General features: G+C 43.9%; 1 pseudogene; it reads right to left on the reverse strand.

The window, feature by feature from the left end:
• Positions 1–28,297: 28,297 nt before the first annotated feature.
• Positions 28,298–31,984, reverse strand: LOC130357487 (protein FAM200B-like; annotated as a pseudogene).
• Positions 31,985–72,089: the final 40,105 nt, after the last annotated feature.

A 72,089-nucleotide genomic window follows, 5' to 3' on the forward strand; every position in this document is an offset into this window, starting at 1 on the left:
ACCGTATCAGTGCGGATCTCCGCTCCTGCCAAGACATCTTTCACTGCCGTTGCCTTTCTGGATCCTGGTAACTTCATTGTCGCTTCACTTATTCACAAGTACAGCATCCCAGTAGTTCGTCTTCACAAGTCGTTCTGTATCTCCACTGTCAATGGAGAGAGACTTGATGGTACCGTACAATTCCGTACTGAGCCCCTCCAGATGGATATTGGGCTTCTTCATTCTGAGAAGTTGGAGTTCTTCATACTTCCCCACTGCATCTCTGAACTACTTCTAGGACTACCCTGGCTCCAGCTCCATTGTCCCATTCTGGATTGGACCTCTGGAGAGGTTCGAAGTTTGGGTTCTTCTTGTTTCGGCAGATGCCTCAAGCCGGTCCTTGCCAAGTCTGCTCAAGTTGTTTCTCCTCCTACAGGTCTACCTGAACCATATGTCGACTTTGCGGACATATATTGTAAGAGACAAGCTGAGGTCTTGCCTCCACACAGGCCGTATGATTGCCCAATTGACTTGCTGCCTGGTATCACACCACCTAGGGGAAGGATCTACCCTCTTTCTCCTCCAGAGACTCGCGCCATGTCATACATACAGGAGAATTTGCAGAGAGGGTTCATCAGGAAGTCTTCCTCACCTGCCGGTGCAGGTTTCTTCTTTGTTTTTAAAAAAGATGCTACTCTGCGTCCGTACATCAACTATCATGGACTCAACAGCATCACCATCAAAAACCGTTACCCTCTTCCCCTGATTTCAGAACTCTTCGATCGCCTACGTGGCGCCAAGTTTTTCACTAAACTGGATTTGAGAAGGGCCTATAATCTTATCCGGATTCGAGAGGGTGACGAGTGGAAGACTGCCTTCAATACCCGTGACGGGCATTTTGAGTACCTAGTAATGCCCTTTGGACTCTGCAATGCACCTGCCATCTTTCAGGAGTTCGTCAATGACATTTTCATAGACCTGCTCTACACGTGTGTGGTGGTTTATTTGGATGATATCCTTATATTCTACACCAATCTGAAACCACACCATGCGCATGTCCGCCAAGTGCTTTCTCGTCTGAGGGAAAATCGCCTTTATGCCAAATTTGAGAAGTGTGTATTTGATCAAACCAGTCTGCCCTTCCTGGGGTACATCATTTCCGCTAAAGGTCTTCAAATGGATCCTGCTAAACTCTCAGCAGTCCTCGTCCTACCGGTCCACGGGCCATACAGAGATTCTTTGATTTCGCCAATTACTATAGACAATTTATCCCTCACTACTCTACCCTTGTGGCACCCATCGTGGCTTTGACTAAAAAGGGGGCTAATCCTAAGTCCTGGCCTCCTCAGGCCAAAGAGTCCTTTCGCTCTCTCAAGTCAGCCTTTGCCTCCGCTCCGCTCCTTACCAGGCCTGATCCATCTAAGCCCTTCTTCCTGGAGGTAGACGCATCCTCTGTGGGTGCTGGAGCCGTGCTCACTCAAAAGACCCCGAAGGGTAAATTTGTTTCCTGTGGCTTCGTTTCCAAGACTTTCTCCCCGGCGAAGAGAAATTATTCCATCGGCAACAGGGAACTTCTGGCCATAAAACTGGCTCTAGAGGAGTGGAGGCATCTTCTAAAAGGGTCTGCTCACCCGGTGATCATTTACACCGACCACAAGAATCTTTCTTATCTCCAAACTGCACAGAGACTCAATCCACGCCAAGCCCGTTGGTCATTATTCTTTGCCCGTTTTAACTACTTGATTAATTTCAGACCTGCAAGCAAGAACGTCCGTGCAGATGCTCTTTCCCATTCCTCTGATGCCGCTGGGGTTGAAGTCACTCCACAACACATCATTCCACCAGAACACCTGGTTACCATGGCTCCTGCGGATCTGCGTAGTCTTCCTCCCAGGAAGACTTATGTCTCCCCCCGCCTCCATTTGAAAGTGCTTAAATGGGGACATTCTTCCTTGGTTGCTGGCCATCCAGGAGTCCGTAAAACTTCTCAGCTGATCTCCAGAAGATACTGGTGGCCTTCCTTGGAGAAAGATGTGGCTGACTTTGTCCAGGTTTGCTCAGTCTGTGCTCAAGACAAGACCCCACGCCAAAAGCCTGCAGGGTTGCTTCAACCTCTCCCAGTTCCAGAGTCTCCGTGATCCCATATCGCCATGGATTTTATTACTGACCTGCCTCCATCCCACGGCAAGACCGTAATCTGGGGGGTTGTGGACCTCTTCTCTAAAACGGCGCATTTTGTTCCATTACAGTCTCTTCCTTCTGCACCCCTGTTGGCTAAGCAATTCTTGCGCAATATCTTCCGCTTGCATGGCCTCCCTTCTCATATTGTGTCCGATAGAGGGGTACAATTTGTTTCCAAATTCTGGAGAGCCTTCTGCGGACAACTAAGAGTCAAATTGGACTTCTCTTCGTCATACCACCCTCAATCCAACGGACAAGTGGAACGTGTGAACCAAATCCTAGGAGACTATCTCCGTCACTTTGTCCCCTCTTGTCATGACGACTGGGTCGACCTTCCGTGGGCAGAATTCTCGTATAATCATAAGGAATCATCTGCTTCCAATAAATCTCCTTTCTATGTGGTCTACGGGCGTCACCCCTTGCCACCCTTGCCTTTGTCTTACTCTTCCGGAGTGCCTGCGGTAGATGAGCTTGTCCAGGACTTTGCCACCATCTGGCGCGAGTCAAGTCTTTCTCTTCTACAGGCCTCCTCCCGCATGAAGACCCAGGCGGATAAGAGACGTCGGGCTCCACCAGTTTTCGCCCCCGGGGACAAAGTGTGGCTCTCCTCTAAGTATATTCGTTTCAGAGTCCCTAGCTATAAATTGGGACCTCACTTTTTGGGACCTTTCAAGATCAAGAAGAGGATTAATCCGGTTTGTTACCAGCTCCATGTCTCCCTTCTCAAGCCGGCGGTCTTTAATCACTTCTCCCCCAAGGATGTCATCCCTACCCCAGTATCTGGCACCTCTGACATTTTCTCCGTTAAGGAGATTTTGGCGACCAAAGTGGTCAGGGGGAGAAGGTTTTTTTTTGGTCGACTGGGAGTGGTCCTGAGGAGAGATCTTGGGAGCCCGATTAGAACATCTTGGACTGCAGCCTCATCCTCAGGTTCCAAGGTACCAAGAAGAGGGGGAGACCAAAGGGGGGAGGTACTGTAACTCTGAGCGCTCCGGTCCCCGCTCCTGGACCAGAGCGCGTACGGCGTGTGTCCCCAGGCAGCGCTCTGGCGTCTCAGCGCGAGCTCCCCCACTCTCTTGGGCCCGGGACTCTTAGATCTAAAGGGCCAGTGCACCGGTGATTGGTGCCTGGTCCAATGTGGTTGATTAAGGGTTATGGTTTGTGAGAGGCAGTGCTGCTTGGACTTAATTAGGCCTCACCTGTGCACTGCCTATAAATACCATCTCCTCCCACAGCCTCCTGCCGGATCTTTGTTCCCTTGTGCCTGAGAGAAAGCGTTCTTTGTTCCTGTTTTCCCTGCCTGTTGCCTACCCGTTGCTACTTGACTACCGCCTGTGAACCGTTGCTGCCTGCTCTGACCATTTGCTTCGTCCGACTACGCCTTTGCCTCATCCTCTTGTACCTTGCCTTATCTCAGCAGCCAGAGAGGTTGAGTCGCTACTGGGAGGACCTGGGGGTTACCTGCCATGCCTATCCTCTCCTTTCAGCGCTGGGATCGCTGTGTAGTAAGACACAGCGCATCCACAGTGCATGCGCCCCTCCTGATGTGCGCGCGCCACCACCCTGCATTGACAGAGCGAGCGCTCGACCCCGCTGCCTATGCGCTCACTGCGCAGGTGCAGTACTAGAGGAAGGGAGGGGCGCATGTGCTGCATCTTACTACACAATGATCCCAGAGCTGAAAGGAGAGGATTGGTGTGGCGGCGGCAGGCTTTGCCAACCCCAAGCCACGTCTTTCTGACTGTGCCAGACCGCTGGATAAATGTTTTTTATAAGTTATAAAAGAAGAAGGAAAACACATAAAAGGTATGGTTACACTCATGTTATGGACATCTGTAGCAATATTGTAGTAGTCTGGGGTCCTAAAAACTCATGACAGTTGCACTTTAAAGATCTGTGTAAATTGCACAAGGAATAGACTAAATCTGGAGTAAGATCCAATTTCATACTAATTTTGCAGGAATATAATTGTTTCTAAGGGATTGAGGATTAATATTTTACATACATGTGAGAAGTTATTAGAGGTACTATGTGGGGTACTATGGTGTTCACTATGGTGTTCCCTATCGTTTATGAAGTTTTTGTGAATGAGGAAAATCTTGACTGACATGATTTCTAAACCTGATAAGCAGACTAGACTTTTATAAAGGATTACAACCAAATATAGTGAGATCTAAAGCTTTCTTAATAGCAAAGACAATATCTAAAGGTTCTGACAAAAGTTTGTGACACAATTGCTCATACCCATCTAGACCTTGTTTCTAAGGAAGCAGAAACTGAACAGTCTACCTTAGATGTAGAAACTTTGGATTCTAAGGTTCAGAGAGTAAGATGACAACTTTGACCAGAATGGGGAGAAAGGGAAAAGCCATAGAAGTCCAACTTGGGGCTCAAAATCAGGAAATCTTGCAAGATTCCCCCTTACAACACTTAAACAGGGGTATGTTACAAGCCCCCATACAGAGTAACCTTTAGGCATCCCACAAGGTACTACCATCCCACCCATCAATAATCTTCTACCTATACAAACTTGTTAAGATACTTCTCTTCCTACTTATACCTCTTTCTCCTCCTTGCCATTTTAGTACAGTACCCACCCACAAATGCCTATACACTACACAATTGTCAGTTACTGAGCTGCAAAAATTGCATAGGGTAGAAACACCTCAGTGGGACAATAATTATATTATACATTTTTTGGGGGTTATGCTAATGGAGGTAGAAGTCTTTTTGATTAATAAAGGTATTTTTTGTATCCACGACAGACTGACTTATTTACATCTTTTTTGTTGCATATTAAAATGGCACAAAGTTCATTACATGCAGAGTGAAAGAAATGTGCAGAGCTGCTTTTTAGATTCCGCAATTGATTTTGATTGTGACATCTGAAGGATTAATGCTGAATTAATGTGTGCTGATAGAGGCCTGTACTCACCGGGCATGAAGCACACTCAGGTTGTGAGCCAGATCATACAGCCAGAATGCGACAAGTGTGCACATGTAGGTCCTGTGTGATTGAGGTGTTAATCCTACCCAGTATAAAAATGTGTCTTACTATATTGAATCAGAATTCCAAAGATGCACTTGAACAACATTTGATAAGTGTTTGAGTTACCTATGGTCCAGAAGAGACAAATCCTTTCAAATGTAGCCCATAATGTCAGGTGTTAACAACTTGTGCCAAAATGTCAAGAAAATTGAATGCCTAAAAATGACCTGTCTGCTCCATATGAGAGATGATCAGGCCTTGCTGAAGGAAAAGTCTTACTAGCAGCCTGTCAGTGTAACAGTTACATGCATAATACAGTACAATACAGAAGAAGGTAATTAGAAGTACTGTTCAGATACAAAATTACTGTTATCCCCACCCGATTCCCTGTCTTTCCACCACCGATTGGCTATATATGAGTTTTTATGCCACATGAAATAAAGTCTTTCTTGGAAAGTTTTGCAAGCCTGAGCCGCCCAGTCTCATATCCACTTTTGCCTTATTCAGTACATTACAGTACTTTATTGTTATGTGTTACTTCAATCAGATAGAATACACTAAAATTGCTATAAAGCAGCAGATAACAGCCAGTGGTAAAACAGTCGTCTTTATTGGAACAAGGGTAAAAGCCACTAGTCTTGTGGCACAGCCAGGTAAAAACATGCAACAGAGCACAGAAAAGTAAGCATGGATGCGTTTCGGGTCTTAACCCTTTGTTGGTGCATAGACGGAGGCTTAAGACCCAAAATGCGCATACGCTTACTTTTCTGTGCTCTGTTGCATGTTTTTACCTGGCTGTGCCACAAGTCTAGTGGCTTTTACCCTGGTTCCAATAAAGAAGACTTTGTTTTACCACTGGCTGTCATCTGCTGCTTTGTATCCTGTTTGGAGTCCTATCCATGTTGGGAACCCTTGAGAGCGGACTCTCCTGCTGCTACTAAAATTGCTACTTATATTGTATACTTGTGACACACAGATATTATTTCTGTTGAACAAAAACATTTTTGTAAACCATAAAAAGATATCTAATGGGGGTGTGGCTTGGCACACTAGAAGATGGCTGCTATCTGCTAGAGCTCCTGGAGGGCTTTCAGCTAACAGGGCATATTAGGGGGATTATCGGGGGCAGACATCGCAACAAAAAGAAGTCTAAAGCTCTGCTGAGACCCCTCATCGCAGACCATCATGGCATATTTCCAGCCACAAAACAGCCTGGAAAACCAAAACAGCATGAGGCCGCAGCTCCAGCCGCAGGCACCGACACTGCAACTGCTTGCCTGCTCCTTAATAGAACAGTGTGCCTGTTCCCCGGAGTGCAGCAGTTCAGAGCTACAGTCAGCAATGTCAGACCCGGTGATCACAGCTGTGGGGAAAGCCTCCTTTACAAGGTCTTTGCAACTGCTGGCAAGTACCCTCTCCCCTAGACCCGAGCAATCACCTGACTCACCACTTATCTAAATATGGCAGACCTCTCTCCTCCTGGAGCTCCACTCTGGGAACATGCTACTCTGGGAGTTTTCACTATGTCACAGGCACTTCTATCTCCTATTCAACCTCCTCCTGCTGTGCCTTACTCCAAACCTCCTGTCTCCGAGGATTGCTCACAGCATCTGTCATGCTCAGCAGCTGTGCTCCACAGAGCTGCTATGGTTCCAGCTCCTGCAGCCCTGGCAATTCGCTGTCCCTCTGCCACCACTTCTCAACAGGACACAATTAACCCTGTGTTGCCCACCTCTACCCAGCAGCACATGCTGCTCCCTGTTTCAATTTACCAGCCCAGCATGTCCATGCAAATTAACTCTGATCCGTCCACTTCTAGTGATGGCTCCACTGAGGGTGATAGCCCACCTGCCTATTGGGGTGCTAGTCCCCTGCAAAAAAAAGCTTTTTAAGACCCCTCAACGGACACAAGTGTCTGATCGCTCCCATGCAGCTTACTCCTCATCAGAGGACTCGCACAAAAGAGATCTATGTCCAGGTCACCGTTCTCATACTCTTACATCACCCTCTGCCTTGAATGAAGCTCTCACATGTACCCACTCGTCAGTGCACCCACATCTATCCTTGCCCAAGATGGCAGTCCACACATTAAAGAACCATCCGGAACTTCAAGCCCTCCTGGCACTCTTGCCTACTCAAATCCACTTGGCGGAAATACCTAGAACCTGTGATTAATCAACTAACAGAAGACTGAGGTTAATCAACTAACTCAAAAAGTACATGATCTAGAACAATTCTGCTCTACTATGACCTCTGAAATGGAAGAGCTCAAGACGACTACTAAAATACTCCAAGCATCTCATTGGACGATATGGACAACCGTAATCGGTGAAATAATATCAGCATTAAAGGACTTCCAGAAACTCACCTAACAAGAACTTTCAGGGTGGTTCAAAGGATCTTCAATAAAGATGATATCGGCTGATACATCCATTGAACTTGATAGAGCTCATAGAGCTTTGAAACCCAGGGATGTAATATGCAGAGTGGACCACGATAATATCAAGGAAGCTGTCATGCGCAAAGCAACGGCTCGGTGGTTCACCTCTATCCTGACCTCTCCTTGTGCACTCCACACCTCAGGGCATCCTTGAAACCTCTATTACAGACTCTACAGAATGCTTGCATAATTTACAGATGGGGATATCCCTTCTCGCTTATTGCGAAGCATGAAACAACGACTGCCACCCTACGCAGTCCAAGAAACCTTCCAGCATTTTTGTCTACCTTCAAGCTGCCCCAGGTCTCCCTTCCTGATTGGGACTCCCTTTTTCTTCAACCGATTACATTCACTCCTTCCAGAGCCTCGGTTGGCCAACCTCATCACCACAGGATGGACACTGCTCCCCCTGCACCTTTGCCTCAGAGGCAAAAGCTCAAAACCTGACCCTTCACATTCTCCAAGATACTGGTTACCGCACCCCTAACCACCATGGGCTTTTGCTCCATGAATACTATCTGTGGATGATACTGTTTATTTATTTTATTTTTTTTCTTGCCTGACCTTTCTCGAAACTGTCATGTTTTATGTATTTGCTATGTTCCTGCAACTGTTTATGACTAGAAATCTAGCTAACTGTTTCGCCCCGCCCTACTTTACGCTCCATTGGGTTAAATTAATTATTTTTCATTGCCCTTGCCTTTTGTCTCTCTCTGACCGTTTATATGGACACAGAGATTATTCAATTTACATTAGGCCCCTCCTCCATGTACCCTAGTGTGTTCTCTTATCATGCACCTGTCCCCCTTCTGGCATCCCTTCCACTTCACCCCCATTAGGGATGCTGTCAAACTGGTTCTGACTGTATTATTGGTCCTTATGATCTCTTCTTGTAGTCCCCTTGTGGTTGCTGCTATCTTTCTGTTCGCTTTGCCTTTTGTATCTTGCCGCCCTTTCCTCTCCCGCCCTTTTCTCTTCCTTCACTAGTGTCTCGAATAGTGACTGCACAGGTGGGATCCTCGCTTGGTGGTAAGTTTGACTGCTCCCCTCTCCTTCCCTATGGCTGTAACTTTTCTCAATGTTAAGGGTCTCAACATGTCCGAGAAACGCACACAGATTTTATACACCTTCCACAAAAAGAAAGCTCATCCTAGCTCTCCAGGAAACGCACTTTAGGGATGGCCACGTCCCTAAATCAGTAACAAAATTCAATAAAAAAGGGATATCCCTAGCCTTTCATAAATCCCTCCCCATTAGGATCTTAGATACCGATATAGATCCTAATGCCCATTATGCTTCTGCCAACTGTGAACTATCTGGCCATAAACTCACAATTGCCTCTGTGTACGCTCCCAACCATGGTCAAATGGCATTTTTATGCAATACTCTGGAGGCACCATCCTCCTTCACCACTGGACAAATTATCCTATGGGGCAACTTTAATGTCCCGCTATCCCCTATCTGACTTTTCTTCGGGCCATTCCTACATAGCCTATCGCCAAATTTAACTCCCTTCAATTGAGTGATGTCTGGCGCACAATGAACCTCCAAGGTATAGACCACATTTTTCTCCCACCCTAGACAGATGTACAGTCACGTTGACTACACTTTCTGCCCCCACCATCTCCTATCCTCTGTTACTTCTGCCTCTATTGGCTCCATCATGTTCTCTGACCATGCCCCTGTCCATTTCTCCTTCACACTTTCCTCATTTCCCAAGCCCCATGCCACCTGGCTTCTCAATGAATCTCTTCTTTTGGACTCCTTGTGCCTCCAAGAGATCAAAGATGCAATTTCTAACTTTCAAACTGATCATGAACATGATGACTCTCCTCCACTTATCAAATGGGAGATGCCAAAGTGTGTTCTCTGCGGTGTGCTGGTGAAACATGGGGCTCGGTTGAAAAAGAAAGTTATGTCCAAATTGTCCTCCCTACTTTCTGAAGTCTATTTTGACTCCCTCTGGGGCCCTCTCTCATTTGACATGTGACATCCTATCCGCCTTCAGACAATACTATACGGCCTTATACATTCTCCCTGCACCCCCCTCCCTGTCCACCCCTTCCTGCCCATCACGGCTTCACTATATCTCCTCCATGGCCCTCCCCACTCTTTCTGATAACACAATTTTCTCTTTGGAATCTCCTTTCTCCTCAGAGGAATTTAGTTTGGCGATATCAGCCCTCCCTGTGGGGAAAAGCCCTGGTCCGGACGGCTACAAAGCCAAGTTTTACAAGTCCCTCCAAGCTGAACTGTCCTCCCCACTTCTCTCAGCATTCAACTGTATCTCTGGATCCTCCCCTATCCCTCACTCCTTTGCGAGACGTCCTCACTGTAAACCCTAAGGAAGGTAAGGTTCCCACACAATGCCAGAACTATAGACCCATCTCACTTCTTAACTCTGACACCAAGCTTTTTGCTAAACTGATTTCAAACAGGTTGGCTGCTCATATGGATGCCCTTATCCACACGTATCAAGTAGGATTCATCTGTGGTAGGGAGGCTAGAGATAATACCCTCCATATCTTCTTCCATTCACTATGCCCACAAGCATAATCATCCTTTCTTTTTCTTTTCCCTTCTCTACTATCTACTATCCACACATTCTTCCACTATAGTAATTATAAACTAAACCTGATGAAGAGTGAGGCCCTTAATGTCACTCTCTCTACCCATACTGTCCACCATCTACGAACCATTTATCCTTTTTAACTGGTGTGATAGACCACTCACGTACCTAGGAATCCAGGTCCCTGCTACTTTATCAGATACCTATACACTTAATTTTCCCTCCCTGTTGACCCTGTTTAAGTCCAACTTGGCCAGATGGGAGCGTAGGGACTTTTCCTGGATAGGACGGAATAATATTCGGAAGATGAACATCCTACCTTGTCTTCTTTATTTGTTCTCCACTATCCCTGCCCTTCTCCCACTGACCTTTTTTAGGGAGGTCTCTGCACTCCTTAATGGTTTTGTTATGGCTCATAAACGCCCGAGATTGGCACGTAGAATCCTGGTCAGACGCAAATCTGATGGAGGTCTTGGCCTCCCAGACTGTCTCATTTACCCCCTAGCCTCTGTCCTTACCAGGGTCCTCAACTGTTACCCCCCCACCTCTGTTAAGCTATGGGTGGGCCTGGAACATGATGCTTCCTCCCTAGATCCCCAAACTCTCCTGTGGCTTCCAGACAAGTCACTCAACTCACATTCTTTCACAGATATACCTCCAGTGCTGGCCATGATAGCTCACATCCAACGCTCCTACCTCCCTTCTATGGCGCTCTTCACTCCTGATGGCCTGTTGACCCTGGTGTTTGGCAACCCCCTCTTCTCTCCCGCTTTCTCCACTTCCCTTTTCCTGGGGCTTTCCAAAGCTGACTCACCCAACTTCTTGAGCTTCCTCACTCCAACTTCCTTGAAATCTTTAACCTCTTAAGGACGCAGGGCATACTTGTACGCCCTGTGCCTGGTCCCGGTGTTTAAAACGGGGTCACGCCGGGACCCTGGGCTAATAGCGCGAGGCACCGATTGTTGTGCCGCACGCTGTTAACCCTTCAGACGCTGAAAATGAAAGTAAACGCTTCCCAGCAGCTCAGTCGGGCTGATCGGGACTATCGCGATAAAATCTTGATGTCCCGATCAGCTAGGACGTGAGCGGAGACCCCCTTACCTTTCTCCCTCGCGTCCGATCAGCGTTTCATTGCTCCAAGCCTTAGCTACAGGCTTGAGCAATTGAGCCCCTATCTCGCTGATCCATGCAAAGCTATGGCTTTGCAAGGATCAGGGTAAAAGATCAGTGTGTGCAGTGTTATAGGCCCCTATGGGAGCTATAACACGGGAAAAAAAAGTGAAAAAAAAAATAGTTAACAAAGGTCATTTAACCCCTTGCCTAATAAAAGTTTGAATCACCCCCTTTTCCCATAAAAAAAAAAAAAACTATGTAAATAAAAATAAACATATGTGGTATCGCCGCGTGTGGAAATGTCCGAACTATAAAAATATATAGTTAATTAAATCACATGGTCAATGGCGTACACGCAAAAAAATCCCAAAGTTCAAAATAGCGTATTTTTGGTCACTTTTTTTATATCATAAAAAAAATTATTAAAAAGCGATCAAAAAGTCCGATCAATGCAATAATGGTACTGATAAAAACTTCAGAGCACGGCGAAAACCGGCCCGCATGCGGAAAAATAAAAAAGTTATAGGGGTCAGAAGATGACAATTTTAAATGTATACATTTTCCTGCATCTAGTTATGATTTTTTTCAGAAGTTAGACAAAATCAAACCTATATAAGTAGGGTATCATTTTAACCGTATGGACCTACAGAATAAAGATAAGGTGTCATTTTTACCAAAAAATGCACCGTGTAAAAACGGAAGCCCCCAAAAATTACAAAATGAAATTTTTTTCTGGGAGGCTAATCTCTTCTATGCCTGTTCCTCTTCATTTCTGTTTCTCACCCTATCCTGTACTGTTTTTCCTAACCCTTTGTCCATCTTTCTCTCTAACATGCTCTTCCCCTTTTCTCTTTGGCTTTACTGGAGCCATCATAGCAGAATTGAAAAGATTATCTAGTGATATCACTACGTTTGTGTTCTGCTCAGTACTACCAATTCTATCAGACGTCATGTGTGTTTTTTGTTTATTGTCATTCTGCCCTTCTTTTTATAACAAGGAATTAGGTGCACGTGTACCTGTTGTACTGCCTTAAGTTACCATTTGCTTCGGTACTATGTTTAAAATATCTAATGTTGGTATTTCTATAATCATACCAACCTGCTAAATAAATTAAAAATATCTCTCTCGTATAAATCATGGATGGAGAAGGTAATAAACCAAGAAAATCACAAATAGCAAAATCAATGTTTTTTTTTATTAGGTCTTCCTTCCTAACAGAGCGAAATATGGAAGTAATCATAAAGTCTACCTTAATATCTACCCTAAAATAGTACCAATGGAAATGTTATTTTGTCCTATAAAAAGACACAGTTCTCAGACATCGCTTTTGTTATGACACAAAAGCATAGAGGCAGATTTATAAAAGGATATATACAAAACATATTTGTCCATAAAACCACAGCTCAACTTTCATTTTACTAGAGAAGTTAAAAATAATAAAGTTGAGCTGAAATAAATAATTAAGTTTTTATCTCTACTGTGTCAATCATTTTATTGTGATTGATTTTAAGTGAAATATATAACACCTTTGTTCATCTTGTTTGATAAAAGACATCTGTAACTGTAAGTATATGTTGTGTTAATCACCACATTAGGCTTTAAAATATATAGGGCCACATTTGGTGTGTTTCCTGATAGTAGACTAAAATCAGGCAACACAGCAAAATAAGAGCACTGGCATAAGCCTGGGAAAATATATTAGGCATCAAAGTGGCATTTCTATGGAAAAATTGCAGCTTTCACTGCATACTAATTTATTGAAAACACCTATTTGGATACAATGCTTACTACACACATATAAATACCTTAACCCCTTAAGGACTCAGGGTTTTTCAGTTGTTGCACTTTCGTTTTTTCCTCCTTACCTTTTAAAAATCATAACCCTTTAAATTTTCCACCTAAAAATCCATATTATGGCTTATTTTTTGCTTCACCAATTCTACTTTGCAGTGACATTAGTCATTTTACCCAAAAATTCACGGCGAAATCGAAAAAAAAAATCATTGTGCGACAAAATCGAAGAAAAGACTCCATTTTGTAACTTTTGGGGGCTTCCGTTTCTACGCAGTGCATATTTCGGTAAAAATGACAAACTTATATAGGTTTCATTTTGTCGTACTTCTGGAAAAAATCATAACTACATGCAGGAAAATTTATACGTTTAAAAATGTAATCTTCTGACCCCTATAACTTTTTTATTTTTCCACGTACAGGGCGGTATGAGGACTCATTTTTTGTGCCATGATCTGAAGTTTTTATCAGTACAATTTTTGTTTTGATCGGACTTTTTGATCACTTTTTATAAATTTTTTAATGGTATAAAAAGTGACCAAAAATACGCTTTTTTGGGCTTTTGAATTTTTTTGCGCGTACGCCATTCACTGTGCGGTTTAGTTAATGATATATTTTTATAGTTCGGACATTTACGCACACGGCGATACCACATATGTTTATTTTTTTTTATTTACACTGGTTTTTTTTATGGGTAAAGGGGGGGTGATTCAAACTTTTATTAGGGAAGGGGTTAAATGACCTTTATTAACACCTTTTTTTTAACTTTTTGCAGTGTTATAGGCATCCTATGCTTATCACTAGCGTGTATTAACACGCCTGTGATCAGTGTTATCGGCGCTTGACTGCTCCTGCCTGGATGTCAGGCACGGAGCAGTCATTCGTCGATCGGACACTGAGGAGGCAGGTCAGGGCCCTCCCGTTGTCCTTTAAGCTGTTCAGGACGCCGCAATTTCACCGCGGTGGTCCCGAACAGCCCGACTGACTAGCCGGGATAGTTTCATTTGACTTTAGAAGCAGCGGTCAGCTTTGACCGCCGCATCTAAAGGGTTAATACCGCACATCGCCGCGATCGGCGATGTGTGGTATTAGCCGTGGGTCCCGGCCGTTGATGAGCACCGGGACCGACGCTTTCTTATTAGAAATACCCCATAAATTACCACTTTATAAAAATTACACCCCTCAAAGTATTCAAAATGACATTCAGTAAGTATGTTAACCATTTAGGTGTTTCACAGGAATAGCAGCAAAGTGACGGAGAAAATTCAAAATCTTCATTTTTTACACTCGCATGTTCTTGTAGACCCAGTTTTTGAAATTTTTCGAGGGGTAAAAGGAGAAAAATCCTCTCAATATGTCAAGTGTTCGGCAGGCGCAGTAGAGGGCTCCGAAGGGAAGGAGCGACAATGGGATTTTGGAGAGTGAGTTTTTCTGAAATGGTTTTTGTGGGGCATGTCACATTTAGGAAGCCCCTATGGTGCCAGAACTGCAGAAAAACTCCCACATGGCATAACATTTTGGAAACTACACCCCTCAAGGTACGTAACGAGGGGTCCAGTGAGCCTTAACACCCCACAGGTGTTTGACGACTTTTTGTTAAAGTCGGATGTGTAAATGAAAAAAAGGGCAGTTTTTCCCCCAAATTTACCATTTTTTGTAACCCCATCTTTTCTGAGTATGGAAATACCCCATGTTAGGATGTAAAATGCTCTGCTGGCGAACTACAATGCTCAGAAGAGAAGGAGTCACATTTGGATTTTGGAAATCAAATTTTGCTGAAAGGGTTTTTGGGGGCATGACGAATTTAGGAAGCCCCTATGGTGCCAGAACAGCAAAAAAAAAAAAAAAAGGAGTGAGGAGAGAGAGAGAACAGCAGGATTTTTGTGGCTCGTGCATTTTGTGCTATTCAGTTTGTGAAAATGATTATTACCCCCATTTTGCGCCTTCAGCTCGCAGAGTTGAGAGAGCATGAGAGGGTGGAAAAGCGTTGGCAAAGGCATAGTCGCCGTTATTGGGTTCACCCTGTGAATGCCCTTAGGCCCCAACTTGGTGCATTCGATTCAATTTATCTTCAATTACGGATGTATCCAGAGAAGTTCAACAACTATATTTGTATGTCATCAGGAACTTTTGACGTATTGTTGGAGCTCCTGCGTGATCATATTGTGCGGCAGGATACCCATCTTCGCCTTGCGGTTACCCCGGAACAGCGCCTTGTGGTTACGCTCAGGTAATTGTCTATCTAATCTTTTTCTCTATATATTATCTTTGTTCCTTTTTTTAAAAAAAAATGGAATTTCAAAATTCTAGTCCGTAAAAGCCAGGGCTTCAATAACCAGGGTGCCTCCAGCTGTTGCCAAACTGCAACTCACAGCATGCCCGGCCAGCCTTTGCCTGTCCTGGCATGCTCTGAGTTGTAGTTTTGCAACAGCTGGAGGCACCATAGTTGGAATGCATTGCTGAAAGCTAAAAGAAGCCCATATAAACATTCAAAAATGGACTTAGCCCCTTTTTAGAGGAATATTGAGGATGCCTAGCCCCATGTACATCATGCAGCTATCCTGTCTGGAGCACTACATGCTAAAGGTTTACTCTAACAAAAATAAGAAAAAGCTATCTAATTTTTGAGAGGGGATAGTTTGATTGGGGCGTTAAAGGGGTACTCCGGTGAAAACCTTTTTTCTTTTAAATCAACTGGTGGCAGAAAGTTAAACATATTTGTAAATTACTTCTATTAAAAAATCTTAATCCTTCCAGTACTTATTAGCTGCTGAATGCTACAGAGTAAATACCTTTCTTTTTGGAACACTGATGACATCACGAGCACAGTGCTCTCTGCTGACATCTCTGTCCATTTTAGCAACCATGCATAGCAGATGCATAGCAGATGTATACTAAGGGCAGCATGGTGGCTCAGTGGTTAGCACTGCTGCCTTGCAGTGCTGTGGTCTTGGGTTCAAATCCCACTAAGGACAACAATAAATAAAGCATTATTATTATGATAATAACGTCAGCAGAGAGAACTGTGCTCGTGATGTCATCAGAGAGGATCCCAAAAAGAAAATAATTTCCTCTGTAGTATTCAGCAGATGATAAGTACAGGAAGGATTAAGATTTTTAATAGAAGTAATTTACAAATATGTTTAACTTTCTGCCACCAGTTGATTTAAAAGAAAAAAGGTTTTCACCGGAGTACCCCTTTAATGCTGATGGGAAACTCTGAAATCTCCACCGAGGCCCCCCTTTTCACCTGCAGAACAGAGCTGCAAATACCTCTGTGTCAGTGAATGGCCACCACAGTGCCTGCGGGTAGTAACGTCACAGCCCCAACCCACATGTCGTTAATTTTAACCCCCAGAATGCAAGATTAAGGGTGAAAAGTGGCTATGGCCATGCCAAACACACGTCCCCACCCATACACTTGCAGAACAGGGGAAGGGGATGACGTCACAGGGGTCAGGGTTATGACGTCACTGTCTGCTGGCTCTGTGGTTGATACTCCCTGTCACAGAGGTATTTGTAGCTCAGAGTTGCAGGTGATAAGGGGGGTCTCTGTGGTGAAGGGATGGTTTTCAAACTGCATGAAATCAGCGATCACTCAACTTTTCAACAATCCCTAAGAAATCTATTCCTTTAGGACCATTGTAGTAAAGTGTTTGTGGTGCAATTGGTTAGCACATTCAGTTCCACATGCTGAAAGGTTGGTGGTTCAAATCCATCCAAACACCTAACTACATTTTTTTTTAAATATATTTGAAAGCTACCTGATGATTTCTTAGATTATCTAATTTTTATTTTATTTACAGATTTCTGGCTAGTGGAGAGACCTTCCAGTCTCTTCATTATCAGTTTCAACTGGGCAAGTCAACCATCTGTGATTTAGTTTCCGAGACCTGTCAAGTTATGAGGAATAAACTACAGCCATTGCACCTTCCCAATCCAACCCAGTCAACATGGCTGGAATCTGCCCAAGGCTTTCTACAAAACGCAAATTTCCCCAATTGTGTAGGTGCACTTGATGGGAAGCAAGTGCGAATTCGTAAGCCATCAGGAAGTGGGTCTTTATATTATAATTATGAAAAATCATCTTGATGGCTATCGCTGATAGCAACTACAAGTTTTTGGCGTTGATATAGGGGCCTATGGCCAAAATAACAATTCACGTGTGTTTAGGGAATCCAATTTTGGCAGGCCTTGTACACCGGGTCCTTTCAATTCCCACCACCGCAACCACTACCAGGTACAGAAGGGCCACCCATTCCCTTTGTGTTAGTGGCTGATGAGGCCTTCCTAATGTGCAAAAATTTATTAAAGCCGTTTTCTGGACGAAGGTTAACCCCTGAAAGAAGGATCTTCAATTACAGGCTAACCAGAGCCCGAAGATTCATCGAGTGTTCTTTTGGGATTCTGACTAGTAAATGGTGAGTACTTACCACAGCCATCATGGTTAATCCGGAAAAAATGGACAAAATAATAAAGGCCTGTGTGGTGCTTCGTAACTTTGTGATAACACTTGATAGTAGCAGTATAAACATTGAGGAAGTGCAACAGGCCCCTCTGCTTAGATTTCAATCAAACAACCTGCGGTCTCCAGTGATCTTGCAAATTCTGGATCGTTTTCAGGACTATTTCTTATCTTCCTTGGGATCCCTACCCTGGCAAGAGGATCATTAGGTTAACAAAAAAAAAAAAAACATAAAAAGTATGTCAAATATATAAAGATTGGGAATCATTTGGCTTATCATTTCACATTTTCTTGTTTTTTTCAGATTGGAGAAACTAAATGATGTCTTCAAACCTTTTGAAAGTTTAAATTCCTGTGTATATATATATATATGTTATCTTTTCTGTGCGAAAATGACCAATCAGAAACTTACTTGGTGAATGATAAAACTTTACCTTACCAAACCTTGTTTTTTTTTTTTTTTTTTTTATAAAGAACATATATTTCTAGCTTTTGGGTAAAGCCAACATTAACTAAGGCAATAAGATATAGACAAATAAATAACCAACATGTCATTTTAACAGTATACTCGATTATTAAACAAACAAAAAAAGCGCCTATACAACTACCCATCCTCACTCTCAAAAGTGTTGTCATGTTTTGACTGGGGATAGGGGGTTGGAAATGGCCTTGGTCTGGTTGGGATAGAAGGGGAAGGTGGAGGGTAAATGGGTGCAGAGGGTAAATGGATTTAAGAATTCTTGGGTAATTTTTATGAGTTTTAGTTTGCAATTGGTCTGGGTCTCTTCACTCATACGTTCCATGGAGGGGACTAAAGTTAATAGAAAGTCACGAAATGGGCTTGGAGGTGGTCCTGAAATCATTCCCTCTAGCCGTAGGAGGCGTACATCAATGTGCAACAGTTTAGACGTTACAGTGTCCTGTAATTTTTGAGGGGCGTCTAAGAATAACTTTTCCCTTTCTGTATAATTTTTTTTTTTAGAGCTATGTCGCTTAGCAATTTTATATTGGGGCGAGACTACAGTAGCTTCGGCTTCCTGGGTTTTTGGCTGGTCACCATGGATAACTATTACATCATCTGGGTCTGTTGGTTGGGCTTCCTCCACTGGCGCCACATTTGATGTTGTTCTGTGTATAAAAAAAAAAAGATTAATGAAGGCTAAACATAGTGTTAAATTAGCTAACAAATTTAAATTCTCAATCTCTGGCCTGTTCTATTTTATTCAAGAGATAGAGAATTTTAACTTTCAAACATTTGAATAACCTCTGTTGACACTTAATTGGAATAACAATTTGTAGTGTACAGTATGTAAGGGAAACCCAAAAAACAAAACAAAGAAAAATAAACACAGTCTCCATCTTTACTGCTAACCAAAGGATAGTGGATAAGTTCAATGATAGCATGGGTTCCTGCCACTGGGGACCCCCGCAATCTCAGATCTGCCCCCGGCCTAAAAGCGCTGCTTCATGGATGTGTCGTTATACTGCCATCACATCAGGTCCCGTTAATGCATTTTGATGGGAGTGGGCGTGTTGGCCGAGTGCACCTTTTCCGACAGCCGTTAAAAACATTGAAAACATTAGACGTCTCCTGACGTGACAGTAGAACGCCTTGTCCCGGAAGCTGCAAATGGAAACTATACTGGTGTCTGCCCAAAGATTGCTGGGGTCCCCAGCGTCGGCAACCCCGCAATCATTGAACTTATCATTTATCTTTTGAGGAAATAGTATATAAATGACTACATTTTATGGTTGGCAATGTTGTCCCCTGTCTCCAATTTTACAAAGTGAACAAGAAAAGATTTTGCAATTTTTCAAAATGCAAGGATAAACACGTACAGGTGAAAAATATACTTACGCACGGAGTTCCAGAACTTTGTGAAGAAATGAGAGTCTCTACGCGTGTTTATATTCAGTGTGTTTTGCCCCCGAACCACTGGGTAGATTGCTCTTCTGGACCCATTTGAAATAGCTATAGCGCACAGAGCGCCAGCGCTTCTGCACGCGTGTTGCTGGAAGGAAAATTGGCCAAGTAAAATTTTTTAGTTTTTTTTTCTTCAAACATGTTACTAGCAGGTTGCAAAAGTTTTCATTTGTTTGGTTCTAAGTAATCTTAACCACTTATTCTATTTAAACCAAAAATATAAAAAAAAAAAACCTATAACGTCCTGGAGTTCTAGGTCATATTTGGCAAAATCTTTTAAGAGAGCACTGTATTTGTTGAAATACAAATAAAAAATTTTTCGGTTGAAAATACTGTCAGAATGTTTTTTGTGTTTTTTGTCCCACAAAGAGGGACGACTGTGGACCAGATTTATTATGTCTTCGGTGCTGAATTCACTAGAATCAATAACATAGGTGACTGAACTATCCTTTTTGGATTTCTGTTTAACCCCTTAACCCCTTAAGGACCGAGCCCTTTTTCACCTTAAGGACCGGAGCGTTTTTTGCAATTCTGACCACTGTCACTTTAAACATTAATAACTCTGGAATGCTTTTAGTTATCATTCTGATTCCGAGATTGTTTTTTCGTGACATATTCTACTTTAACTTAGTGGTAAAATTTTATGGTAACTTGCATCCTTTCTTGGTGAAAAATCACCAAATTTGATGAAAAAAATGAAAATTTAGCATTTTTCTAACTTTGAAGCTCTCTGCTTGTAAGGAAAATGGATATTCAAAATATTTTTTTTTTGGGTTCACATATACAATATGTCTACTTTATGTTTGCATCATAAAATTTATGAGTTATTACTTTTGGAAGACACCAGAGGGCTTCAAAGTTCAGCAGCAATTTTGACATTTTTCACAAAATTTTCAAACTCGCTATTTTTCATGGACCAGTTCACGTTTGAAGTGGATTTGAAGGGCCTTCATATTAGAAATGCCCCATAAAAGACCCCATTATAAAAACTACACCCCCAAAGTATTCAAAATGACATTCAGTAAGTGTATTAACCCTTTAGGTGTTTCACAGGAATAGCAGCAAAGTGAAGGAGAAAATTCAAAATCTTCATTTTTTACACTCGCATGTTCTTGTAGACCCAATTTTTTTATTTTTGCAAGGGGTAAAAAGGAGAAAATTTTTACTTGTAATTGAAACCCAATTTCTCTCGAGTAAGCACATACCTCATATGTCTATGTTAATTGTTCAGCGGGCGCAGTAGAGGGCTCAGAAGGGAAGGAGCGTCAAATGGTTTTTGGGGGGCATGTCACCTTTAGGAAGCCCCTATGGTGCCAGAACAGCAAAAAAACACACATGGCATACCATTTTGGAAACTAGACTCCTCAGGGAACGTAAAAAGGGGTAAAGTGAACCTTAATACCCCACAGGTGTTTCACGACTTTTGCATATGTAAAAAAATATATATATTTTTTACCTAAAATGCTTGGTTTTCCAAAAATTTTACATTTTTAAAAAGTGTAATAGCAGAAAATACCCCCCAAAATTTGAAACCCAATTTCTCCCGATTCAGCAAACACCCCATTGCTCTGCTGGCGCACTACAGGTCTCAGAAGAGAAGGAGTCACATTTGGCTTTTTGAAAGCAAATTTTGCTCTGGGGGCATGCCGCATTTAGGAAGCCCCTATGGTGCCAGAACAGCAAAAAAAAAAAAAAAACACATGGCATACCATTTTGGAAACTAGACCCCTCGGGGAAATTAACAAGGGGTAATATGAATCTTAATACCCTACAGGTGTTTCACGACTTTTGCATATGTAAAAATTTATTTTTATTTTTTACCTAATATGCTTGGTTTCCCAAAATTTTAACATTTTTAAAAAGGGTAATAGCAGGAAATACCCCCCAAAATTTGAAGCCCAATTTCTCCCGATTCAGAAAACACCCCATATGCGGGTGAAAAGTGCTCTGCTGGCGCACTACAGGTCTCAGAAGAGAAGGAGTCACATTTGGCTTTTTGAAAGCAAATTTTACTCTGGGGGCATGCCGCATTTAGGAAGCCCCTATGGTGCCAGAACAGCAAAAAAAAAAACACATGGCATACCATTTTGGAAACTAGACCCCTCGGGGAACGTAACAAGGGGTAATGTGAACCTTAATACCCTACAGGTGTTTCACGACTTTTGCATATGTGAACATTTTTTATTTTTTTTTACCTAAAATGCTTGGTTTCCCAAAATTTTTACATTTTTAAAAAGGGTAATAGCAGAAAACACCCCCCAAAATTTGAAGCCCAATTTCTCCCGATTCAGAAAACACCCCATATGGGGGTGAAAAGTGCTCTGCTGGCGCACTACAGGTCTCAGAAGAGAAGGAGTCACGTTTGGCTTTTTGAAAGCAAATTTTGCTCTGGGGGCATGCCGCATTTAGGAAGCCCCTATGGTGCCAGGACAGCAAAAAAAAAACACATGGCATACCATTTTGGAAACTAGACCCCTCGGGGAACGTAACAAGGGGTTAAGTGAACCTTTATACCCCACAGGTGTTTCATGACTTTTGTATATGTAAAAAAAATATATTTTTTTTTACCTAAAATGCTTGTTTTCCCAAAAATTTTACATTTTTAAAAAGGGCAGAAAATACCCCACAAAATTTGAAGCCCAATTTCTCCCGAGTACGGCGATACCCCATATGTGGCCCTAAACTGTTGCCTTGAAATACGACAGGGCTCCAAAGTGAGAGTGCCATGCGCATTTGAGGCCTAAATTAGGGATTGCATAGGGGTGGACATAGGGGTATTCTACGCCAGTGATTCCCAAACAGGGGGCCTCCAGCTGTTGTAAAACTCCCAGCATGCCTGGACAGTCAGTGGCTATCTGGCAATACTGGGAGTAGTTGTTTTGCAACAGCTGGAGGCTCCGTTCTGGAAACAGTGGCGTACCAGACGTTTTTCATTTTTATTGGGGAGGGGAGGGGGGCTGTGTAGGGGTATGTGTATATGTAGTGTTTTTTACTTTTTATTTTATTTTGTGGTAGTGTAGTGTAGTGTTTTTAGGGTACAGTCACACGGGCGGGGGTTCACAGTAGTTTCTCGCTGGCAGTTTGAGCTGCGGCAGAAAATTTGACGCAGCTCAAACTTGCAGCCGGATACTTACTGTAATCCTCCGCCCATGTGAGTGTACCCTGTACGTTCACATTGGGGGGGAACATCCAGCTGTTGCAAAACTACAACTCCCAGCATGTACGGTCTATCAGTGCATGCTGGGAGTTGTAGTTTTGCAACCGCTGGAGGCTCCGTTTTGGAAACAGTGACGTACCAGACGTTTTTCATTTTTATTGGGGAGGGGAGGGGGGCTGTGTAGGGGTATGTGTATATGTAGTGTTTTTTACTTTTTATTTTATTGTGTGTTAGTGTAGTGTAGTGTTTTTAGGGTACAGTCGCATGGGCGGGGGGTTCACAGTAGTTTCTCGCTGGCAGTTTGAGCTGCGACAGAAAATTTGCCGCAGCTCAAACTTGCAGCCGGATACTTACTGTAATCCTCCGCCCATGTGAGTGTACCCTGTACGTTCACATTGGGGGGGGGGGGGAGAAACATCCAGCTGTTGCAAAACTACAACTCCAAGCATGTACGGTCTATCAGTGCATGCTGGGAGTTGTAGTTTTGCAACAGCTGGAGACACACAGGTTGTGAAACACCGAGTTTGGTAACAAACTCAGTGTTTTGCAACCAGTGTGCCTTCAGCTGTTGCAAAAGCTACAACCCCCAGCATGTACGGACAGCGGAAGGGCATGCTGGGTCTTGTAGTTATGCAACAGCCGGAGGCATACTACATTGGCTGGGGATGCTGGGGATTGCAGTTATGCAACAGCTGGAGACACACTGGTTTACTACTTAACTCAGTGTGCCTTCAGCTGTTGCAAAACTACAACTCTCAGCAGTCACCGACAGCCAACGGGCATGGTGGGAGTTGTAGTTATGCACAACCAGATGCACCACTACAACTCCTAGCATGCACTTTAGCTGATTGTGCAAGCTGGGAGTTGTAGTTACACAACAGCTGAAGGTACACTTTTACATAGAAAGAATGTGCCTTCAGCTGTTGCAAAACTACAAGTCCCAGCATGCCCATAAGGGCATGCTGGGAGTTGTGGTGGTCTGCCTCCTGCTGTTGCATAACTACAGCTCCCAGCATGCCCTTGTTGCAGGAGGCTATCACTCACCTCCAACGATCCAGCCGCACAGGTCAGTCCCTCGTCGTCTCCGCCGCCGCCGCTGCTCCTGGGGCCCCGATCCCAACAGGGACACCGGGGATCGGGGTCCCCAGCACCGGGGGTCGTCTTCCCGCACCCGCTCACGTCCTCCGGAAGAGGGGCGGAGCGGGTTGCGGGAGTGACACCCGCAGCAGGCGCCCTGATTGGTCGGCCGGTAATCCGGCCGACGAATCAGGGCGATCGTGAGGTGGCACCAGTGCCACCTCAGCCCTGCTGGCTCTGGCTGTTCGGGGCCGTCAGATCAGCCAGTAATTCCGGGTCATCGGGTCACTGGAGACCCGATTGACCCGGAATCTGCCGCAGATCGCTGGACTGAATTGTCCAGCGATCTGCGGCAATCGCCGACATGGGGGGACATAAAGACCCCCCTGGGCGATATGCCGGGATGCCTGCTGAACGATTTCAGCAGGCATCCGGCTCCGGCTCCCCTCCGGCTAGCGGTGGGGGCCGGAAATGCTCAGGGCGTATCCATACGCCCTCGGTCCTTAAGGACTTGGAAACGGGGGCGTATGGATATGCCCTATGTCCTTAAGGGGTTAAGGACTCAGGGTTTTTCCGTTTTTGCCCTTTCGTTTTTTCCTCCTTACCTTTTAAAAATCATAACCCTTTCAATTTTCCACCTAAAAATCCATATTATGGCTTATTTTTTGCGTCGCCAATTCTACTTTGCAGTGACATTAGTCATTTTACCCAAAAATGCACGGCGAAACGGAAAAAAAATCATTGTGCGACAAAATCGAAAAAAAAACGCCATTTTGTAAATTTTGGGGGCTTCCGTTTCTACGCAGTGCATATTTCGGTAAAAATGACACCTTATCATTATTCTGTAGGTCCATACGGTTAAAATGATAGCCTACTTATATAGGTTTGATTTTGTCGCACTTCTGGAAAAAATCATAACTACATGCAGGAAAATTTATACGTTTAAAAATGTCATCTTCTGACCCCTATAACTTTTTTATTTTTCCACGTACGGGGCGGTATGAGAACTCATTTTTTTGCGCCGTGATCTGAAGTTTTTATTGGTATGATGTTTGTTTTGATCTGACTTTTTGATCACTTTTTATTCATTTTTTAATGTTATAAAAAGTTACCAAAATACGCTTTTTTGGACTTTGAATTTTTTTTGCGCGTACGCCATTAACCGTACGGCTTAATTAATGATATATTTTTATAGTTCGGACATTTACGCACGCGGCGATACCACATATGTTTATTTTTATTTTTTTTTACACTGTTTTATTTTTTTTATGGGAAAAGGGGGGTGATTCAAACTTTTATTAGGGAAGGGGTTAAATGACCTTTATTAACACTTTTTTTTTACTTTTTTTGTGCAGTGTTATAGGTCCCATAGGGACCTATAACACTGCACACACTGATCTCTCATCCTGATCACAGACATGTATTAACACGCCTGTGATCAGCATTATCGGCGCTTGACTGCTCCTGCCTGGATCTCAGGCACAGAGCAGTCATTCGTCGATCGGACACCGAGGAGGCAGGTAAGAGCCCTCCCGGTGTTCGATCAGCTGTTCGGGACGCCGCGATTTCACCGCGGCGGTCCCGAACAGTCCGACTGAGCAGCCGGGATACTTTCAGTTTCACTTTAGAAGCGGCGGTCAGCTTTGACCGCCGCTTCTAAAGGGTTAATACCGCACATCGCCGCGATCGGCGATGTGTGTTATTAGCCGCGGGTCCCGGCCGTTGATTAGCGCCGGGACCCACGCGATATGATGCGGGATCGCGGCGCGATCCCGCTTCATATCGCGGGAGCCGGCGCAGGACGTAAATATACGTCCTGCGTCATTAAGGGGTTAAAATACATTTGTAAATTGGTTTAGAATACATGAATATTTGTAAAATTTCAAAATTTTGGAAATTTTTTCCTTTAAAAAAAAAAAAAAAAAAAAAAAAAAAAGCCTACATTTTAAAAAACCTAGATCTAATCTAATCGACCAATAGATAAATCTGTTTCTAACAAAACATATATATATATATATATATATATATATATATATTTCACATTTTTTCTTAGAAATATATATATATATATATATCTATATCTCAATCTTTACATATATCTAGGTTTGTAGATATATATATATATATATATATATATATATGTATATATATATATATATATATATATATATGTGTGTGTGTATATATATGTGTATATATATATAGTTTTTGTACAAATCTTTTTTTTTAAAGCCATACCAATATATGAAATATAGAATGTCAATCTAAACCTATCTCTATAAATTCCGCAATATGTTGGATCGATGAATCTTGAAATATAATGCTGATGAAATAGAAACTTTGCCTATGTTCAGTTGTTGAACAAATGTTATTATCCTAGATACCTTGCTTTTGGCCTTTTTGGGTGCAGGATCCTTCTGTCGCTTTTGGGATCCGTGGGGCTGGGTATGAACTTCACTCATAGTTGTTGCCGTAAAATTAGTGTAAACATTTCCTTTGTGTTTATTAATATGTTGTTCATCAAATTTTTTACTTGCTAATTTTTCAATACCAACTTTTAAAAAACGCAGCATCTCCAAACATTGTGGTTGAACATAGTTTGTATATTTTATAATTTGTACAATGGCCTCATGTTCTATAATCAATTATAATTTAATGAATATGAAAATTTCACGACTAATTAATTTGTTAATGGTTGCATTACCTGACTTAAGCCTGGGTCTGGGGAACATTCGGGCGAATTTACTTCCATGCTTGGCTATAGATGGATAAAATTGTGAAATTCAAACAAATGAAAATTTTTGACATTTTAATTAAGCCATTATTTTAAAACATGTTAAAATAAAAAACACTTACCGATCCTGGGAGACTGTCCACATTCCGCTCTGGACTAGGTGTCTGTTTAGACTAAAAAAAATAAAAATTGTGAAGCTTGTAAAATAGTATTGATTTTAATTTGAAATTTCTATTAAAATTAAAAATAAAAAATGTTATGAAAAATACTCACATGCATTACATTTTGGGAGTCACTGTCTTCAGATGACATAATGGCCTAAGTGCAAGAAAGATGATGACATTTATAGAACAAAAGTAAAATTCTAACTTTATAAAATTACAATTAAAAAACAATTTAACAAAATAAAAAAACAAACAGCAACTACCAGCATGGCCGCCCAAAAATTGCCAAAGTATGGTCCCTCCAGAACTTGCAAAACAACAAGTACCAGCATGGCTGCAGAAAGTTGTCACAAGCATGGTCCCTCCATTTTTTGCAGAACAACAAGTACCAGCATGGCTGCAGAAATTTTACACAAGCATTGTCCCTTCATTTTTTGCAGAACAACAAGTACCAGCATGGCTGCAGAAAGTTGTCACAAGCATGGTCCCTCCATTTTTTGCAGAACAACAAGTACCAGCATGGCTGCAGAAATTTTTCAAAAGCATTATCCCTTCATTTTTTGAAGAACAACAAGTATTGGCATGGCTGCAGAAAGTTTTCACAAGCATGGTCCCTCCATTTTTTGCAGAACAACAAGTACCAGCATGGCTGCAGACATTTTTCACAAGCATTGTCCCTTCATTTTTTTCAGAACAACAAGTACCAGCATGGCTGCAGACATTTTTCACAAGCATTGTCCCTTCATTTTTTGCAGAACAACAAATACCAGAATGGCTACAGAAAGTTTTCACAAGCATGGTCCCTCCATTTTTTGCAGAACAACAAGTACCAGCATGGCTGCAGACATTTTTCACAAGCATGGTCCCTCCATTTTTTGCAGAACAACAAGTACCAGCATGGCTGCAGAAATTTTACACAAGCATTGTCCCTTCATTTTTTGCAGAACAACAAGTACCAGCATGGCTGCAGAAAGTTTTCACAAGCATGGTCCCTCCATTTTTTGCAGAACAACAAGAACCAGCATGGCTGCAGAAATTTTACACAAGCATTATCCCTTCATTTTTTGCAAAACAACAAGAACCAGCATGGCTGCAGAAATTTTTCACAAGCATTGTCCCTTCATTTTTTGCAGAACAACAAGTACCAGCATGACTGCAGAAAGTTTTCACAAGCATGGTCCCTCCATTTTTTGCAGAACAACAAGTACCAGCATGACTGCAGAAAGTTTTCACAAGCATGGTCCCTCCAACTACAGATTAACTACAAGTACCAGCATACCATTCAAAAAATAAACAGCAAGGGTGCATACACAATTGATGTAAACATGTTTATTAACCCCAAAAGATAGGAATATTATCCACAAATTAAGCAAACATATTCAATTCTCCATTTTTTACTGTTAAAATCTCAATACATTTTTTTTACGTCAGGGTCATGAAATATTTAGAGTATGCAAATTAGCAGCCATCTTACCTTCGGATTCGGCACAACTGAGCCTAAAATGGCATCTGTCAGGAGGGTAGAGAAATGAGGTCCTTCTCCAAGTCTCTTCATAAACACACTGGCCAGACAGGGCGTTTCCAGAAGGAGGAGGGATGTCCGGGGCTCATGTCTGGAGGCATTTGCGCATGTGCAAACTCCTTAAACGGATTACGGAAAACGTATGCAACCGTATTCCACATTCCAGCATACGGTTCTAATTGAATTCAATGTTAAAAGAACTGTATATGGTTGGAATACGGTTTTCCGATCTTGGGCAAAAACGTGGTCGACCACGTTGAAAAACCTACAGTTGAAAAATCAGCAAAAACGTATTTAAAGCAAACCGGATGCAACCGTACACACTTTTGGGAATATGGTTTATAATTTAAAGACTATGGATACGGTTTCTGATACGGTTGTATACGGTTTTAAAGCTAAAACCGTATATGGGAACCGTATTAGAAAAACATAGTGTGAACCCAGCCTAACAGAGAGTAAAGGAAGCCTTAACACCTCACAGGTGTTTCAAGACTTTTTGTTAAATTTGGATGTGTAAATGAAAAAAAAATGTTTTTTCACTAAATGCTGGTTTTTCCCCAAATTTAACATAGGAGAAAATTACCCCCCAAATTTATAACCCCATTTCTTCTGAGTATGGAAATACCCCATTTGTGGACGTCAAGTGCTCTGCTGGTACACTACAATGCTCAAAAGAGGAGGAGCGCCATTGAGCTTTTGGGTAGAGAATTTGTTTGGAATGGAAGTTAGGGGCCATGTGCGTTTATAAAGCCTCCTGTGGTGCCAGCACAGTGGACCCCCTCCCCCCCATGTGACCCCATTTTGGAAAATACACCCCTCAGAGAATTTAATAAAGTGTGCAGTGAGTATTTACACCCCACTGGCATTTGACAGATCCTTGGAACAGTGGGCTGTGCAGATGAAAAATTACATTTTTCATTTTCACAGACCACTGTTCCAAAAAACTGTCAGACACCTGTGGGATGTAAATGCTCACTGTACCCTTTATTACATTACATGAGGGGTATAGTTTCCAAAATGGGGTCACGTTGGGGGGGGGGGGTCCATTGTTCTGGCACTCTGGAGGCTTTGTAAATAAACATGGCCTTCAATTCTGGACAAATTATCTCTCCAAACACCTGTGGGGTGTTATTCGTCAAACACCTGTGGGGTGTTAAGGCTCACTATACCCCTTGTTACATTCCATGAGGGGTGTAGTTTCCATAATGGGGTCACATGTGGGTATTTATATTTTTGCGTTTATGTCAGAACCGCTGTAAAATCAGCCACCCCTGTGCAAATCACCAATTGAGGCCTCAAATGTACATAGCGCGCTCTCACTACGGAACCTTGTTGTGCTTCCGCAGAGCATTTTACGCCCACATATGGGGCATTTCCATACTCAGGAGAAGTTGCGTTCCAAATTTTGGTGGTCTTTTTTTTTTCCTTTTACCGCTTGTGAAAATAAAAAGTATGGGGCAACACAAGCACGTTAGTGTAAACATTTTTATTTTTTTACACTAACAGGCTGGTGTAGCCCCCAACTTTTCCTTTTCATAAGGGGTAAAGGGAGAAAAAGCCTCCAAAAATTTGTACTGCAATTTCTCCCGAGTACAGAAATACCCCATATGTGGCCCTAAACTGTTTCCTTGAAATACGACAGGGCTCTGAAGTGAGAGAGCGCCATGCGCATTTGAGGACTAAATTAAGGATTGCATAGGGGTGGAAATAGAGGTATTCTACTCCAGTGATTCCCAAACAGGGTGCCTCCAAATCTTGCTAAACTCCCAGCATGCCTGGACAGTCAGTGGCTGTCTGGAAATGCTGGGAGTTGTTCCGAGATGCTGGGAGGCTCCGTTTTGGAAACACTGCCGTACGATCCGTTTTTCATTTTTATTGGGGGGGGGCAGTGTAAGGGGGTGTATATGTAGTGTTTGTGTTAGTGTAGTATTTTCAGGGTAGATTCGCACTGGCGGGTTACGCTGAGTTTCGCGCTAGGAGTTTGCGCAGCGGCGAAAAATTTGCCGCAGCTCAAACTTGAAGCAGGGAACCCACTGTAAAACCGCTAGTGTGAATATACCCTGTACATTCACATGGGCAGGCAAACCTTCAGCTGTTTCAAAACTACAACTCCCAGCATGTACTGACAGACCGAGCATGCTGGGTGTTGTACTTTTGCAACAGCTGGAGGCACACTCGTTGGAAAACCTTTTGTAAGGTTCTGTTACCTAACTATTTTCCAACCATTGTGCCTCCAGCTGTTGCAAAACTACAACTCCCAGCATGTACTGATCACCGAAGGGAGATGTAGTTATGCAACAGCTGGAGGTATGTAACTACAACTCCCAGCATGCTGAGACAGCTGTTTGCTGTTTGGGCATGCTGGGATTTGCAGTTTTGCAACATCTGGAGAGCTACAGTTTAGAGACCACTGCACAGTGATCTCCAAACTGTGGCCCTCCAAATGTTGCAAAACTACAAATCCCAGCATGCCCAGACAGCAAACAGCTGTGTGGGCATGCTAGGAGTTGTAGCTTTGCAAGATCTGGAGGGCTACAGTTTAGAGACCACTGTATAGTGGTCTCAAACTGTAGCCCTCCAGCTGTTACAAAACTACAAATTCCAGCATGCCCAGACAGGGCATGCTGGGAGTTGTAGTTTTGCAACATCTGGAGGGCTACAGTTTGGAGACCACTGTATAGTGGTTTCAAACTGTAGCCCTCCAGATGTTGCTAGGCAACTCACAGGCTTCCGTAGGATCAAGGGAGCCGCATCGCCGTCCTCTGCTGCAGCCGATCTCCGATCAGCCGATCACCTATTGTGGGTGGGCAGAGTGAGGAAACCGAAAGTTAACTCCTCTGCCCCCGATCTGCCATTGGTGGTCGCATCTAGCAGGGATAGGAGGGATTGCACCCCTGCCACCTCACTCCTATCCCTTCAGGGGGATTGTTGGTGTCTAGGACAACCCCGATCCCCAATATTTTCCGGGTCACCATAGACCCGTATGACCCGGAATTACGCAAATCGCCGGTGTGAATTCACTGGCTATTTGCTGTGATCGCTGACATGGGGGTGGGGTCTGATGACCCCCCTGGGCATTTGAACGGGGTGTCTGCTGATCGATATCAGCAGTCACCCCGATCCGTTCCCTGCCCGGCGTGCAGCGGGGACCGAAATTCCCACGGCCGTACATTTATGTCATGGCTTTTTTACTACCAGGGTCCCATGACGTACCGGTACGACATGGGTCCTGAACAGGTTAAAAAATTACTCAGGACATTAAATATTGATTCGCCTTTAGTGTCTGTCTCCAAAGTTTTCGCAAATATCATCTCTTCATGGATTTCTTCGTCCAGAACAAATCGAACATATGCCAGTAATAACGCTTCATTACCAAGTAAAGTTGACTTGTCCAGTTGAATAGAAAAATTAGTTGTTTGCAGATAATTACTCAATATCAGAGCTCATTTCATCAATACATCTTTTGAGTACATCAAATGCAGGTTTGTGTAGAACAGTTTTTAAAACCTCTTCAACAGTGGGTAAAATTAACTGTTCTCCGATGGTTTTCCAGATTTCACTATAATCAATGAGATATTGTAAAATGCCCGGCAGCCATTATCGTTACTTTTAGACGTTGAAGCAAACATACTGTGCACGGTGGGTCTCTTTTCATATTTGTCGTTCAATGTTTGAAAATATTTTAAATCTTTACCTATTTTATCAGGATGACACCTTCTTAGATGATCTTCGAGTTTCGATGGTTTCATAGAGTAATTGCTCAAAACTTTGTTGCATGAAAGGCATATGGGCAATCGTTTGTCTGCCTTTGATGGAAGAAAACCAAATTTCAAATAATCAATACTGTATTGTCGACAATTCTTCTTAGATTCAGCCATGTTTTGTTTCAGTTACCTACCTGTAAAGAAAAAAATCTTTGTTTTAGTAATCATAAGGTGATTTTAACAGGATATGGCTATTTGAATAGAATAGGATTAATTAATTATTGCAATGAAAATACCAAAATGCCAGCGGCAAAACTGATTTTAATTACGGTATTAAAAGCAATAAACAGCTAAGACCCATTTAGAGGTTTTCACAAAACGGCTGAACCCATTTTGATGTAAAATAAAAAAATGTTGATTAATTATATTTTGATAAATTTCTGTAAATTTGAAAGAAAATACTTTTGAAGAATATTTTGACATCAAAACTGCGATTTTAATGAGTTATTTATTACTTTGATGAACGTTACGAGTGGTACATAACTTGTTGGGGACGGAGGGTGTATGGACACGCCCTTATGTCTTATCACTTAAGGACGGAGAGCCTACCTGTATGCCCTCTGCATTTCCGATCACCACCAAAATCATTCACCAGGCATCCTGTGCCAATGCCCAGGGGGGTACTGAGACCCCCCCCCCCATGGCAGCAAATTCACACTGGCGATTTGCGTTGATTCTGGGTCATACGGGTCTCCGGTGACCCGGAAAATAAGGGGGATTGGGGTTGTCCAAGACACCCACAATCCCCCTGAAGAGATATGAGTGAGGTGGCAGGGGTGCCACCCCTCCTATCCCTGCTATTGGTCGTCTAGAAACGACGACCAATAGCAGATCGGGGCGGGGGGTTAACTTTCGGTTCCCCCGTTCCGCCCACTCACAATAGGCGGGGCAGAACGGGGAAACCGACGAGGACTGACGCCGGAGAACCACTTACCCATCGGCGGCGGCAGCAGGCGGTGATCGGCGGCAGAAGAGCGGTGCGGCTCCCATGATCCTACGGAAGTCGGTGAGTTGCCTAGCAACATCTGGAGGGCTACCGTTTGATACCACTATACAGTGGTCTCTAAACTGTAGCCCTCCAGATGTTGCAAAACTAAAACTCCCAGCATGCCGAGACAGCTATTTGCTGTGTGGGCATGCTGGGATTTGCAGTTTTGCAACATCTGGAGGGCCACAGTTTAGAGACCACTGCAGAGTGATCTCTAAACTTTGGCTGTCTAGAATAGATCTTGCAAAACTACAACTCCCAGCATGCCCATACAGCAGTTTCCTGTCTGGGCATGCTGGGGTTTGTAGTTTTGCAACATCTGGAGGGCCACAGTTTGGAGATCACTGTGCAGTGGTCTCTAAACTGTAGCCCTCCAGATGTTGCAAAATTGCAAATCCCAGCATGCCCAAACAGCTGTCTCGGCATGCTGGGAGTTGTAGTTGCGTACCTCCAGACGTTGCATAACTACATCTCCCAGCATTCCTTTCAGCGATCAGTACATGCTAGGAGTTTTGCAACAGCTGAAGGCACACTGGTTGGAAAATACTGAGTTAGGTAACAGAACCTTGCAAAAGTACAACTCTCAGTGTGCAAGGTCTGTCAGTACATGCTGGGAGTTGTAGTTTTGCAACAGCTAGAGGTTTGTCCCCCCCCCCCCCATGTGAATGTACAGCATACATTAACACTGGCGGGTATACAGTGAGTTTCCTGCTTCAAGTTTGAGCTGGGGCAAATTTTCCGCCGCAGCACAAACTCCGAGACGTAAACTCACCGTAAACCTCCGCCAGTGCGAATGTATCCTAAATACACTAAACTCCACTAACACATAATAAAGGGTAAAACACTACATATACACCCCCTTACACTGTCCATCCCAATAAAAATGAAAACATATCGCAGGGAAGTGTTTCCAAAATGGAGCATCCAGCTGTTGCAAAACAACAACTCCCAGCATTTCCACACAGCCACTGACTGTCCAGGCATGCTGGGAGTTTAGCAACAGCTGGAGGCACCCTGTTTGGGAATCACTGGCCTACATTGATAGGTAAGGCCAAGCCAACATTTTTGTCCTTCACTATCGAACCCAGATACATTTTCGTGGACCCCCACTTACAACTTGTGAACCCCCTTTTTTTTTCAAGCCAACGTAGACCCCTGTCAAGTCTCCCGTGGACCCCAGGGGGTCCACCTGGACCACTTTCGGAATCACTGCTCAACAGAAACATCAAATCAATGATCCTGTGGAAAAATGTTGTTAGTATTCAATTATCAATAAACTTATTGTTTTTATTTAACTTGCTATTATTATCAATAAAATTAATTAAGCTATTGTTTCACTGGACACTCCTGTCTCAGCTATATTAAGAACTTTTCCTTTCTCTTTTAATTTACCGCATGAATTTCCATACAATGGAGTGGAGAGAATATCCCCCTTCCATGAGGTTTGAACTTTTACAGAGAAGGTGACATACACCTAGGACCGAGGAATGTGCTTCCCCTCCCAACTAAGGTGGGCTAAGTTATGGGAGCTTACAGCCTTTGCAAATGAAAAAAATAAAATAATATATATATATATATATATATATATATATATATATATATATATACAGCTTACCGTTATTGCAAACTACTCTCGCTCTTCTCCTATCTTAGGAGACTTTCATGGCACTTAAGGTTTAACCCCTTAAGGACCCCATTTGGGCCTTAAGGACGCAGACAACTTTATTTTTATGTTTTCATTTTTTCCTCTTCGCCTTCAAAAAATCATAGCTCTTTTATATTTTCATCCACAGACTAGTATGAGGGCTTATTTTTTGCGCGACCAGTTGTCCGTTGTAATGCCATCACTCACTTTACCATAAAATGTATGGCGCAACCAAACAAAATACTATTTGTGCGGTGAAATTAAAAAGAATACCACGATTTTGCAAATTTTGGAAGGTTTCGTTTTCACGCCGTACAATTTACGGTAAAAATTACATGTGTTCTTTATTCTTTGGGTCAATACGATTAAAATGATACCCATGATAACATACTTTTCTATTACTGTTGTGCTTAAAAAAAAATGACAAACTTTTTAACCAAATTAGTATGTTTAAAATCCCCCTATTTTGAAGACCTATAACTTTTACATTTTTCCGTATAAGCGGCGGAATGAGGGCTCATTTTTTGCGCCGTGATCTTTACTTTTTATTGATACCATATTTGCTTATATAAAACTTTTAATCCATTTTTTATAAAAAAAAAATTTGGAATAAAATGTTATAAAAAAGCAGCTATTTTGGACTTTTCTTTTTTTTAACGTTCACCGTACGGTATCATTAACACTTTATTTTCATAGTTCAGATATTTACGCATGCGGAGATACCAAATATGTATATAAAATATTTTTTTAACACTTTTTGGGGGTGAAATCGGGAAAATGGGACAAGTTACGTTTTTATTGGGGGAGGGGGTTTTTAAATTTTTTTTTACTACATTTTTTTTACTTTTTTTACTTTTATTTTTACACTTTAATAGTTCCCATAGGGGACTATTTATAGCAATCATTTGATTGCTAATCCTGTTCAGTGCTATGTATAGGACAAAGCACTGATCAAGGTTATCGGTCATCTTTTGCTCTGGTCTGCGGGAAGGCAGATCAGAAGACACTGGGAAGGCAGTGGAGCCAGGTGAGGGGACCTCCGTCTGCCATGCTGGATGATCGGATCGCTGCGACAGCGCTGCGGGTGATCCAATCATCCATTTTAATGACCGCGATGCTGCAGATGCCATGATCTGTATTGATCACGGCATCTGAGGGGTTAATGGCGGATATCCGCGGGATCGCGGATGTCCGCCATTACAGGCGGGTCCCTGGCTGTGATCAGCAGCCGGGACCTGCCACGCATGATCCGGGCATCGCTCCGATGCTTGTGGTTGTGCTTAGGACATAAATGTACGTCCTGGTGCGTTAAGTACAACTTCACCAGGACGTACATTTACATCCTGCGTCGTTAAGGGGTTAATTAACCTGAATATTTAAATACAGATTTGCATTTATTTATATTTTTTATTCACCCCCCCCCCCCCCTTTCTAAATTATAGGGAGCTGGTAAGTGTTAAGAACATTATTTTATCACTTAATCCCTTAAGGACGCAGGACGTAAATGTACGTCCTGGTGAGGTGGTACTTAACGCACCAGGACGTACATTTACGTCCTAAGCATAACCACGGGCATCGGAGCGATGCCCGTGTCATGCGCGGCTGATCCCGGCTGCTGATCGCAGCCAGGGACCCGCCGGCAATGGCCGACGCCCGCGATCTCGCGGGCGTCCGCCATTAACCCCTCAGGTGCCGGGATCAATACAGATCCCGGCATCTGCGGCAGTTCGCGATTAAAATGAACGATCGGATCGCCCGCAGCGCTGCTGCGGGGATCCGATCATTCATAACGCTGCACGGAGGTCCCCTCACCTTTCTCCATGCGGCTCCCGGCGTCTCCTGCTCTGGTCTGTGATCGAGCAGACCAGAGCAGGAGATGACCGATAATACTGATCTGTTCTATGTCCTATACATAGAACAGATCAGTATTAGCAATCATGGTATTGCTATGAATAGTCCCCTATGGGGACTATTCAAGTGTAAAAAAAAATGTAAAAGTAAAAGTAAAAAAAAAGTGAAAAATCCCCTCCCCCAATAAAAAAGTAAAACGTCCGTTTTTTCCTATTTTACCCCAAAAAGCGTAAAAAACATTTTGTATAGACATATTTGGTGCGTAAATGTCCGAACTATTAAAATAAAATGTTAATGATCCCGTACGGTGAACGGCGTGAGCGAAAAAAAATTTAAAAAGTCCAAAATTCCTACTTTTTTAATACATTTTATTAAAAAAAAAAATTATAAAAAATGTATTAAAAGTTTTTTATATACAAATGTGGTATCAAAAAAAAGTACAGATCATGGCGCAAAAAATGAGCCCCCATACCGCCGCTTAGACGGAAAAATAAAAAAGTTATAGGTCATCAAAATAAAGGGATTATAAACGTACTAATTTGGTTAAAAAGTTTGTGATTTTTTTTAAGCGCAACAATAATATAAAAGTATATAATAATGGGTATCATTTTAATCGTATTGACCCTCAGAATAAAGAACACATGTCATTTTTACCAGAAATTGTACGGCGTGAAAACAAAACCTTCCAAAATTAGCAAAATTGCGTTTTTCGTTTTAATTTCCCCACAAAAATAGTGTTTTTTGGTTGCGCCATACATTTTATGATATAATGAGTGATGTCATTACAAAGGACAACTGGTCGCGCAAAAAACAAGCCCTCATACTAGTCTGTGGATGAAAATATAAAAGAGTTATGATTTTTAGAAGGCAAGGAGGAAAAAATGAAAACGTAAAAATTAAATTGTCTGAGTCCTTAAGGCCAAAATGGGCTGAGTCCTTAAGGGGTTAATATACAGAGCATGCTTAACCTGCAGCGTTCTGCTGTCCTGGTATACTCCCGGAAGAAATTCACAACAGGTGAATAGACATTGGAATCTAGATTAGATTAGATTAGATTAGAGTTATGAAAAAAACAATTCCCCCCCCCCCCCCCCCCTCTTGGGGGTTAAAACATAAATGCGACAAGTACAGATTGTACATGTAGAATCCTACAAGAAATTGTTAGTAAGAAAACATGGTTAGCATACATAGCAATCAACATGTTTAATTCACTTGCACTTGCAAATTCTATCTATCGGGTCGAACTTTATTCACAAAGTTTCTCTATTATCCTACCAGGCCCTGAGTCATAATACTCACTTCCCCTTTAATCTAGGACTTCCTTTTCAGTCAAGTTAGTGACTGGAGTCAATTACACTTATGGGGTTAAACTCTCAACTATAGGAGGTATTGGGCTTAAATTATAGGAAAAAACATATGGACCAAAACCATATACCCTTTTATCACTAAGGCTTGTAAAACCTGTGTTGGTTCCCTACGTTATTTTTAAAAATTTTGGGACAACTATAGCAATTTTAGGTATTAAACAACTATGTTTCATAGAAAATATGGCCTCTTGTAGCCGGTTTATTTGTCTTGCATGTATGCAATTTAAGAATCATGAACACTTAAAACGAAAAACAAGGTTATATCAATATTACTACTTGTTTAATTATTGTTCACTTATAGATTCTTTTATCAAAATCATATTTGTCCTGCCGCGCCCTGTTCGCTGAGACTTCAATTATAATCAACTATTTGTGATCTGAGTCCATTACACATGAGGGTAACTTTTTGGATACTCTCTCCACTAATGGGGCTAATTGGCTAGGAATAAATAGGAAGATTCATGGTCAGGCTATAGACCAGAATCAGGACCCAATCACCGAGGCTAATGAAACCTACATCTGTTCCCTATCTTGGGACAATTTATAGTAAATTTTTTGCGCTAAAACACATCAATTGTGTTTAGCATAGACAATACAACTTCCTGCAGTTGATTTACTTGTCATGCACTATTTGCAAATGTGTATTAACATGTTTCTGCAACTTTCCCCTGTGATTCTGGAGGGTTTAACTTCTACAATACCAGACAGTGACTCTGGGCCTGAATGGACCACACCCATATGGGGTTTTAAGATTCCAATATAATCTTTGGTCTGACTCTTGCTTTCAATGCCAGTAAATATATACATAACATTGACTTATATAGCAAGGTTGCACCCCACTAGGTGGCCACTAGGTGGCATACTCCTTGAGACACTTTATTATAACCAACTGCTATGACTATAGCCACACTCAACCAAAATTATAATCAAACTAACAATGCAATGTCTCGTAATGTAATTACACAGTATCAGTTATACAATAGTCAAAAACTATTAATATTGCAAAAGTACTCTAGCTTAAAATACTATCTCAGCAATTCCTCCATTAATGTTTGGGTTAATAACTCATTTATTAATTATTAAAGGTGTACTCCGGTGCTAAGACATCTTTTCTCCTATCCAAAGGATAGGGGATAAGATGCCTGATTGCGGGGGTCCAGCCACTGAGGACCCCCATGATCTTTCACGCAGCACCCCATTACCATCAGCCAGCAGAGTATGTTCGCTCCGGGTCTGATGACTGCCGATCACGGGGCCGGAGTATTGTGATGTCACGGCTCCGCCCCCGTGTGATGTCACGCTCTGCCCCCTCAATGCAAGCCTATGGGAGGGGGCGTGACAGCCACGCCCCTGCCATAGGTTTGCATTGAGGGGGCGGAGTGTGATGTCACACGAGGCAGAGCTGTGACATCACAATACTCCGGCCCCATGATCCGCAGTCATCAGACCCAGAGCGAACATGCTCCGGGGGCTGATGGTAATGGGGTGCTGCGTGAAAGATCACAGGTCCACAGCGGCTGGACCCCGAGATTAGGCATCTTATCCCCTATCCTTTGGATAGGGGATAAGATGTCTTAGCACCGGAGTACCCCTTTAATTATGGTCAACAAAAATATTAAAAAGGTTATGACCATTATGAATTGCCAAAAATATACAAACAATGCAATTCACCATATCTGGGCCCAACTATTTTCCCAGATATGAGTTCTTTGAAGTAGTGGTAGAAGTAACTTTTGCAATATACTAAAATGATAACGCAGTTATTATAAAAATGATATGTACATTTATTGGTTACAATTGATTAACATTAAAGAGTTATAAACACACCAAAATAGAAATGCAATTATATAAAGAACATCAATGACATAATGTCAGATATTAATCAATGATACATTAGTATGTTATTTAATAATATTAAGCTTAGTCACAGAAGTAGGTAAGTTCAGATATCAGTATATTACTTTGCATTGAGATCATCCCATTACATGATATCTAATGAGCATCTAATGTATAAAAATGGGAATAAACCCCGCCCAGTTCTAACCACAACTATCTCTGGTAAGATACGGTACTAAATATATCATTTATAGTGCGCTGCTAAATAGGAAGACTTAAATCAAGTTTCCTTGTGGTAATTATTATATCCTGTGGAGGAGCAAAGAAATATACCATTAGACTATTCTAATATGCAATATGCTCATTGCATTGATCCCCATAAGACACGCTCCGTTCATCTGCAGTAGAAGGGGGTGTGGCTTATAAACTTCTTTTGCCATCTCATAATTGAGGTTATATATGAGCCAGGTCTGCTCCTCCCCATAAGATAATTACATCCACATTAAAATGAGGTAACTTAATCAAATAAGAAACCTGTGTATCTTACCGAGAGTACTTCTGGATGCAAGAAAGATGGCTGCCTGGGGTCCATGGGAACGCCTGTAGTCATAACCGGTTATCAGAGAAGAAATTACTTATGGGCTAAAGTTTTTCTCCCTGGCTCTTCATGGCTCCGCCCCTTTAGGTGGTCTCTAGGAACTTCAGTAATGAGGATGGGGTCCCTCTTTCTGTGTTCCCTGTAGTTCTCTCTAGTCCTCTTTACACCTTCTTTTAGCTTGTTTTCTGTCTTAAAGATCCACCCAACAAATATAATGTCATCCAATGATGACTGGTGGGTGTTTTTTTTTTTTATGACAATATTTCTTTATTAGGAAAATATAGGCATATAACAGCAATGCAAGCAATATACAACATGTAGCTGGGAGCAAGGGTGTTCAGGTAGAGCCGAAAGTTGGTTTTCCAACAATAATAGCATCAAATCCACAAGAAATAGTGTACGTTGTCAACATAACAGAGAAATTATAAAACCCTAGACATTCCATGAAAGATAATAGGAAGTCAGTCTTAAAAGGGTCACAACATATTAGGGTTGATGGGGCGAAGTCCATCCGTTAAGCATGACAGCCGCCCCCACCCGCTACCCACACGCGTAGGCGTATAATGAAACCAGGTAACCAAAACATCAGAAATCATAGACTGAAAAGTCCAACTAAAGGACTACCCCATATAGACTGCACAGACAGACAGGAAGATACTAACTACAAGACAGACAAACCTAAACGACAGACAAACAGGTGGATAGACAAACAAACAGGCCAAGGTCCTGGGTTCATAGTTTGAAAGCTTCTCTCACAAACGTGGCATCTATATGTCTGGAGAAAAACAAACAGGGGCACACATAGCCTCCTGGGTGTCAACCTAGAATCATCTCAGGGTATTTTCAATGCTCCTAATGAGCCCGCCAATGCCTGAATATGAAAGAGTGCTTCATAGACTCCCAATTCAATAGGCATTTGGCATACTTCACGGACCAATTGATGACTGGTGGGTGTTAACTATGTAGGTTCAGAGTCTAGTTACATGACAACACAGCTAAACAATAATTTACTATAATATTGTTAGAGATGCAAAAGATTATTGTGGCCACTTTATCACCTGTATACACATAATCCAAGACAAGACAATGCCATTGATACTTCTCAGGCATCTCAAATAGATGGCCAGAGATGTAGATAAATAGAATGCAAATACAAGCCTTTGTTAAACACACACACACACACACAAACACATGTATCCAGGTGTACAGAGCAGATCCCCCATTGGAGTCAAAATAACAGACAATGGGGGAGATTTATCAAAGCTGTCTATGTCCCACATCAATATAGACCAAACTACAGAGGGTTAGGCTGGTCTAATGTACGCCTAATTTATCAAAAGGAGCACGGCTCTTGATAAATTCTGTGCGCAGACTTCGGGATCTATGCTTTAGACTGTATTTAAACCTGCTCCAGTATGGTCTGACATTTCGGCGTACTTTCAGCCGATACGACTTGTCGCTGAAAAGTTGCTTTTGATAAATTCAGCACCAATGCATTTTTCCATCTAAAATAGACTAGAATGCATCATGTTCTAAAAATCCTCTAAAGCAAAAGTCGCAGAAAAGTCGCACATATTTAGACTGTGAATTTCTGTGCGACAAATTTAGACAGGAAAAAACTGTTTTTCTTGGAGACTTGTCAAACATCATGGGTATTGTCTTGACTTGTTTGTCATACCCCTAGTTCCTATTTACATGTCTCTTAGAAGAGATGACACCTTTTCAAACATTCAAAGGTCTGTGATCTCCGCTTAGGCCTTCTGAGAATTCATACAACATGGCGGACACATCATGCAATTATTCTATCTGATTCATTTTTGAGGCCTACAATAAGTATGAAAAATACAGTTTTACAGCATATTGTCCACCTCTCATAAGTGTAAACTGTACGTACACCTAAGTGGTGTATTATTATTATTTTTTTTTCTTGAAAAACTAATTTGAACCTAGTTATTTTGAAAGGCTAGCCAAAGCTACACACTTGTTTTTGTAGCCTCATACAGTTTGTAGTGTGCGCATAGTCCTCCTCTCATAAGGTTAAAGGGGTAGGCCGGGAAAAAATATTTTATCCCCTATCCAAAACACACTTTTCCTTTTATTAGATTTAAAAAAAAAATTGGGTCCATATATTTTATCCTAAGAACAATATTAAAAGTTAAGTTTTACGTAATGCATATCCTCAATACTTACTTGTGCACACCAACACCAAGTTCTTCTTTCACAGGGCACGGCGGTGTCATGCTGTTCTTCATATGGTTTCCCTTGGCGAACAGAGTCACACAAAGGGAGGAACTAGTAAAAGTCAATCATCAAGAAATCGAATCATGGCTCACTCCACAAAAACTGAAAATGGGAACCCTGGTGACCGACAATGGGAAGAATATCTTGTCTGCCCTGTGTCAAGGAAGCCTGAGCCATGCACCCTGCATGGCACACATGTTCAATCTGGTTGTCAAGTGGTTCCTGAAGTGTTCCCCCCCCCATCTGCAAGACATCCTAACAATTGGAAGGAAACTTTGCATACACTTCAGCCACTCGTACACCGCAAAGCACGCACTCCTTGAGCTGCAGCATCAGAACGGCATCCCCCAACATAGTCTGATTTGCGATTTCCACACGTTGTAATTCTACCCTCCATGTGTTGGACCGACTATATGAACAGAGAAAGCCATGACTGATGTTTTGAGGATCCAAGTGGATAGGTGGACTCTCCTATGTAACTTCAACGTCAACCAGTGGCAGCTCATACGTGACACCTGCTGTTTGCTCAGGCTCTTTGAGGAAGCCACATTATTAGTCAGTCACCCGGATTATGGGATTAACAACGTCATTCCACTGCTTCATTTACTAGAACACATGTTGAAAACAATGGCTGGTCAGGGCACTGGAGAAGTGGTCCTACATCTCACGGCCATATGAGCCTTGTAGGGGCTGAACTGGAGGGGGAAAGTTGAGAACAGGCAAGGTTTTGCAAAATGGGTGGTTTATATAGTCATCTGGAAGGATAGGAGGAGCAGGCTGTGGAGCTACAGGGTGATGAGGAAGATGAGGCAGAGGACCCAGAAACACCGTGGCCATGTGGTCTCCTCATGCTGCTGGCACATGAAATGAAACTTTATCTTAATCTATTTGAAATCTTCTATTTAAATGAATGTACTTCATATTTTCAATTGTGAGGATCAATGGTGTCGTCAGGATGTTGCTACTGTATGGTGTCCTCTTGCTGCTGCCAATTCCAGGCTGTGTCATTCTGCCACATTGTGGTTTCCTCATGCTGATGCCACCTCCAGGCTGTGTCATTGGGCCACCAAATGGTTTCCTCATGCTGTTGGCACATTAATTTAACCCCTTAAGGACCGGTGTTTTTTCCGTTTTTGCATTTTCGTTTTTTGCTCCTTGCCTTTAAAAAATCATAACTCTTTCAATTTTGAACCTAAAAATCCATATGATGGCTTATTTTTTGCGCCACCAATTCTACTTTGTAATGACGTCAGTCATTTTTACCCAAAAATCTACGGTGAAACGAAAAAAATAATCATTGTGCGACAACATTGAAAAAAAAAACGCTGTTTTGTAAATTTTGGGGGCTTCCGTTTCTACGTAGTACATTTTTCGGTAACAATGACACCTTATCTTTATTCTGTAGGTCCATACAATTAAAATGATACCCTACTTATATAGGTTTGATTTTGTCGGACTTCTGGAAAAAATCATAACTACATGCAGGAAAATTAATACGTTTAAAATTGTCATCTTCTGACCCCCTATAACTTTTTTATTTTTCCGTGTATGGGGCTGTATGAGGGCTCATTTTTTGCACTGTGATCTGAAGTTTTTAACGGTACCATTTTTGCATTGATAGGACTTATTGACCAAAAATGCACTATTTTGGACTTTCAAATTTTTTTGCGCGCACGCCATTGACCGAGCGGTTTAATTAATGATATATTTTTATAATTTTAATATTTTTAACATTCGGACATATGTTTATTTTTATTTTTATTTACACTGTGTTTTTTTTTTATTGGAAAAGGGGGGTGATTCAAACTTTTAATAGGGGAGGAGTTAAATGATCTTTATTAACTTTTTTTTTTCACTTTTTTTTGCAGTGCTATAGGTCCCATAGTGCACACACTGATCTTCATCATTGATCACTGGTTTCTCATAGGAAACCAGTGATCGACGATTCTGCCGCATGACTGCTCATGCCTGAATCTCAGGCACTGAGCAGTCATTCGGCGATCGGACAGCGAGGAGGCAGGTAGGGGCCCTCCCGCTGTACTGTAAGCTGTTCGGGATGCCGCGATTAGCCGCGGCTATCCCGAACAGCCCGACTGAGCTAGCCGGCAACTTTCACTTTCGCTTTTAGCCTCGCGGCTCAGCTCTGAGCGCGCGGCTAAAGGGTTAATAGCGCGCGGCGCCGCGATCGGCGCTGCGCGCTATTAGAGGCGGGTCCCGGCTTCACTATGACGCCGGGCCCGCCGTGATATGATGCGGGGTTACTGTGTAACCCCGCGTTATATCAGGAGAGCAGGACCAAGGACATACCGGTACGTCCTTTGTCCTTAAGGGGTTAAACTTAATTTAAAAAAAATTAAATCTATATAAAATCTTCAATACAAATTTTACAAAATATCTTTAGTCTTTTCAATTGTGAGGCTCTATGGTATGGTCAGGCTGCTGCTACCTCAAGGCTCTGTCATTGAGCTGCCATGTGACTCCTAGTTATATTGGGTTTTGTGGTCATACAGTATTACTTCAAAGTAAATGCTTTGGGCACCCGGGTCATTAATCTTCAATTTTAATTTAAAAACATCTCTTCAATCTTTTCAATTCTGAGGCATTATGGTCGTCATTAGAGATGAGCGAATCGAAGTTGATGAACCCGAATTCGTTACGAATTTCATGATTTTCAAGTGAATTCACACAGCTGTTTGCTGTGTGGGCATGCTGAAAATTGTAGTTTTGCAACAGCTGGAGGTCTGCAGTATAGAGACCACTGCACAGTGATCTCTATACTGCACTCTAGATCTTGCAAAACTACAACTCCTAGCATGCCCACACAGCTGTTTGCTGTCTGGGCATGCTGGGAGTTGTAGTTTTGCAACATCTGGAGGTCCACAGTTCGGAGATCACTGTTCAGTGGTCTCTAAATTGTAGCACTCCAGAAGTTGCAAAACTACAAATTCCAGCATGCCCACACAGAAAACAGCTGTCTCGGCATGCTGGGAGTTGTAGTTGCGTACCTCCAGCTGTTGCATAACTACATCTCCCAGCATGCCCTTCTGTGATCAGTACATGCTGGGAATTGTAGTTTTGCAACAGCTGGAGGCACACTGGTTGGAAAATACTGAGTTAGGTAACAGAACCTAACTGAAGGTTTTCCAACCAGTGTGCCTCCAGCTGTTGCAAAACTACAACTCCCAGCATGTACTGACAGACTGTGCATGCTGGGAGTTGTAGTTTTGCAACAGCTGGAGGCTCACTGGTTGGAAAATACTGAGTTAGGTAACAGAACCTAACTGAAGGTTTTCCAACCAGTGTGCCGCCAGCTGTTGCAAAACTACGACTCCCAGCATGCACGGTCTGTCAGTACATGCTGGGAGTTGTAGTTTTGAAACAGCTGGAGGGTACATTCACACGGGCGGGTTTACAGCAAGTTTCCTGCTTCAAGTATGAGCTGCGGCAAATTTTTCGCCGCAGCGCAAATTCCTAGCGGGAAACTCTCCGTAACCCGCCAGTGTGACTGTACCCTAAAAACACTGCACTACACTACACTAACACCTAATAAAGAGTAAAACACTACATATACACCCCTTACACTGTTCCACCCCCCCCCCAATAAAAATGAAAAACGTATTGTACGGCAGTGTTTCCAAAACGGAGCCTCCAGCTGTTGCAAAACAACAACTCCCAGCATATCCGGACAGCCACTGACTGTCCAGGCATGCTGGGAGTTTAACAACAGCTGGAGGCACCCTGTTTGGGAATCACTGGCGTAGAATACCCCTATGTCCACCCCTATGCAATCCCTAATTTAGTCCTCAAATGCGCATGGTGCTCTCTCACTTCGGAGCCCTGTCGTATTTCAAGGAAACAGTTTAGGGACACATATGGGGTATCTCCGTACTCGGGAGAAATTACACTACAAATTTTGGGGGGCTTTTTCTCCTTTACCCCTTATGAAAAGGAAAAGTCGGGATCTACACCAGCCTGTTAGTGTAAAAAAAAAATGTTTTACACTAACATGCTGGTGTTGCCCTTTACTTTTTATTTTCACAATAGGTAAAAGGAAAAAAAGACCCCCAAAATTTGTAACGCAATTTCTCCTGAGTACGGAAATACCCCATATGTGGGCGTTAAATGTTCTGCGGACGCACAACAAGGCTCAGGAGTGAGAGCACACTATGTACATTTGAGGCCTAAATTGGTGATTTGCACAGGGGTGGCTGATTTTACAGCGGTTCTGACATAAACCCCAAAAAATAAATACCCACATGTGATCCCATTTTGGAAACTAAACCCCTCACGGAACGTAACAAGGGGTACAGTGAGCATTTACGCCCCACAAGTGTCTGACAGATTTTTGGAACAGTGGTCCGTGAAAATAAAAAATTTAATTTTTTTGTTTGCACAGCACACTGTTCCAAAGATCCGTCAAACGCCAGTAGGGTGTAAATGCTCACTGTACCCCTTATTACATTCCGTGAGGGATTTAGTTTCCAAAATGGGGTCACATGTGGGGGGGTCCACTGTTCTGGCACCACGGGGGGCTTTGTAAATGCACATGGCCCCCGACTTCCATTCCAAACAAATTATCTCTCTAAATGCTCAATGGCGCTCCTTCTCTTCTGAGCATTGTAGTTCGCTCGCAGTGCACTTGACGTCCAAACATGTTGTATTTCCACACTCAGAAGAAATGGGATTACAAATTTTGGGGGGCATTTTCTCCTATTACCCTTTGTAAAAAAGTAAAATTTGGGGAAAAACCAGCATTTTAGTGGAAATTTTTTTTTTCATTTACACATCCGACTTTAACAAAAAGTTGTCAAACACCTGTGGGGTGTTAAGGCTCACCGTACCCCTTGTTATGTTCCTTGAGGGGTGTCATTTCCATAATAGTGTGCGATGTGGGGTTTTTTGCTGTCCTGGCACCATTGGGGCTTCCTAATTGTTGCTCCTTCGCTTCTGAGCCCTCTAGTGCACCCGCCGAACACTTTACATACACATATGAGGTATTTCCTTACTCGAGAGAAATTGGGTTACAAATTTTGAGAGGATTTTTTTCCTTTTACCCCTTGTAAAAATTCAAAAACTGGGTCTACAAGAACATGCCAGTGTAAAAAATGAAGATTTAGAATTTTCTCCTTCACTTTGCTGCTATTCCTGTGAAACACCTAAAGGGTTAACACACTTACTGAATGTAATTTTGAATACTTTGAGGGGTGCAGTTTTTATAATGGGGTCATTTATGGGGTACTTCTAATATGAAGACCCTTCAAATCCACTTCAAAACTGAACTGGTCCATGAAAAATTCCGATTTTGAAAATTTTGCAAAAAATTGGAAAATTGCTGCTGAACTTTGAAGCCCTCTGATGTCTTCCAAAAGAAAAAAACTCATCAATTTTATGATGCAAACATAAAGTAGACATATTGTATATGTGAATCAATATATAATTTATTTGGAATATTAATTTTCCTTATAAGCAGAGAGCTTCAAAGTTTGAAAAATGCAAAATTTTCTAATTTTTCATAAAAATTTTTAATTTTTCACCAAGAAAGGATGCAAGTATCGACAAAAAATTACCACTAACATAAAGTAGAATATGTCACGAAAAAACAATCTCGGAATCAAATGTATAAGTAAAAGCATCCCAGAGTTATTAATGCTTAAAGTGACAGTGGTCAGATTTATAAAAAATGCTCCCGTCCTTAGGGTCATAATGGGCTCTGTCCCCAAGGGATTAAAGAGTAGTGTAGCGTATTGTAATACTCTCATAAACACACCAAGTATGTCAGGCAGAGAAGTGCCAGGATGTGCACAGAGGAGTGGCAGAGGCCTAAATACTTCAGGCAGAGTTGGCAGCAGACTTGGGGCGAGTGGCAACAGGAGTCGCAGCGAGAGGCCTGAGCTCCCGTTATCAGCCAGCGGTCGTTTCTCCACCAGCAACCCATCTGCCATCGTGGATTGGTTAACACGCTCATCCACATCATCACAAGTGACATCTGACACCCCCAGTCAACAGTCGGTGGGTTCTTCAGACACAACCCTCAGTTGGCATGGCCCGGGAGCAGTCCGTGTCCTCCCATAGCCTTTGTCCTATGCTGTTCCCTCTCCTAAAGAAGTAGATTATGCTGTGGGTTTAGCTCCACTATTTGCTGAGGACGATCTAATAGAGGACAGTCAGCAGCTACTGGACAGCCAAGAAGGGGAGGAGACATGCGCCGCTTGCTCCGCTAGGCAGCCAAGTAGTGAGGCGGAGAGTGACTTGGAAGGCGGTGTTGCAAGTGTTCAGGGTCCTGAAGCAGACAATGTTGGGGAACCTGAGGAGGACATCAGTGACGTGCACACAACTGTTGATGATGATGAAGCCGATCGCAATTGAGAGCCGGGTACAGAAGGGGCTTCATCATCATCAGGAGAAGAGAGTTGCAGGTTGCCCTTGAGGAAGCAAGGCGGTAGCACGGTTGGCAGTCAGCGTGGTGGCAATAGTGGAAATTCAGGAGCCAAACGTGCCCGGGGGAGGCCAACTGCATCACGGCAGCCTACCTTTCCCGTGGGTAGTGGAACAGGGGTTCCTGGAGACGGCGCCAGTAGTTTTTCATAAGGCATCCAGAGGAGGTTCACGTAGCCACATGCAAGACCTGTCGGCAGAAGGTGAAGCGTGGCCAGAGTCCCAATGTCGGCACCACGGCCCTGCATCAACACATTCTTCGCCACCATAAAGAGGCCTGGGAGAACCGTGGCTCCGATGTAGTGGTCCAGCCTGCTGCATCACCCAGTGGTCATCCGCTCCCTCCTTCATCCAGCCAAGGCTCCACCACCTCAGCCAAAGGGAGCTGTGTGTCAAACCCTCCTTCTGTCGCTCCTGCTTCTCCTGACTCTTTTAGTCATTCCGCCAACATCGGCGGCGGAGCCATGTCCAAGAGACAAAAGTATGCGCCCACTCATCCAACGGTGCAGAAGTTGAATGTGCTCCTGTCCAAGTTGCTGGTGTTGCAGTCCCTCCCTTTTAAAGTGGTGGACTCTGCACCTTTCAGAGAATTGATGGCTTGTGCCGAGCCAAGGTGGAGAGTCCCAAGCCGTCATTTCTTTGCGAAGAAGGCAGTACCAGCCCTGCATAAGTTTGTACAAGAGAAGGTGGGCCAGTCCTTGAGCCTGTCGTTGTGTTCAAAAGTGCACGGCAGCGCCGACGTGTGGAGCTGTAACTACGGGCAGGGACAATACTTGTCTTTTACGGCCCACTGGGTAAATGTGGTTCCTGCACAGCCACACCAGCAACTTGGACAGGTCACACCGCTTCCTCCTCCACGCTCTTGCTCCCAGGCAGTTGGTCCTGTCACAGTGTGCGACGCCGCCTCCTCATCCTCCACCGTGTCCTCGGCCTCCACTGCACGTCCAAATCCAGGTGGCCCTTCATTGTATCATGTGTGTAGGGCACGGCGGTGTCAAGCTGTTCTTCACATGGTTTGCCTTGGCGAACGGACACTTCCACTGCAACAAGGAAGTGTGAAACATGCGCCCTGCATGGCACACGTGTTGAATCTGGTTGTCAAGCACTTCCTCAAGTCTTCACCCCATTTGCAAAACACCCTGAAAATGGCAAGGAAACTGTGCATGCACTTCAGCCACTCGTACACCGCCAAGCACACCTTCCTTGAGCTGCAGTGTCAGTACGGTATCCCACAACATAGTCTTATTTGTGACGTTGCCACACGTTGGAATTCCACCCTCCATATGTTGGACAGACTATATGAACAAAGAAAAGCCATCACGATTTCTTGATGATCCAAGCAGATAGGAGTACTCCCCTGTATAACTTCAATGTGAACCAGTGGCAGCTCATACGTGACACCTGCCGTTTGCTGAGGCCCTTTGAGGAAGCCACATTATTTGTGAGTCGCCTGGATTACGCCATGAGCGACGTAATTCCACTCCTACATTTCCTACAACAAATGATTGAAACCATGGCTGGTCACGGCAATGGAGACGTTGCGCCTACATCTCAAGGCTACATGAGCCCTGTGGGGGCTGAACTGGAGGAGGATGATGAGGGGCAGAGCGGAGCACAGTTTAGGTTGGATGAGATGGCCGGTGTTTCTAGTCTTCGGACAGAGGAGGAGCAGGAGCAGCCAGAGGAGCTGGAGGGTTATGAGGAAGTTGAGACATAGGACCCAGACACACCGTGGGTAGTATGCAATGGAGATGGAGGCAGGTAGTCCCTCCGAGTCACTGGCGCAAATGGCACGATGCATGATCAGTTACTTGCGTAGTGACCCCCGAATTGTCAAAATTTGTCAGCGGGATGACTTCTGGATCTCCACCTTATTAGACCCTCGCTATCGTCCCAAAATGGGGGCCTTTTTTACACCCACTGAGAAGGAGGACAAACTGACCTACTACAGAGAGATTCTACCTAGTCAGTTGGCTGATGCCTATCGGTCACATGGTCTATCCACTCACAGGTCTGACTCGGGAGGCCCTCTGCACTCACCTTCCACTGCCATGGCGGCTGGGGAGGGGTGGGAGGAGCAGTACCAGCTCAATCAGCAGCAGCCTGAGTCTACAGTCGCTGATGAGTAGCTTCCTTCACCCTCATAGTGAAACAACACATCAGCAGCAGGTATGGACATGGAGCAGGACCTGAACCAGCAGGTGGTGGCATACCTTGACATGGCCATGCCAACAACCATTGAAGATCCGCTGGACTTCTGGGCAGCCAAACTTGATTTATGGCCCCAACTAGCAGAGTTTGCCCTGGAAAAGCTGTCCTGCCCGGGCAGTAGTGTGCCATCAGAGCGTGTGTTTAGTGCGGCCGGGGCCATAGTCACCCCAAGGCGAACTCATCTGTCCACCAAAAATGTGGAGAGACTGATGTTTGTCAAGATGAATCAGGGATGGATCAGCCAGGATTTCCAGCCACCAATGCCAGATGCCTCAGAGTAGATTGACCATTCTGCTACACCAACATTTCCCAATTATGGTTGGTTATGAAACCCACTTGGGTTATCAATTAGGGTTATGAAACCCTCTGTGGTACTGCGATTGCCTGCTCCTGGCTCATCCTGTGTCTTTCAGGAAATACTTGCCTCACTGATGCTTCTGGCCTTGGGCCTTTAATTTTTGGATGTTTAGCAGTAGCTAAATATATGCTTAAAGCAAATGTCAACATTGATCTTTAAATGTAAGGGGTTATGAAACCCTCTTGGGTACTGTGAATGCCTGCTCCATACTCATTCTGTGTCTCTCAGGAACTACTTGCCTCCCTGCCCTCAGGCCTTGGGCCTTCAATTTTTGGAAGTTTAGCAGTAGCTAAATACATGCTTAATGCAAATTTCAACATTCATCTTTAAATGTAAGGGGTTGGTTATGAAACCCTCTTCGGTACTGCGATTGCCTGCTCCTGACTCATCCTGTGTCTTTCAGGAACTAGTTGCCTCACTGATGCTTCTGGCCTTGGGCCTTTAATTTTTGGATGTTTAGCAGTAGCTAAATATATGCTTAATGCAAATGTCAACATTGATCTTTAAATGTAAGGGGTTATGAAACCCTCTTGGGTACTGCGATTGCCTGCTCCATACTCATTCTGTGTCTTTCAGGAACTACTTGCCTCCCTGCCCTCAGGCCTTGGGCCTTCAATTTTTGGATGTTTAGCAGTAGCTGAATACATGCTTAATGCAAATTTCAACATTGATATTTAAATGTAAGGGGTTGGTTATGAAACCCTCTTGAGTACTGCTCCTGACTGCTCCTGACTCATTCTGTGTCTTTCATTAAATAATTGCCTCCCTGATGCCTCAGGCCTTGGGCCTTCAATTTTTGGAAGTTTATCAGTAGTTAATACATGCTTAATGCAAATTTCAACAATGATCTTGAAATTCTCGGCGCTCTGCTATAGCCTTCTCCTACCCCGCCGGGGCCGATCCGAAGTCCTCACTAAATCATCCAATCGGTAGTAGAGACATGCGGTGTGTACAAAGGGCAGGGACTTAATGAACCTGAGCTTATGACCCGCGCTTAGTTGTGATTCTTCTTTCCTGGGAAATAATTGCAATCCCTGATCCCTATCGCGAAAGGGGTTCAGCGGGTTACCCGAACCTGTCGGTGAAAGATAGACACACACTGGTCCGTTCAGTGTAGCGAGCGTGCAGCCCTGGACATCTCAGGGCATAACACACCTGTTATTGCTCGATCTCGCGAGTGATCGTGCAATGTAAGGGGTTATTAAAGCCTCTTGGGTACTGCTGATGCCTACTCCTGACTGCTCCTGTGTCTTTCAGGAACTACTTGACTTCATGATGCTTCTGGGCTTGGGCCTTTAATTTTAGGATTTTTGAAATACATACATACATGCTTAATTTAAATTTCAACATTTATAGTGCAATGTATGGGGTTATTAAACACTCTTGGGTAGCGTTTTTTTCAAATTTTCTGATAATTATCACAGTAATAAACTTGAATTTTCCACAATAATAACCATTACACCATTTAACGATTGTTGCGTGTGATTGTTGCGTGTGAACTAAAATTTTCAACAAAAAAAAAATACGCAGAGGGATGAACTCTGCTTCTTTATTTCATAAAAAATTATTTTTATAGAAGAATGTCTTTTGGTGGTCCACCGTCCTGCATTATAGAGTCTTCTGAACTCTTGGATATGCGCTTGTTCTTAAACAAAGGTACAAAAACCAAAAATGGACGGTCAGGGCTATGGAGACGTTGCGCCTACATCTTACGGCCACATGAGCCCTGTGGGTGCTTGTGAGATTAGGTCCTTTGTACCTACACGGCGGGGTCCGATACACAAATTTTGATTTAAATTTCAAATAAAAAGATCACACATTTCAACGGTCTCCTCATGCTGCAGCCAACTCCAGGCTGCGTCATTCTGGTAATATAGAGAGCACTCGCTGTCTTAAATTTTCGTTAACATTTTTCGTCAAAAATGTTTGTCTTTTTTATTAGGGATTGTGAAGCTTTGGTGCGTACTCATGCATCAGCCAACTCCAGCCTGTGTCATTCAGGCAATATATGGTTTACTGATGGCGCTGCTCGGCCTGGGTCTGGGAATTTCAAATTTTCTCATAGGTAGCACCCGCTATCCAAAAGTCTTCTTCATAAATTTCTACAATTGTTGTGTTTTTTTGGAGGGATTGTGAAGCCCTAGTGTGTACTAATGCATGAGCGAACTCCAGGCTGTGTCATTCAGGCAATATATAGGTAGCACCCGCTGTCCTAAATATTCTTAAAATTATTTTAAAAATGGTTGTTTTTTCTTTGGGATTCTGAAGCCCTGGTGTGTACTCAATGCTGCTTTCTGCTACACTCTGTCAGCCCGTTGGTCCTGCGACAGTGTGCTACTCTGCCTCCACATCCTCCACTGTGTCTTAAGCCTCCACTGCCCGGACAAGTCTCAGTGGCCCTTCAGCATACCATGTGTGCAGGTCACGGTGGTGTCACGCTGTTCTTCACATGGTTTGCCTTGGCGAGAAGTCTTGGAAACAGTGGCCGGTCAGGGCAATGGAGATGTTTTGCCTAAATCTCACGGCCACATGAGCCCTGTGGTGGCTTGTTTGATATGGTCCTTTGTATCCACACGCTGGGGTCCGGGACACGCAAAGGTTGTTTTAAATTTCAAATCAAAAAATGATGACGTTGCTGGGCCTGGTAATTTAAAATTTTCTCATAGGTAGTACCCGCTATCCAAAATCTTTTTAAAAAATGTCTAAAATTCTGTTGTTTTTTGGGGGGGACTGTGAAGCCCTGGTGTGAATTCGTGCATCAGCATCTCCAGGCTGTGTCATTCAGGCAATATATGGGTTACTGACGTCGCTGTGGGGCCTGGGTCTGGTAATTTCACATTTTCTTATGGGTAGCACCCGCTATCCAAAATCTTTTAAAAAAATTTCTAAAATTGTGGTGTTTTTTGGTGGGGATTATGAAGCCCTGGTGGGAACTCGTGTATCAGCCAACTCCAGGCTGTGTCATTCAGGCAATATATGGTTTACTGATGTTGCTGTGGGGGCTTGTTGAATTTAGTCCTTCATACCGACACGATGGGGTCCGGGACACACAAAGTTTGTTTTAATTGTCAAAGAAAAAAATGATGGCGCTGCTGGGCCTGGGTCTGGTAATTTCAAATTTTCTCATAGGTAGCACCCGCTATCCAAAATCTTTTAAAAAAATGTCTAAAATTGTGGTGTATTTGAGGGGGAATTGTGAAGCCCTGCTGTGTACTCGTGAATCAGCCAACTCCAGGCTGTGTCATTCAGGCAATATATGGTTTACTGATGTTGCTGTGGGTGCTTGTTGGATTTGGTCCTTCTTACCGACACGATGGGGTCCGGGACACTCAAAGTTTGTTTTAATTTTTAAAGAAAAAAATGATGCCGCTGTGGGGCCTGGGTCTTGTAATTTTAAATTTTCTCATAGGTAGTGTTTTGATTCGGCTAGCTGAATGTGGATCCTCTGTGTCAGCGAGGGATTGGCGTGGACCGTGTCGGTGGACCGGTTCTAGGGTTGCTACTGGTTTTCACCAGAGCCCGCCGCAAAGCGGGATGGTCTTGCTGCGGCGGTAGCAACCAGGTCGTATCCACCGGCAACGGCTCAACCTCGCTGACTGCTGAGAAGGCGTGGGACAGAAGGACTAGGCAGAAGCAAGGTCAGACGTAACAGAAGGTCAGGGCAGGCGGCAAGGTTCGTAGTCAATAGTAATAGCAGGAGGTCAGGAACACAGTAATGGTAAACACAGTAGTAGCTTTCTCTAGGCACAAAGGCAACAAGATCCGGCAAGGAAGTGCAGGGGAAGGGAGGTTATATGGACAGGGAGCAGGTGGAAGCTAATCAGACTGATTGGGCCAGGCACCAATCACTGGTGCACTGGCCCCTTAAATCTTAGAGAGCTGGCGCGCGCGCGCCCTAGAGAGCGGAGCCGCGCGCGCCAGAACATGATAGCCGGAGACTGGGACGGGTAAGTGGCTTGGGATATGATTTGCGAGCGGGCGTGTCCCGCTATGCGAATCGCATCCCCATCGTGAATATCAGTGCAGCGCTCCCGGTCAGCGGGTCCGACCAGGGCGCTGCATAGAGGAGAACACTGCGAGCGCTCCGGGGAGGAGCAGGGACCCGGAGCGCTCGGCGTAACAGTACCCCCCCCCCCCCCTTAGGTCTCCACCTCTTTTTGTCTCCTTGTCCCTTCAAAAGAGACGAGAACATAGGGGACGCCTATTGAGTCTCCTTCTGGAAAAAGAAGTCCTGGGTAGCTATACCAGCGGCAGGTAGTTCAGAAGGAATGGGGAGGGGGGGCAGAGGGAGAAGCACGTGCGATTTGCAAGCGGGCGCGTCCCGCTATGCGAATCGCATCCCCATCGTGAATATCAGTGCAGCGCTCCCGGTCAGCGGGTCCGACCGGGGCGCTGCATAGAGGAGAACGCCGCGAGCGCTCTGGGGAGGAGCAGGGACCCGGAGCACTCGGCGTAACAGTACCCACCCCCTTAGGTGTCCCCCTCTTTTTGTCTCCTTGTCCCTTCAAAAGAGACGAGAACATAGGGACGCCTCTTGAGTCTCCTTCTGGAAAAAGAAGTCCTGGGTAGCTACACCAGCGGCAGGTAGTTCAGAAGGAATGGGGAGGGGGGGCAGAGGGAGAAGCATGTCACAGGGCAGAGTGTCACCAGGACGGGGGCTATGAGGAGACACGGAACAGTCCTGATAGGCCTTGGGGAGACCAGGCACAGGAGGAGACACTGAGGCCCGACAGACGGGGCTGGGAGCAGACGTGAGGCATTTCTTGCGGCAAGCAGGACCCCAATTCTTGATCTCCCCGGTGGTCCAGTCAAGGGTGGGAGAATGATGCTGGAGCCATGGCAGACCGAGGAGGACTTCAGAGGTGCAGTTGGGCAGGGCCAAAAATTAAATTTTCTCGTGATGCAGTCCAATGTTCATAAGCAGGGGCTCTGTGCGGTAACACACAGTGCAGTGCAACTTCACTCCGTTGACCGAAGAAATGTAGAGCGGCTTGGCGAGACGGGTCACCGGGATGCAGTACCTATCAAGCAAAGAGGCCAGAATAAAATTTCCAGAAGAACCAGAGCCCTAGACGGCCACGGCTGATAAGGAGAAGTTGGCAGAAGGAGAAATCCGCACAGGCACAGTGAGACATGGAGAAGCAGACTTCAGACCAAGAGACGCCACACCCACGTGAGCTGGGTGCGTGCGTGCGTTTACCAGACGTGGAGGACGAATAGGGCAATCCACCAAGAAATGTTCGGTACTAGCGCAGTACAGACATAAATTTTTATCCCTACGTCAAGACCTCTCTTCCAGGTTCAGGCGAGACCAATCCACTTGCATAGCCTCCTCGGCGGGAGGCACAGGGGTTGATTGCAAAGGATACTGTGAGAGAGGTGCCCCCCAGGGATCAAGGTTTTTTTCCTGGCGGAGCTCCTGGTGTCTTTCAGAAAAACGCATGTCAATGCGGGTGGCCAAATGAATAAGTTCATGCAGGTTGGCAGGAATTTCTCGCGCGGCCAGCACATCTTTGATGTTACTGGATAGTCCTTTTTTAAAGGTCGCGCAGAGAGCCTCGTTGTTCCAAGATAATTCAGAGGCGAGGGTACGAAATTGGATGGCGTATTCGCCTACAGAAGAACTACCCTGGACCAGGTTTAGCAAGGCAGTTTCGGCAGAAGAAGCTCGGGCTGGTTCCTCGAAGACACTGCGAACCTCAGTGAAGAAGGACTGTACAGTGGCGGTGACAGGATCATCGCAGTCCCAGAGCTGTGTGGCCCATGACAAGGCCTTCCCAGACAGGAGACTGACCACGATAGCCACCTTCGACCATTCTGTAGGAAATTGGTCCGACAACATCTAGGGAACATTGTGACCCCATCAAATTTGTCCGGCAGGGACAAGCGGAGTTAAGGAGCGGCCACTCGCTGCGGAGGAGGTGCAGGAGCCGGCGGAGGAGAGGGTTGCTGCTGTAGCAGCTGCTGTAGCTGTGACTGAAGTTGCTGTAACATGGTGGTCAAGTGCAACAGCTGGTGATCTTGTTGGGCGATCAGTCGGGATTGCTGGGCGACCACCGTGGATATGTCAGCGATACTTGGCAGCGGCATGTCAGCGGGATCCATGGCCGGATCTACTGTTATGATTTGGCTACCTGGATGTGGATCCTCTGTGTCAGCGAGGGATTGGCGTGGACTGTGTCGGTGGACCGGTTCTAGGGTTGCTACTGGTTTTCACCAGAGCCCGCCGCAAAGCGGGATGGTCTTCCTGCGGCGGTAGCAACCAGGTCGTATCCACCGGCAATGGCTCAACCTCGCTGACTGCTGAGAAGGCGTGGGACAGAAGGACTAGGCAGAAGCAAGGTCAGACGTAGCAGAAGGTCGGGGCAGGCGGCAAGGTTCGTAGTCAATAGTAATAGCAAGAGGTCAGGAACACAGTAATGGTAAACACAGTAGTAGCTTTCTCTAGGCACAAAGGCAACAAGATCCGGCAAGGAAGTGCAGGGGAAGTGAGGTTATATGGACAGGGAGCAGGTGGAAGCTACTCAGACTGATTGGGCCAGGCACCAATCACTGGTGCACTGGCCCCTTAAATCTTAGAGAGCTGGCGCGCGCGCGCCCTAGAGAGCGGAGCCGCGCGCACCAGAACATGATAGCCGGGAACCGGGACGGGTAAGTGGCTTGGGATGCGATTCGCGAGCGGGCGCGTCACGCTGTGCGAATCGCATCCCCATCGTGAATGTCAGTGCAGCGCTCCCGGTCAGCGGGTCCGACCGGGGCGCTGCATAGAGGAGAATGCCGCGAGCGCTCCGGGGAGGAGCAGGGATCCGGAGCACTCGGTGTAACAGGTAGCACCCGCTATCCAAAATCTTTTCCAAAAATTTCTAAAATTGTGGTGTTTTTTGGGGGGGATTGTGAAGCCCTGGTGTGTACTCGTGCATCAGCCAACTACAGGTTGTGTCATTCAGGCAATATATGGGTTACTTATGCCGCTGTTGGGCCTGGGTCTGGTAATTTCATATTTTCTCATAGGTAGCACCTGCTATCCAAAATCTTCAGTTTAAATTTTTAATTCATCTTTTAAACTTGGGGATTGTGAAGGCCTAGTGTCTACTCATGCTGCTGGCAACTCCTGGCTGTGCAATTCATCCACTATATGGTCTCCTCATGCTGCCAACACCTCCATGCTGTGTCATTCAGCCACTATATGGTCTCCTCATGCTGACAACATGTCCATGCTGTGTCATTCAGCCACTATATGGTGTCCTCATGCTGCCAACACCTCCACACTGTGCCATTCAGACACTATATAGTGTCCTCATGCTGCCAACACCTCCATTCTGTGTCATTCAGCCATTATATGGTGTCCTCATGCTTCAGATTCATCCAAGCTGTGTCATTCAGCCACTATATAGTGTCCTCATGCTGCCAACGCCTCCAATCTGTGTCATTCAGCCACTATATGGTGTCCTCATGCTTCAGCCTCACCCAAGCGGTGTCATTCAGCCACTATATGGTGTCCTCATGCTGCCAACACCTCCACGCTGTGCCATTCAGCCACTATATGGTCTCCTCATGCTGCCAACACCTCCATGCTGTGTTATTCAGCCACTATATGGTGTCCTCATGCTTCAGCTTCATCCAAGCTGTGTCATTAAGCCACTATATGGTGTCCACATGCTGCCAACACCTCCACACTGTGCCATTCAGCCACTATATGGTGTCCTCATGCTGCCAACACCTCTATTCTGTGTCATTTAGCCACTATATGGTGTCCTCATGCTTCAGCTTCATCCAAGCTGTGTCATTCAGACACTATATGGTGTCCTCATGCTGCCAACACCTCCATTCTGTGTCATTCAGCCACTATATGGTGTCCTCATGCTTCAGCCTCATCCAAGCTGTGTCATTCAGCCACTATATGGTGTCCTCATGCTGCCAACGCCTCCATTCTGTGTCATTCAGCCACTATATGGTGTCCTCATGCTTCAGCCTCACCCAAGCGGTGTCATTCAGCCACTATATGGTGTCCTCATGCTGCCAACACCTCCACGCTGTGCCATTCAGCCACTATATGGTCTCCTCATGCTGCCAACACCTCCATGCTGTGTTATTCAGCCACTATATGGTGTCCTCATGCTTCAGCTTCATCCAAGCTGTGTCATTAAGCCACTATATGGTGTTCACATGCTGCCAACACCTCCACACTGTGCCATTCAGACACTATATAGTGTCCTGATGCTGCCAACACCTCCATTCTGTGTCATTCAGCCATTATATGGTGTCCTCATGCTTCAGATTCATCCAAGCTGTGTCATTCAGCCACTATATAGTGTCCTCATGCTGCCAACGCCTCCAATCTGTGTCATTCAGCCACTATATGGTGTCCTCATGCTTCAGCCTCACCCAAGCGGTGTCATTCAGCCAGTATATGGTGTCCTCATGCTGCCAACACCTCCACGCTGTGCCATTCAGCCACTATATGGTCTCCTCATGCTGCCAACACCTCCATGCTGTGTTATTCAGCCACTATATGGTGTCCTCATGCTTCAGCTTCATCCAAGCTGTGTCATTAAGCCACTATATGGTGTCCACATGCTGCCAACACCTCCACACTGTGCCATTCAGCCACTATATGGTGTCCTCATGCTGCCAACACCTCTATTCTGTGTCATTTAGCCACTATATGGTGTCCTCATGCTTCAGCTTCATCCAAGCTGTGTCATTCAGACACTATATGGTGTCCTCATGCTGCCAACACCTCCATTCTGTGTCATTCAGCCACTATATGGTGTCCTCATGCTTCAGCCTCATCCAAGCTGTGTCATTCAGCCACTATATGGTGTCCTCATGCTGCCAACGCCTCCATTCTGTGTCATTCAGCCACTATATGGTGTCCTCATGCTTCAGCCTCACCCAAGCGGTGTCATTCAGCCACTATATGGTGTCCTCATGCTGCCAACACCTCCACGCTGTGCCATTCAGCCACTATATGGTCTCCTCATGCTGCCAACACCTCCATGCTGTGTTATTCAGCCACTATATGGTGTCCTCATGCTTCAGCTTCATCCAAGCTGTGTCATTAAGCCACTATATGGTGTTCACATGCTGCCAACACCTCCACACTGTGCCATTCAGCCACTATATGGTGTCCTCATGCTGCCAACACCTCCATTCTGTGTCATTCAGCCACTATATGGTGTCCTCATGCTTCAGCTTCATCCAAGCTGTGTCATTCAGACACTATATGGTGTCCTCATGCTGCCAACACCTCCATTCTGTGTCATTCAGCCACTATATGGTGTCCTCATGCTTCAGCCTCATCCAAGCTGTGTCATTCAGCCACTATATGGTGTCCTCATGCTGCCAACACCTCCACGCTATGTCATTCAGCCACTATATGGTGTCCTCATGCTTCAGCTTCATCCAAGCTGTGTCATTCAGCCACTATATGGTGTTCTTATGCTGCCATCACCTCCACACTGTGCCATTCAGCCACTATATGGTGTCATCATGCTGCCAACACCTCCGTTCTGTGTCATTCAGCCACTATATGGTGTCCTCATGCTTCAGCCTCATCCAAGCTGTGTCATTCAGCCACTATATGGTGTCCTTATGCTGCCAACACCTCCACGCTGTGCCATTCAGCCACTATATGGTCTCCTCATGCTGCCAACACCTCCACGCTGTGTCATTCAGCCACTATATGGTGTCCTCATGCTTCAGCTTCATCCAAGCTGTTTTATTCAGCCACTATATGGTGTCCTCATGCTGCCAACACCTCCACGCTGTGCCATTCAGCCACTATATGGTGTTCTCAAGCTGCCAACACTTCCACGCTGTGTCATTCAGCCCCTATATGGTGTCCTCATGCTTCAGCTTCATCCAAGCTGTGTCATTCAGCCACTATATGGTGTCCTCATGCTGCCAACACCTCCACACGTGCCACTCAGCCACTATATGGTGTCCTCATGCTGCCAACACCTCCATTCTGTATCATTCAGCCACTATATGGTGTCCTCATGCTGCCAACACCTCCACGCTGTGCCATTCAGCCACTAAATGGTCTTCTCATGCTGCCAACACCTCCATGCTATGTTATTCAGTCACTATATGGTCTCCTGACACTGATGCCACCACCAGGCTCTGTCATTGTGCTGCTGTGCGGCAGTGATTCTAAAAGCGATGCCGGTAATCTGCATGTTATTCTGAATAACAGTATTATTTCACTACCACAGCACACTCCATATGCGTTTTAGATTACAGCAAAGTGTTCTACACCCCTATAGAGGCTGTAGGTAGGCTAGAAATAGCCTTTTTCAATATAGATAGTTTTAAACCGTTTTTAATAGCAATTCATATGCAGAAATAAAAAGTTGTGTAGCTCACTTAGCCACTGGCCTGAGGTTAACTGGGTAGGTCTATATCCCAAAGACCTAAGGGTACATAGAGAAAAAAATATAATAAATAATTATTATATAGGATCCAGTCCTCTAGAGACAGTATAGATGGAAGAAAAAGAGGAAGATGGGAAAAAAAGAAAGAAAAAAGAGAAAAAGAGGCAAGGAGCAGAACAAGTAGAAAATTAGAGGTAGATTTGGGAAAAAAAATTTGAATTAAACGGTATAGATATGTAAAAAATGGAGGGAATGTAGGAAGGATTAAGCTACCCAAATTAGGATGGATATATAAATTATAAAAAATATATAGACATTTATTGAATGGATACAACATACATCTGTGCACAAGATGTAATAAAATGGTAATAAAATGATACAATCAGCAGCTTAATGGTAGCATGACTAGATAAAAGTCTATGAATGAAGATGTTAAGTCTATTGTTTTCAATGTGATACTGTCCTTGTAGCAGTAAGTTTGTGTTGGTAAGATAGATAGTATATCTTTACATCCTATAGAAACAATGTTGCCAGAGCGTTCACAGCATGAGATAGCGGAAGATTGCTGGATTGGGGGTAATACTTGCAGTCCGCAATGTGGGGTTATTCACGATTACTGTATCCGGTGCATTAAATGCTTGCGGCAGATGAAATATTCTGAGCTGGCACGGTGTAGCCTTAGATGAGGTGATCCAGCGGTCCTAGCAGCGTGCAGGTGGGCACGTATAGGCATCCGGCCGAAAGAGTCTCTGGAGATAGAAGTAAGTTACTGTACTTGTGTGTGAACTGGCGTCCTCGTGGTGGATCTCGCGCGCGATTTATTTTACAGTGGTCCAAGAACTGAGATACTTGGACCACTGTACTTGGACCAGTGTAAAAGAAATTGCGCGCGATCCACCACGAGGACGCCAGTTCACACACAAGTCCAGTGACTTCTATCTCCAGAGACTCTTTCGGCCGGACGTGCCCACCTGCACCCTACTGGGACCGCTAGATCACCTCATCTAAGGCCGGACACTACACCGTGCCAGCTCCGAATATTACATCTGCCGGGAACATTTAATACAATACATTTAATGTTAATTTCATGAAAGTGTGAAGTATAAGTTTTATGGTACATAGAGTTAACTATTTGTTAAGCGGAATTCTCTTTATATCCTACTTGGTTGCTCATAGGATCTGATGGTCCTGGTACTGGTGTCGAACCTATTTAAGCATTTTAAGGTACAGATAATTTAAAAAATTAATGATATAAGTGATAGAATAACCACAATAATAACTACAGTGCCAGATCTTTCCTGTATATAAATGGTATGATAACAGTATGATAATAAATATAAATGTTTTCATTATTTTTATTTTTTAACCAAACTAAGTCCATAAAGCCCATGAGTAATTTGTTTTACAATCTTATAACTCAAATTATTTCTAAAGCTCAAAAAGAAAAAAATTGTAAACTAGCTATTTACACAGTATTAATTAAAAGGGTAATGCCTAAGAGACATTTTCAGAATGATTTTTACAAGTACATATTCACACCAATAGTTTTGGACTATTATTTTTTAGAAATAGAAACATCAAAATATGTTTACCATTTAAAGTGATGAAAAATAGTTATCTTTTTTGTAGAAGCTCCTTGCAGCCAGAATAATCAGTTTGACCTTTATTTTAAACAAAAATTCCTCCTACATAAATATACTGTATATATGTTAAGACACACATAATAATCTTTCAGAAAATGAAGCTTTTAACCGTAATGTTGAGTTCACACAGTAGCCCATGAACTACAGAACAAGGCAAATAAGGAAAATGTATCCAATTTGCAAAGAAAAATATTTAAATAAGCATTACACACAGGATGAAAATATTCCCTTTTTAGTCATTTGGTCACTACATTGTATTTAGTTTTAAGACGTACTCTGCCCCTAACACATCTTACCCCTATCCAAGGGATAGGGGTTAAGATGTTTGATTGTGGGGGTCCCGCCACTGGGAACCCCCACAATCTGTTATTCAGCACCCACCTTTGCGAGCTCTCCGCAGCACCCACAGTCATTCAGCACCCACCTTTGCGAGCTTGTCCGTCACACCTCTCCCATAGACTTGCATTGAGGGGACAGGGCATGAAGTGACAATACTCCGGCCCCGTGGTCGTCACACTGCACACTAGGAGCCTCCAGCGCTGGGGGGAGCTTGCAAAGGTGGGTGCTGAATGACAGATTGCGGGGGGCCCCCAGCGAAGGGACCCCCGCGATCAGACATCTTATCCCCAATCCTTTGGATAGGGGAAAAGATGCATTAGGGTCGGAGTACCCCTTTAATGTCAGTGAATAAAATACTGTTAAAAAAAACTACCTACATAACATAAGATATTCAGCATTTAAAAAATGGTAAAAATCTAAAAAGTTTTTTCAGACGTTCTACAACCTAGAATAAAGTTGACCATTCACATTAGATAAAGTACAGTAGCTTTTGGCAGAACGTCTATTTGGTCAAAAGCTATCTTTCTATATGCTCTGTGTTACGCCGAGCACTCCGGGTCCCTGCTCCTCCCCAGAGCGCTCGTGGTGTTCCTCTCTCTGCAGCGCCCCGGTCAGACCCGCTGACCGGGAGCGCTGCACTGATACTGCCGGCGGGGATGCGATTCGCATAGCGGGATGCGCCCGCTCACGAATCGCATCCCAAGTCACTCACCTGTCCCGGTCCCCGGCTGTCACGTCCTGGCACGCGCGGCTCCGCTCCTTAGGGCGCGCGCGTGCCAGCTCTCTAAGATTTAAAGGGCCAGGGCACCAATGATTGATCCCTGGCCCAATCAGTCTAACTAGCTTCCACCTGCCCCCTGTCTATATAACCTCACTTCCCCTTCCCTTCCTTGCCGGATCTTGTTGCCTTGTGCCAGAGAAAGCGTTTAGTGTTGTCCAAAGCCTGTGTTCCAGACCTTCTGCTATTGTTATTGACTACGACCCTTGCCACCTGCCCCCGACCTTCTGCTACGTCTGACCTTGCCTCTGCCTAGTCCTTCTGTCCCACGCCTTCTCAGCAGTCAGCGAGGTTGAGCCGTTGCCGGTGTATACGATCTGGTTGCTACCGCCGCAGCTGGACCATCCCGCTTTGCTGCGGGCTCTGGTGAAAACCAGTAGCAACCTAGAACCGGTCCACCGACATGGTCCACGCCAATCCCTCGCTGATACAGAGGATCCACATCCAGCTAGCCGAATCATAACACTCTGCCAAGTGTACATGTGTTCTATATGGGGAGAGTGAAGTAAGTCACTGTTAGAATCCCTTTCAGGAGCCATAATATTCATTAGAACAAACAATAGGGCATGTTTAAATCTATCTACAGAAGAATTGACAGGTCCCCATACATATTAAAGGGGTTATCCACCGTGATTTTAGCTGTGTTGTGAGATTACCATAACGCTGTAGCTATCTGTTTGTAAACTGGGTATTTCCTGTTGAAATTTGTTCTATTAAACTACACATCCCATATTTTCGTGTTTATAAGTGTGAGGTCACTTTTTTGCCTCACACACATAAGCCACCCCACCCATTGAAACACAAATGAGCTGCTTCCCGTTCAAAAGACAAGTGTTTTCTAACCAGGGTGCTATAGCTGTTGCAAAATGGTCTCTCTCCCACCCACCCATTGAAGCAGGACAGGCTCTCTTTGCACACGTGACTAGTGATGCCACGTGTCGATGCACTGAAACCTGGGAAAACCCGAGACCTGAGTAATTTTGTATGCTGTTAAAATAAATATTGGGGCGAAAATCACAGAATTGCAAGACCCCCAAGCGGAATTCTCTTTATATCCTACTTGGTTGCTCATATAATCTGATGGTCCTGGTACTGGTGTCAAACCTATTTAAGCATTTTAAGGTACAGATCATTTAAAAAATGAATGATGTAAGTGATAGAATAACCACAATAATAACTACAGTGCCAGATCTTTCCTGTATTTAAATGGTTTGATAACAGTATGATAATAAATATAAATTTTTTCATTTTTTTATTTTTTAACCAAACTAATTCCATAAAGCCCATGAGTAATTTGTTTTACAATCTTATAACTCAAATTATTTCTAAAGCTCAAAAAGAAAAAAAATTGTAAACTAGCTATTTACACAGTATTAATTAAAAGAGATAAGAGATAAGAGAAAGGAGATAAGAGATATTTTCAGAATGATTTTTACAAGTACATATTCACACCAATAGTTTTGGACTATTATTTTTTAGAAATAGAAACATCAAAATATGTTTACCATTTAAAGTCATGAATAATTGTTATCTTTTTTGTAGAAGCTCCTTGCAGCCAGAATAATCAGTTTGACCTTTATTTTAAACAAAAATTCCTCCTACATAAATATACTGTACATATGTTAAGACACACATAATAATTTTTCAGAAAATTAAGCTTTTAACAGTAATGTTGAGTTCACACAGTAGCCCATGAACTATAGAACAATGCAAATAAGGAAAATGTATTCAATTTGATTGTGGGGGTCCTGCCGCTGGGAACCCCAACAATCTGTTATTCAGCACCCACCTTTGCGAGCTCTCCGCAGCACCCTCAGTCATTCAGCACCCACCTTTGCGAGCTTGTCCGTCACACCTCTCCCATAGACTTGAATTGAGGGGACAGGGCATGAAGTGACGATACTCCGGCCCCGTGGTCGTCACACTGCACACTCGGAGCCTCCAGCGCTGGGGAGAGCTTGCAAAGGTGGGTGCTGAATGACAGATTGCGGGGTCACCAGCGGAGGGACCCCCGCGATCAGACATCTTATCCCCAATCCTTTGGATAGGGGATAAGATGCATTAGGGTCGGAGTACCCCTTTAATGTCAGTGAATAAAATACTGTTAAAAAAACTACCTACATAACATAAGATATTCAGCATTTAAAAAATGGTCAAAATCTGAGTACTAAATTTGGGCAATGATCACCATGTCCCCCATGGCCTTTTACTCACATACAGGCAGTGCTGTCAAGGTACACCTGCAAAAAAAGCACAAGGGGAAAAGATACTGTTCACTCCGTGTCCTGTAGAGAAAACCATAGAAGCAACTCGTGCCTCCTATGCTGGTTACTCACGATTCAGTAGTCCGTCCCTCGGATAGTGCGGTGATGTGCAAACCTGCCTGGAGCAGGGAGCCGCGATCCCCGGCTTCACTGCACATCCCACCTGTCTGTGGCGTCTGACGTAATATCCGGTCGCTTGGATGCATGCGTCAGAAGGCCACGCCCCATCAGTCGCCTGTGATAGGTGCGGCCACGGATGTCTATGCGCATGCGTAGGAATAGCGGCGAACCCGGTCTTTGCTAAGTAACTAAGTGTAGAACCTGGCTAAGTATCTAACAGTCTTGTCAGTTTGGCATATCAATCATCTCAAGGTATATCAAATATAGTTGGAGAGACTGGTAAGTTAACTCCAACTAACCAGACCTACTACTATTGAAAAGGGGATGTGGCTCCTCGAAACGCGTCTAGCTTTATAGCCTGAACCCACCTATGATTGCACCTACTGATACCGAAGATCCATTGAAATACCCGCAGCAAGTTTGTAATACATTTTATACAGACATTGCTCCGCTGGCCAGCTACCTGTGATCGGCATAGCCGGTAAGAGGCACAAAATGCCAAACTTTCATTACCTTCTACTGTCCCTGTGCCGTCAGGGCAAGGGGGACATTCTAAACAGAGTACCCCAGCTTGCTATTGCGCCCAGGATATATTACAATCACCTGGACCAGTAATGATGCGCCAACAAGACTGAGTGGGCACCAAACAAAGGACATCCAGCGCTGTCAATTACTCACACTAGCGGTATATACCTACGTTCTCCGGTGCCTGCATTTACAACGACAGTAGCGCTACCAAACATCATTACAAAGACATTTGAAAAGTTGCAGTGATCAGCGAATTTGGTGCAGTGCCGTCCGTGCCAGCAACTTACTTACTGTACAAACTTTATCAGCTGCAGTAACCAAACCTAGAATTTTTATATTGTATCAGGTGCATCAGAAGTTAGAACTGTTGTATTCAGTATCCAGTAGTTTTTTATCCATGTACCGTATATACTCGAGTATAAGCCGAGTTTTTCAGCACAATTTTTCGTGCTGAAAACACCCCCCTCGGCTTATACTCGAGTGAACTCTCCGCCCTCAGTGGTCTTCAACCTGCAGACCTCCAGATGTTTCAAAACTACAACTCCCAGCAAGCCCGGACAGCCATTGGCTGTCTGGGCATGCTGGGAGTTGTAGTTTTGAAACATCTGGAGGTCTGCAGATTGAAGACCACTGCCCAGGCCTTCGTCATCATCCAGCCCCCCTCCCCCCTTTAGTTTTGTACTCACCTCCACTCGGCGGGATGTTAGCGTGAGCTGGTCCGGGCCATCTGTGCTGCAGGGACCGTCCGGTGGGGAGGGATAGTCGGGCATGCTGGGAGTTGTAGTTTTGGAACATCTGGAGGTCCGCAGGTTGAAGACCACTGTTAAGTCAGACATTGACAAGCGGTGATGATGAAGGGGGGATGACATGGTAATGATGACAGGCGGTGATGATGAAGGGGGGATGATGAAGGGGGGATGATGACAGGGTAATGATGGAGGGGGGATGATGAAAGGGTAATAATGAAGGGGGGATGATGACAGGGTAATGATGAAGGGGGGATGATGAAGGGGGGGATGATGACAGGGTAATGATGAAGGGGGGGATGATGACAGGTGATGATGATGAGGGTGTTAACCCCTTAAGGACCAAGGGCGTACAGGTACGCCCTTGGTCCTGCTCTCCTGATATAACCCGGGGTTACACAGTAACCCCGCGTCATATCACGGCGGGCCCGGCGTCATAGTGAAGCCGGGACCCGCTTCTAATAGCGCGCAGCGCCAATCGCGGCGCCGCGCACTATTAACCCTTTAGCCGCGCGCTCAGAGCTGAGCCGCGCGGCTAAAAGTGAAACCGAAAGTGGCCGGCTAGCTCAGTCGGGCTGTTCGGGATAGCCGCGGCTAATCACGGCATCACGAACAGCTGACAGGACAGTGGGAGGGCCCCTACCTGCCTCCTCACTGTCCGATCGCCGAATTACTGCTCAGTGCCTGAGATCAAGGCATGAGCAGTCATGCGGCAGAATCGTTGATCACTGGTTTCTTATGAGAAACCAGTGATCAATGATGAAGATCAGTGTGTGCAGTGTTATAGGTCCCTATGGGAGCTATAACACTGCAAAAAAAAAGTGGAAAAAAAAAGTGAATAAAGATAATTTAACTCCTCCCCTATTAAAAGTTTGAATCACCCCCCTTTTCCAATAAAAAAAAAAACACAGTGTAAATAAAAATAAAAATAAACATATATGGTATCACCGCGTGCGGAAATTTCCGAATGATAAAAATATATCATTAATTAAACCGCTCGGTCAATGGCGTGCGCGCAAAAAAATTCCAAAGTTCAAAATAGTGCATTTTTGGTCACTTTTTATGTCATTTAAAAATTAATAAAAAGCGATCAATAAGTCCTATCAATGCAAAAATGGTACCGTTAAAAACTTCAGATCACGGCGCAAAAAATGAGCCCTCATACCGCCCCATACACGGTACACGGAAAAATAAAAAAGTTATAGGGGTCAGAAGATGACAATTTTAAACGTATTAATTTTCCGGCATGTAATTATGATTTTTTCCAGAAGTCCGACAAAATCAAACCTATATAAGTAGGGTATCATTTTAATCGTATGGACCTACAGAATAAAGATAAGGTGTCATTTTTACCGAAAAATGTACTACGTAGAAATGGAAGCCCCCAAAATTACAAAACGGCGTTTTTTTTCAATTTTGTCGCACAATGATTTTTTTTTCCATTTCACCGTAGATTTTTGGGCAAAATGACTGATGTCATTACAAAGTAGAATTGGTGGCGCAAAAAATAAGCCATCATATGGAATTTTAGGTGCAAAATTCAAAGAGTTAGGATTTTTTAAAGGCAATGAGCAAAAAACGAAAATGCAAAAACGGAAAAAAACCCGGTCCTTAAGGGGTTAATGACGGGCGTCTGGATGATGCCGGGGGATGATGTATTTCCCACCCTAGGCTTATAGTCGAGTCAATAACTTTTCCTAGGTTTTTGGGGTGAAATTAGGGGCCTCGGCTTATATTCGGGTCGGCTTATACTCGAGTATATACAGTATTTTATTTATCACTAATAGGTATTTTATGTACTTTATGCATTTAAATTGTGATTCGTCTAGAGCAAGGGTCCTGCTTAAAGACCTCACAACATACATTTAATAACTTAATAAAATGTAATTTTCTAAATACTGGACTATCTCACTAGTACTTATCTTTCTATTATTTTTTTTTATTTATTATTATTCTTCCCCCCTCTCTCTATTTCCACTAACATATACCCTAGCCTAGAAGGACTGTTCTTACTCCAATTGCTTTTATCTATATTATCTATCTATAGAAAACAGGAAAGCAGCACTCCAAGTGCCTACTGTGTCAGGTCCAGGTTAGGGATCCCCTTAGCTACAAAATCCAAAAGACCAGTGGCACACCAAGTGTACAAAAGAAAAGGTGGTTTATTAAAAAAAAAAAAACGTGTAAGGCAACATTTCAGCTGGCTCACCCTTACACGTTTTTTGAATAAACCCCCTTTTCTTTTGCACACTTGGAGTGCCACTATAATTTTGGATTTTATATTATCTATCTATATTATCTATCCATTTATCATCTCCTAATATTCTTTAGTGGCGATATTCGCAAATATGAGGATATTTGCGAATATGAGGATATTCACGAATATTCGCATATTCGGATATTCTCATATTTGCGAAATTCATAATAAATATTCAAATTGAGAATATTCGCGCTCAACACTATTGGCAATGACAAAGGTTAAACTTTTTCTGTAAGTCTTCACAAGGTTTTTACACACTTGCTGGTATTTTGGCTCATTTCTCAATGCAGATCTCCTCTAGAGCAGTGATGTTTTGGGGCTGTCTCTAGGCAACATGGACTTTCAACTAGGGATCGACTGATTATCGGATTGGCCGATATTATCAGCTGATATTCACGATTTTGTTAGTTATCAGTATCGGCAACTAACCTTGCCAATAATGCCAATAATGCGTCTTGCCCACGACACCCGGGCCCGGAGAACGGTGCTGCTGGCTGCTTTTCTGCATCTCCCACACAGCCACGGCAGCCCTGTAAGAGAACCACAGTGGCTGCCTGTGAGAGGTGCTTTGAATTCCGGCGTGGCACTGCTGCGCTTGGATGTGAGGTCACGTCACCGTTGGGGTGACGTGACCTCACGTCTAAGCGCAGCAGCGCCACGTTGGAGTTCACTGTGCTACCGATCAGTGCTCCCACCACCCTGCTCTCTCTCTCGTACGGGGCCCTGCTTGTCCTCAGATGCAGAACCCTGCTTGTCCTCAGTGCACAGAGCCCTGCTTGTCCTCAGTGCACAGAGTCCTGCTTGTCCTCAATGCACAGAGTCCAGCTTGTCCTCAGTGCACAGAGCCCTGCTTGTCCTCAGTGCACAGAGCCTTGCTTGTCCTCAGTGTACAGAGCCCTGCTTGTCCTCAGTGTACAGAGCCCTGCTTGTCCTCAGTGTACAGAGCCCTGCTTGTCCTCAGTGTACAGAGCCCTGCTTGTCCTCAGTGCACAGAGCCCTGCTTGTCCTCAGTGTACAGAGCCCAAATCTCACAATACATGGTCCCATTCATTCTTTCCTTTACACGGATCAGTCGTCCTGGTCCCTTAGCTGAAAAACAGCCCCAAAGCATGATGTTTCCACCCACATGCTTCACAGTAGGTATGGGGTTCTTTGGATGCAACTTAGCATTCTTTCTCCTACAAACACAACAAGTTGAGTTTTTACCAAAAAGTTCTACTTTGGTTTCATCAGACCATATGACATTCTCCCAATCCTCTTTCGGGTCATCCAAATGCTACACAACCTGTAATAATGGCACCTGTTTGAACTTATCAGTATAAAAGACACCTGTCAACAAACTCATATTGTCACACTCCAAACTTCACTATGGCCAAGACCAAAGGCTGGGAAGACTGAATCTACAATAGGCAAGCAATTTGGTGTGAAGAAATCAACTGTGGGAGCAATTATTAGAAAATAGAACACATACAAGACCACAGATCTCACCCTGTGGTGTCAAAATGATCAAAAGAATGGTGAGCAAAAATCCAAGAACCACACAGGGGGACCTAGCGAATGACCTGCATAGAGCTGGGACCAAAAGTAACAAAGACTACCATCAGTAACACACTATGCCGCCAGGGACTCAAAACA

This window comes from Hyla sarda, chromosome 2, assembly GCF_029499605.1.
Source record: "Hyla sarda isolate aHylSar1 chromosome 2, aHylSar1.hap1, whole genome shotgun sequence".
NCBI lineage: Eukaryota > Metazoa > Chordata > Amphibia > Anura > Hylidae > Hyla > Hyla sarda.